The 72,089-nt window shown below is 27.2% G+C and overlaps 3 protein-coding genes across 3 annotated transcripts; 1 reads left to right on the top strand and 2 right to left on the bottom strand.

Annotated features, from left to right (window-relative positions):
- Window positions 1-32,692: 32,692 nt before the first annotated feature.
- Window positions 32,693-45,980, bottom strand: LOC132919131 (ATP-dependent Clp protease ATP-binding subunit clpX-like, mitochondrial). The gene is made up of 6 exons (XM_060980478.1): window positions 45,831-45,980; window positions 43,611-43,757; window positions 43,378-43,539; window positions 41,725-41,946; window positions 39,540-39,636; window positions 32,693-32,877 (listed from the first exon to the last, which is right to left on the bottom strand). Exons 1-6 carry the CDS (start codon window positions 45,978-45,980, stop codon window positions 32,693-32,695), a joined length of 963 nt encoding a protein of 320 aa, XP_060836461.1.
- An 890-nt stretch (window positions 45,981-46,870) lies between these two features.
- Window positions 46,871-55,547, bottom strand: LOC132919130 (ATP-dependent Clp protease ATP-binding subunit ClpX-like). Its single transcript, XM_060980477.1, has 6 exons — window positions 55,519-55,547; window positions 55,367-55,447; window positions 49,254-49,366; window positions 49,024-49,107; window positions 48,766-48,906; window positions 46,871-46,923 (listed from the first exon to the last, which is right to left on the bottom strand). Exons 1-6 carry the CDS (start codon window positions 55,545-55,547, stop codon window positions 46,871-46,873), a joined length of 501 nt encoding a protein of 166 aa, XP_060836460.1.
- Window positions 55,548-58,988: 3,441 nt separating this feature from the next.
- LOC132921706 (2-hydroxyacyl-CoA lyase 1) lies at window positions 58,989-66,411 on the top strand. The gene is made up of 11 exons (XM_060984874.1): window positions 58,989-59,423; window positions 59,502-59,728; window positions 59,800-59,981; window positions 60,044-60,220; window positions 60,289-60,713; window positions 60,979-61,054; window positions 61,875-61,964; window positions 62,033-62,180; window positions 64,147-64,254; window positions 64,332-64,455; window positions 65,991-66,411. The coding sequence occupies exons 1-11, from the start codon at window positions 59,361-59,363 to the stop codon at window positions 66,084-66,086; spliced, it is 1,716 nt and encodes a 571-aa protein (XP_060840857.1). The 5' UTR covers window positions 58,989-59,360; the 3' UTR covers window positions 66,087-66,411.
- The last annotated feature ends 5,678 nt before the right edge of the window (window positions 66,412-72,089 follow it).

Here is a 72,089-nt window from a genome sequence, read left to right as displayed (position 1 = left end):
TAAGCATATAAAAAACTAAAAACAAATACTTATAACCCATTTTATTTTCTATAATCTTCATTGAACGTGTATATCATAATATTAATTAATTTCACTAGAATTGAATTTGGCCAATTGAATATTAAATTAGCAAATTATAATTTATTAGCTAATTACGTTATACACGTCATAACCCATTAAAATAATATAATGTTAAAACCGTTAACGGACACTTAAAACGATCATTTTAAAACGTTATACATCATGCAATTGATATACACCAAATTGTATAATATTCATAGAAATCAGTAATTACCATTATACACCGTGTTTTTGGCGGAATTTATTAAATGCTACACTACGATACGCGAGAAAACGCGGAAAAAACTGAGGGTATTCCATAGTCAGATATAATAATATATCGTGTAAACGTATACTGTGTAAACTATAAATGCTCAAAATAAAACAGTCCAGTGATGGTGACTAATTTAATTTGCATGATATTATAGTTCACCGCTTATAACAATCACGATAAACGTAAACCTATTAACTGGACCACTACTTTGAGGCAGGCGAGTGTTTTGTTTGTAAATACCGAGTAAATATTACACACATAATAAACACGATATTATATTTTATAAAAGCTGAATGATACACAAAGCGTTCAAGTTTCGTGTTTTAAATATAATATAAATATTGGAAACATTTTTCTTTTTTTTTACTATTACTGTGTAGATACCTATATAAATATAGAAGTGTCAAATGGTGTTTTTTGTATTTTCCTCTTTAACAACAACTTTATTCGTGATCGTAAAAATCTATTTCTATATTTTGATTTTTGATTTTTGAGAGGTTTTTTTTTCTAGTTAGAATCAGAATATTATGTTTTTATTAAATATTTAAATGTATACAGTCGAATATATTAAACGGATTACATTTTAATAACGATTTTTATAAAAAAAAAAATACCAGAATTTCAATAAAACATTTGAAAATTATAAACAATAATTGAACTAAGAGCATTTAATGAAATACGACAAAATATATGTATATAAAAAAAGAAAGCTTAAAATTTGAGCGTATTAGTTATCTTATTAATTTGAGAAATATTCTAGTTTTTAACATAAAAAATAACGATGACTATTATTGCTATACATTTTGAGATGTTTTAGTTAGAATTTCAAATGCCTAAATATATCTAATTTTATTATCTCTGTTGATCGTGATAAAAATTAATAATCTGTTAATAGAAACTGTAGTATCTGTATTATAATATTATTGTTATTATTATTTAAAATCAGACCTGTGAGTTTATCGTGAATTGCAAGCAAACTACATCTGTATTTGTGCTTTTTAAATTAAACTCATAAAATCTCTATTTGGTAAAGTTTACAGTAAAATATAAAATAATAAATAGAACTTATTCGTTCTTTTTTTTTTTTGATCCAAATTACATTATAGCAGCTTAAGCCATAAGTTTAAAGTTTAATTTATAATCTTTAAAAATATACAATAGGTATAATCGTTTTTTCTAATCGAAAAGTTTATCATAAACCACGCGATAATATAACATAGTGCTCGTATTGGCCCATTTTAATAATGTTAATATTATTGCGTAGGTCGGAAATATAAAAATAATAAGCATACGCCTAATTAAAACAGTCTGTTATTTACAAAATCATATACATTAATGCAAATTATTGACGGTGAGGAATAAAAGAAGTTTGATTCAAATCTATGCGAGTGTCTATCGTTAATATAAATAGAAAAACTAGTTTTTCCTGTTGGCTATTGACTGTGATTAGAAAAAAAAAACCGATTGAACACAAACATTGATCAGCTATGATATAGCCATTAGTTTACTCAGAGTTATACATATGACCGATACGTCATTACATCGTGATTCGCGTGGAACTGAGCGTACTTGATGACAAAAGTATCAAACACATGGTATCACGAACGTTTGAAGTCATTCGGCAGCTGTTCACTGATATTTTGACCAACAACAATTTCAGCATTTTCATTATAAACGTCAAAAACATTCTCGACATTTAGCTACTAACTTATAGCGAAACTGAATTTGATAGTACCTCATCAACAACGCGGCTCTATTCCCCGAAAATGTGACTTATCGTCTATTAAAAACAATTGATCCTGGTCATCCTGGATTAACCATGTTGACATGGATAACTGAGTGATGTTATTTGATTGGTGCTATATGTATACATGTACGTATGAAATTCAGATTATCTCATAAAAATATGACTAATTTATATCGTCATTTAAGTAAACTACAACATTTTTTTAATAGCCTGTCAAAGTTTCCGATATCATAGATAAATATTAAAATTTCAAACTCGGTAAAACATTTCAGAGTAATCGCGTAATACCATATATTCAACAATAAATTAACAATACTACTATAGAAATGAATCTGTGATTTTGATAGGTAGGTAATATAAAGGACAGAGGTTCAGATATACCATGTTTGTTAATTTAAATTTAAAATCGATAAAAAAAAAAAAGGTAAATACCAAGTCGAGATATTTTGGTCTCGTGTTTTTAATAAATAGTGACCCTGATTCAAATCGTTTTTCTACAAAATATGTGATAAACCCCGGATCTATAAATAAAGGTATTATGCAATTTTTCCAATTTTTGTATTTTTTATCATTTGTTTTATTATTTTCAAAAGATTTTAATACTAGTATTAACTCAATTGGGTGAAAACTAATGATGATGGTACAAAAAAAAAAAAAAAAATAGTATAAAATAAATATAGTTCTTTCTTCGTTTCATTGGTTTTAATGTAAAAATAAAAATGTTTATCATTCAATATTAAATTTATTTAGATTAATAATAAACAATTATACCTGTATAATTCTTACGTATCTATATACTTTTTTATCTGGGTTACTTGAATTTAATCGTAAAAGTAATCAGTTCATTTAACTGATTAAAATTTTCTCTGTGTTGTTTTATTCTTATACAACTTAAATGGTTTCATTAAAAAACGATTAAGACTGTTTTAACATACCCTAATTAAATAAATAACCTATATTTTTATGAAATTATAATTATTTATAATTCTATCACATTTTCTCAATAAAAACAGCTTTTTTCATAACTTTTTTTTCAACTAAAATTTAAAACTTCTTTTTATTCTTTGAACATGGAAAACCACATAATTTTTAACTTTTCAGAACAAACAAGAAGGTGCATAATCAACTTAAAATCTAAAAGAAACTTTAAATTAAACTTAACTAAAAAAAAAAACCACACAAGTTTACGAGTAAAATAATTAATAAAATTAAAATTAAATTTGAATTAAAAAAAAAAAAAAAATGTTTTAATAATGCAAACCGTACAAGAGGCCATTGTACAACGAACCAAATAAACTAAGTATATTATTGAAAATTCGTTTCATTGATTTTAACTCGGCCGTTGTCACCAGACTGTGTATTTTAACACTCATGCGGAGATATTAATATTTTATATAACATGACGTCTAAGTATCGTTTACTTGACGCGGTCTTTTTTGTACCGAATCTTTTCTTATCGCTGTCGTCCGTAATGGTCGCGGGGGCGTCGCTATCTCTCGCGGCCGATCGACCAACCGACAATCTGTTTTTTATACTCGCGTTCTCCCAAAACACCGCGGCGATGCCAATTCTGCAAGCCTCCCAGCTGTTGACTTTTTTTTTTTTTTAAATACGCTTTTCCTTTAAACTTGTAAAACATTATTAATATATATATATATATATATATATATCATAACCGTTAGGAAATTGTTCAATGTATAATAAAACATTTACGTGTTTTCTATGGTGGTGTTATATTCCATAGCTGTGTTATACTTTTTTAAATCACCACCAAACCATCTTTCCTCGACGAGACGGTAGTTCTGCTGGTTGAATATGTCATCGGCACGGCAAAACGACGCGCGCGTCGAGTGCCAACACTTTTAAATTTTAATTATTTGCCATTTTATTTGTTGACATTTTTCGTGGTAAGTATCTTACTAATGGACTTAAGTAATAGTAAAATGCATTTTATCAATGTCCATCGTCTCAACATGGCCCACGGGAGACTTTACAACTGTGTCTTCCAATTAAAACTTCATTACTAAAATATGTCACTGCAGTAACTCTTCAAAAACAAACAAATAAATATCTAAATAATAATATTTACTGTAGTAATATAATTTAAAAGAGGTAGATATTATTTTGGATTCAGTTGTTAAATTAGTTTTATATTTTATTAAAATAATAATTAACTCGAGTGTTAGAACTAGGGATTATAATATTAAATAGGTAGATAATTAGTTAAGCAGGATATTTTTTTTCAATTATAACTATAAAATAGGGGTAGTTTGTTGGTATACAATATAGCCAATAGTGACTACATTTTTTTTTTATGAAATGAGAATAATATCATTTTTTAATTCTTATATGGATAAAGTTTATGCTGCTATAAAAGCATAATGTCTCAAAAATAGAGACCTTTAGAGTGGGTATTGTTGTTGCAGAGCTATGCTCCACTATGACCCCCTTAATCTAGACATAATACATATTTTATAGAAATAGTCTTGTCTGAATTGATAATATTATTTTGTCATTATTGTATAAAAATATAATAAATACTAAAGTAGATAAGGAATTTAAATACAAAATAGTAATTAGGTACCTAATAGAGTTTAATATGTATTATTGTATTATATGAATACCTGAATTTTTTTTAGACCCGTTAGGCGAATCCAAGAATTTAATTACAATGTTACAAAAATTCAAAATCATAAATATAATTATTATAAAACCTTTACTGGCAGATACCTGGCATGATAATAAAATTAATTCCTAGTACAGTAGTACTGGACATAGAGCTCAGTTTAATTAAAATGTTGACCAGTGGAAAAACATTATATTCAGCAGATTTTTTAATTTCCTTAATTTATTTTAGCAATTGAAAAGAATTAATTTTTATTTCTTTAGTATTTATAGAAATTGTAATCTTCAAATCATTAATTAATAAAATACAATGAGTAGTTTATGCTAAATCAATGTCCTTTTACAAAGTAAAATACAATCAGATTTAAACTATTTGATTCTTAACATTTTTTACTGTATCCAATCATCTCTACTGCTTTGATTTTAAAGTGAAAAACTTTATGGAAAAAATGACTGTTTTAATTTCACACTGAATCTTTCAATGGTAATATTGAATTAACAAATACAATTGAAAATTATGTGTGTGTAAATCATATTTTAATTATAAATATTTTGTTTCTATTTTCAGTAATGTTTTTATGCGAATTTGTTATTAAATTTTAGTCTAAACATATAAGTAGTAGTGCAAATTAGAATAAAACATAACATTTTGCATTTAGTAAGCCATAATTTGTATTTTATTACATTATATTATTAGATCTCTCTACTTGATTTTGTATAATAATTTTAGCTACTGTAGATAACTTAAGTATCCTAGTAATTTAATGGATTCTCTTTTATATTTAAGAACTTAATTTTATTATCCTTCAATAGAGATACTAAAGTAAGTATCTAATTACTGTATTTATTGTAATTATATTTAAATTACGTGCTGAATCCAGTAGTACTGCTGTGAAACTAATACTGGAAGATAAAATAAAAACACTGTATAACATGTAAATCATATTTTTTAATTTAATTTAGTATCTAAGTATTTGATAACCTACAATTTTAATCCTGTTTAAGTTATATAACTATTATAGTACTATGGTTCTCGTATATTTCTTTTTTTTTATGATAATAGTTACTTTGGGTATTAGATAAGTTATTTTAAGTATACTTTAGAATTTATATTTTTATTGTAAATATAATTTATTATATGCTTAAGTTCAATTTAATATGATAAACTAAATATATTTTTAGATGACTTTATTCATACGAATTACGAATATGTTTATTTTAAGGTTATATCAGAAACTATACGGCCAGTAGACGATCATGATGTATATTACACTTTAATAAATTGCATTCATAAATTATTCATTATAGCCTTATAGGACATTATGAAAATATACAAATACTATAATTAGTGTAATAGTTGAGCAACTTTATATTACAACGATATGTACTATCAATATTTTCAATAAGTTAATTAAGTTTAGAGGTTGCTAATCAACGACAAGAATTTTTAAAAAAATCAATAATTACGCATTATAATATATTATATTAGTAAAATAATTGCATAGTATTTACTACTTATACTTAAAAATCAGAATTAAATATAATCTCTGTACTGTAGATGTTTATTTATCAAACGTTTTATGGACTAAATAACTTCATCACAAAATAGTCATAATGGAATTAGAGTTTACACCTTACTACAGACATCCTGGTGCCAACGAATTTGTCCTTATTCGTCCTTCATATTGTATCAATTGTCGTCGGCAAACAGAAAACGCGAACCCTCCACAAGTGCGTGTGTTAAAAAATGGACGTCCGGCTGTGATGTCTTACTGTTTTTTCTGTCACAAAAGAAGGATACGATTGGTTTCTTTTGATTGGTTTCGCGCAAAAACCGGGAACAGGTAAATCGTTACCAAAGTACACAGAAAGAGGTATAATACATCACACCGTCACATTTATTTTATGTATAGGGTGGTTCTGAAGAAAAAACGTTCAAGACAAACAAAATATCGTAGACCTCGAGTTGCTTGGAATTGAATATAATTTGACATACCGAGTGCACCGTAATAATAATAGCTTTAATAGTATAATGCTTTAGTTATTATTTATCATATTATTATGGTCTTTATATTATGTAGGTATTCATACTTTTGATAAGTATTTTAAGCATTTTATACAAAACAATTTAATTATATACATTTATAATGACTAATAGGCAATAGGTAAGTACAACAAAAAAGCAATTATTATTGGTTTATTGTAGGATTTTATTAGAACATAACAATTTTCATTTGGAGTTAACATTATATCCACTTATAAATTAATATTATCTAATTCAAATGACAGTTTTTCTTTTTCTACAGAATGTCCCGTGAGAATTTACCCATTGCGATATCTCCTGAAATAATAGAGATATCATAATTCTGGTTTTTTAATATGATTCATATAGGGACAAGAACTACAAATATTTCATGTTTTAATTTATTTTAATGTTTTGGTAAAAAAGTTAAAAAATATTAACGTTTCAATATTATAATTTCATTAATATCCTGATTTTTAATATTTTTTCTAGTTTCGAAAAAAACTGGGAATTACATTGAAATCGTTCGCCGGCCGTACGAACAGGCCACATGTTTGATACATTGTTACCAGTTTTTCTCGAAACTAGAAAAAATATTAAAAATCAGGAGATTAATGAAATTATAATATTGAAACGTTAATATTTTCAAAAGAATGAACTCTAAAAAATGGCTATCTTCAATTTTTTTGAATATAATTAAATAAAAAAATATATTTTTTAACTTTTTTACCTAAACATTAAAATAAATTAAGACATGAAATATTTGTAGTTCTTGTCCCTGTGAATTTTATTAAAAAATCAAAATTATGATATGTCCATTATTTCAGGAGATATCGCAATGGGTAAATTCTCACGGGACACTCTGTAGAAAAAGAAAAACTGTCATTTGAATTAGATAATATTATAATTGTTATGTTCTAATAAAATCCTACAATAAACCAATAATAATTGCTTTTTTGTTGTACTTACCTATTGCCTATTGTTTTGTATAAAATGCTTAAAATACTTATCAAAAGTATGAATATCTACATAATATAAAGACCATAATAATATGATAAATAATAACTAAAGCATTATACTATTATAGGTATTATAGGGTGTATAATGTATACGAAATAATAGTAAAATATGTAATAAATTATATTATGTCAATAAATATCATCACATTAAATATATATAAGTAAGAACAACCATTTTTGCTGTATCAAGAACAACAGGAAAACAATAATATTTCGGTAGTTATTTATAATACTTATTATTTCAATCAAATACATTTCATCAATACAGTGTATATTAATTTCACGGTGAATGAATACAACAAGTGTTAATCAATATATGAAAAAACTAAAAACATATCAAATAATTTTGTTTTAATTGTAAGTAGTTACTAATCAATTTGATGGTTAAGATAATATTTGACATTTTATTTGCTTATACAAACGTTATTATACCCTCACGTCATTTAAATCGTACACTAAATTCAAAATGTAATAAGTATAGAAAATATTATTTAATTATTTTCTTTATAAATCTATTTGTAAGGAGTAATTATTAAAAGTAAATTAAATTTTTTAGTTTGAAAACAAATTTTATCTATTAAGTGTATTTTCGGTCGTTTTTAGTACATGATAATATTTTACGTTCTACTTAGCTAACATTTTTACAATTCTAGGAACATGTAGTGATCGCTGTGCAGGACACTGCGACCGTTTTCACATTTATTATTTAAACGGCGTAGCACGTTCCTGGTTGGCTTGAGGTGGTTGTGAGAAGATATGTAGGTAATGAATAGACAGAACACTTGTTTTTTGAAGTATGAATAAGTCACAATAATTTATTAATACGGTAAAACGATGAATAAAATAAAATACAAATAGTTAACTGCTGTGTAAAATTTACCAGTACTGAGAATGACAAAGTACTCGTGACGATGATGTACACGTGGCTGTTACTAAATCCACGACGAGCAAAAGTCTTACGAAAAAATGTTAATAACAGGTCTAGCACTATATGACTACCTTTTGCCTAATGTTTGGTGCTACATCCGTATTTATACGATTTCTATCAATGACGTCGTATGGTGGTGTGATGTTATTAATATACCATGCCCATTATGGAAAATAATACTGCTGGTCTGCTGTTAAATTTACTATTTAGTACAAAACGAAAAAACCGTGTTACATTTCTTTCATCCTTTAACCTCCTTATTCCCGGGAATGCATATCCCACTCGAGCGTAAAACCCAAAGCTTATTTTAAAACTATATTAATAAAAAAAAAAAAAAAAACAGAAAATTCACTGTGCCAATAAATAATGAAAACATATTGTGTCAACTATTTGAAAACATAATATTTGTATTGATCTAAATAAAATTCAGTCAATTGAAATAAGTCAACTGAAATGTGAACTATTGAAAAATATTTAATGAACCAATCAATACGCTCAAATACTCACTTTGCGCGTTTACAATATTAACATATTTTAAATGTTTCTAATAGTGTATAAATATTGAAAATTATTATCATATTTATTATATTACAATAAAGTAGGGATTCGAGTAAAACCGTTTACTCCCTTTTGATAGAATAGTATTCTGTTGGAGAATTTATATTTTATTTAAGTTTGTTTCACACGCACGTAAAATTCGTGTATCGTGATCATTTTGTAAAAAATAAGTTTTTGAAATAAATAGTATATCAAATTGTAAACGTAGGTGTGAATAATATCTTTAAGACACTTGTACAACATTACATTGCGTAGGTATATTTCGTGTAAAAATAACAACTGAAGCGTATGATATAATATAATATCACAAGCATTTTATTTTTAATACGAATAGTATTTTATTTTTATTTTTTTCAATCGTTACAAGTGAAACTTTTAACTTAATGTTGCGTTGAAAAGTTTTTTGAATTATTAAACGTCACCGAACACAGTTCATGTTGGCAAACTCCGACGGGGCGATAACTGAACAGCGACGATAAAAACTCTCCGATAGAGAACGCAATTTACCGAATGTGTGTGTACTATGTATGTACCTGTCTTGGAACAAAGTGTATAGCATAGATTTCTACCGTGAAATGTTGATGGTTTCGACGACGACGATCTCCCGCGCCCCGCCGGCGGTATATTTATATCGTTTGGATTTATCGTGACGCGCGCAATCTGTCACCGCAACGTAATGTGAAAATAATAATAATAATAATTATAATAATTTATTTGCCGACGACAACTTGACATGACGCAACGATGGAAATAATAAATAGTCCTTACAACTCGGAGATTTGTTTATTGTGCGGTCGCGTGCAAAACGCGTTGTTTTAGGCAATTTTCTTTCGTGTCGATGATTTTTTCTCCAACTCTCACAATAATCGTTTATCCAGTAAGACTTATTGGAATCTTTTGCCTTAACAAGACCCAAAGCTTATATTTAGGAGATAGCATCTACCCACTGAAAATGTGTTAAATTTAACATAGTTAATTAAATCATGCCAAATCCACAGTTTTATCATTTTTGTACTGATTGGTCGACCTTAAACCACCCGTTTGTTACGTGTTATCGGTATCGTTCGGTATTGTATCCCTTGTCATTAATTGTTTTTTCGCCGAATTCCAGGTATGTCGTTTCATCATCCACATTAGGCATATTTTATTTTTCTGTTAAAAAAAATCATTGGTTGATTCTAGGTTCATTAAAAACAACTGGATAACAAAATAATTATAAATTATAAAATATAACGAAAATAAATGTGTGTTTAAATTATAGTTTAATGATAGTCTTTGAGAAGTGGAAAAGGACGCTTGTACGCGTCACAAAATGTGGTTGGCGATTTCTCGTTTCAACACAGGTAAAGTAGAGGGGAAACACAGCCATAGAGATAGTTTTAGAATTCTGGTTAGAGCTGAAGGAGGCAACCAGTATCAAGGAAGAAGAGTCTAGTTCAGTCGAAAAGACTAATGTAACTATAGTATTGAGTTAAATATTAGTTTACAAACAAATGATAAATATAGTATGTGTAGTTTAATAATTATTGTATAATATGTGGTGACTAAGTTAATGTACCACATCGGGCTCATCTTCTAGGCTTTGTGAAGTAATTGGAAATTTCAGACCTTGTGCAAGGGGTGAGACGTTACATCTTTTTGAATAAGCTAAAGATTAATTAAAAGCGAATGTTTTGAATGTATTTCAATGGCTATAAAAATCGTGGATAAAAAAAAAAAATACTTATTTTACATTTTAATTTGGACTTCCCTAATTATTTTTCTAGGTTATCAAGATAATAAATATTCAGACACTAATTAAGAAACATTGCACTACATTATTTCAAACCAAGAAAGGGAATGAAAATGGTAGATTAAATATGAGTTATTATTTAAACAAATAATTAACCCGCCACCGCATACTTAAAGGTATTGCTATTGTTTATTTAAAATTAAAAAAACTACAAAACGCTTTCTTGCGAAAAAAAATTAACCGAGATTCACAGTATCAAGCGTATTGCACTGTTTGCTATTTATTTTGTTTACTTTTAAGTTTTAAATAAAATATTTAAAATATACACAATACCCTAACAAAAGATATGCGTGCATCAAATTCAATAAAATCCAATTACTAGTAGGCCTATAAGAAACGATATAATTTAAATTAATAATATAATATAATATATGTCTAACGACTATCTGTAAAAATATAAACCGACTTCGCCCAGAAAAAAAAATTAAAAATATAAAACCCTGTGCTTTATTGGTTTACCTCAGTTCGTTCATGGGCAGACATAAATTAACGTCGTTGAAACATGCTTTGCAAACTAAATTGACTGAGATGGCAATCCACCTGCAGTATTGGATTGCAGTCGGTGTACTTTTATGTTTTTGAACGCGGTTCAAGCTCTACTCTAAACGTACCTATCCGATATCTCTAAGATCGAGTTGTCCTTGAGCCTATAAGCTAAAAACACGTAGACATTGCCTATTAAATATTATGCAGATTACAGAAAAGTCTCCCATCTATTTCGTTTGCTTATTCCTAGTTGCCATTGGTTACAAAATATAAACTATTTTATCTTCTGTAACTAATGTCACCCCTGTGCGCGAAAAAAAATTATTCGATTTCGGTGAGACAAAATAAAACGCACGTGTAAGCTACCCTATATCAATCTATATAAGATGAAAAACGAAACTATATAAAATCTCCCGAGTTTTAAGGAGTTTGTATGCAAAGTTTGGTGGTAACTGGTCCAGTAGTTGCCAAGTCTATTATAGCTCAATCCAAACGTAGTACATACATATTTTATTCTTGTATATATATATATATATATTAAATGTTTAAATAAATATACATTTTAAAACCCATTCAATAGTATAATATCGTACAGAATATAAATTAATATAATATTATAGATTTATTTACTTATTATTATTTAAAACTCGTAAATGTGTATAGGTATAGATTTTAAAATGTACGAACGTATTATTTTAATACGACTTTAAATGGTTAAGGTGGTCAAGAGTCCCAAAAGGTTCACCAATTACCTGGTAGAAATAATCTATAAAAAAATATACTTATAAATATATTTACAAGCACACAATATTATTAAAAAAAAAAAGTACAAATTCGATAGGTACGTGTGTACCTAGGCAAATAACTTTGTTGAGAGGTTGAAAATAAATTAACTCAGGGATCATATAGTTCATACAAGGTTGCGATCCACTGATATAATAGTATAATATAGGTGTGTAATAATCTGATACGACCGATCTCGACTCTTGTAGCCTGCAGGTCAGGCTGGCTTAATCGGACAATTTGTTACCCGTTAAATTGTTGTCACGTTTCTTCCTTCATAATTCTGTCTGTATCGCTGTCTCTCTCTCTCTCTTTTACCACACTCACTGATATACTGTAATTATATGATTAAAATTTATTTTTTACTTAGTTATTAGCTAGTATGCAATTCATACACGATTATATGAGCCTACAACCTATACCCCCTCCGGCCCTCCATTAAAAAGATTTCACTAAGCATGCTCATTTTTTTTTTATCATTTAATAATATATTTATTACATTTTAAGTCTTAATTCAATTTTTTTTTAAATAAATATTAGACCATTATTTCAAATAATTCGTTTTTTCATCATTTAAGAGTGTCCCGTATATTAGTACAAACTATTTTCTTTTTCAAATGAGAAGCATTTTTCTATTAAAAATTGTTAAGCTGTTATGCAGATGATTTTTATTTTAAATTAGTATGCATTCCATCTATAGGAATTCGAAAATTTGAAAGAAAAGTTTTTGAGTTATTAAATATTAATCTTTAAGTTGTAATGATAATATAGTCTTTAATAAAAGTTTCATATTATAAAATATAAGATAATATGTTTATGTAATATTTAGTTAGTTTAATATAGTACTATTTATACTAAAACAATTTTTACAAATTACAAAATACTCCATAAAATTCATATAATAATAATAATAATATCTTTATTTTACATCAAAATATAAACACAAAAGATAAGAAAATGCATTACAAAACCCAACCAAAAAACAAAGATTGTATGCAGCTGGTATATAAATCAATATATCAAAAAAATCATCTGCCTAGATATTTACAGTAAAAAAATGTGGTTCTCATTAAAAAAAAATAAAAGTTTGTGTCACTGCAGGACAAAATAGGTACCTATCTATAAATTTGAAAATATGGTCCTTAAGTATATCCTATTTAAAAATCCCAAAAACTATAACATGAATAATGTCATCGTTAATTGAAAAAATAGAGGTGAACATATTTGGTTAATCACCCTGTATAATACAGTTACTCGCCCGTGGTGCGGTCACGGGCAGATACAGATTTTTCATTAAGTTCGTCCGGCATAGCATATACTCGTAAGTATAAACAAGTATGTTTTGTTATTGTTGCTGTTGTTAGGGTTGCCGTCGTCGTTATTGTCGTCATCGCTAGAGGCTAGACAAGCATTTTTAACGTCAAGACCTCAGCTTACAAGTTGTGGTTTTAACAAAATAACAACTGCATGTTTTGTTTAGGTAGGTATATAATAAAAATATATATTCTATACCCAGTAATGTGGCGATAAATTTGTCCCGAGAGGGCGTGTGTAAAACGATGTTCAATCACGTTCTCAGCAACTGGATTGTCATAAATATATATACATATATATAAATTATGAATTAAACAGTCTTACAAATTTTTTAATTTTTAATTACACCTATCACACGAATCGTACAAAAGTGAAGATCAGTAAGTACAACATACTGATTTTCGCCCTTTCGTGATTAAAGTGATAGGTGTAAGTTCAAATTAAAAAATGTGCTTGGCTGCTTATATAATATTTTTTTTATATTCAGTAGTAAAACACAACGTTCTATGTTATTTAAAAAAAAAATGTATAATACACAAATATTTATATTTATTTTATTTTTATTTATCAAAATATGTACAAGTTATTTAATTTATTTGTCATACCATAATATTCATAATATATTTAATTCGTATAGGTATATAGACTGCATACAATTAATGTGATCGACTTAACTCTTATCTAATTGAATTAAGATCATATACAAGCTCTAAGAAAACATGCGATTAAAAAATTATAAAAAATAAAAATTTTATAATTTTGAAAAAAGTAATTAAATGTATGCATCATATATCTTATTGACAAGAAACGACTATATTAAAGGTTCCGATTAAAACGTTGAATGCTTTCTTATAAAATATAACATTTTAAATAGTATTAGGTACGTATATTATTGTAACTTATGTATCATAAATTGTTGATAATATTCATAAGAAATGTTTTAGGCCGGATGTCTCGTTCTCATCAAGCTTATCACAACTCATAAATATAGCTCTTTCGTCATCATTTGTAAATCAAATACAAATATAATAGTTTTTGCTTTATCTATATCAATATATTTATATGAAAGTTAAAAAAAAATTTTCAATTATTTTCTCAAGCATAAATATTACTAAAATGAAAATTGAAATTTTTTTTTTTATTAATGGTCCGAGATAAATAAATTGAAATTCCATGTTTTCAATTTATAATGACGAATTTAATGCAAGAAAAATATAATTAGATAACAAATAGTCCAATTCATAAATCATAGTTTCGAAAAAAATGTATAGAGATTTACAAACTATTTTGTATGAAAAAACAATTTATTTTATTTTCAGCCGTACCGAGATGACATTAGTCGGTTACTCGGTTCCCATTTAGTGGAAGTGTAAATATACTTCGGGAATCACCGAACAGCACTCTGTTTACTAATACCCACCATACCGAACACGGTCTTTTAAGTAGTCGTTCAACCATTTTACTGTCAAAACAGAAGTATAAACAGTATATAATAGTATATAGACAACCGCAATTCATGTCACTAAATAATTGAGTATTTACCCGAACACTTTGAAAAGAATTCACAAAAATAGGTATCGTACAATATAAACATTAAATAATATAGACGAGACCGCACTAAGGAAAATAAAATAGAGAAACTAGAACGCGCGTGTCTACGAAAATAAGTAAAATAGTATAGAACTTAATTTCGTTAATTTTGTGTAAGTATTAATGTTTAAGAAAAAAAAAAATGTTAACGGACAAAACGTTGAGCCACTTACATATAAATAATAGCTGGTCTCGTGACAGCTTCAAATATCGACATCGCCGGTGGGCGTAAAAAATACGTAAATCCCACCTCCCCCCCCCCACAGTCGACTTAAAACTGTCGTTTTAATAACGCGGTTCTTACGCATACAGGTATACTGTCCCATTGCATTATAATAGTTCCGATGCGGTGTTTCCGAATTGCGGACAAAGTGACAAAAACCACGTGAGTTGCGGACGAAATCTAAAAAGGTAACATACGAATTGCGGACACAAATATAAGATACGAATTGCGGATAAATGTCCAATTATTATTTTTGATATTAACGATTGTGGACGTTGGGAACTGTTCGATATTAACGATTTATATATATACATTATATATATATATAAATTATTTATCACCATTAAGATTGTACAGGTGCTTTTGAAACGGCTGTCAAAAAATATGTTTAATCTGCACTTTATCGACAACCTTACTCGCTTGCTTAATATCTGTCGTAGTGTTGTCTTTCTGTTCGTTTATTTTCTATTTTTCTGTATAAAAATGTATAGTGAAAAACTTAAAAAGTTACGTGTGATTGACGGAAAACTCACGTGGTTTTTATTAAAAATAATCTCTGTACGCAATTAGTATTATGACAGCGAAACGCGTGTCCGCAATTGTTATGTTATAATATTGACCTGAAATAATTTGTCCGCAACTAGTATGTGTCCTTCCGATGCACTGTCTCGAGAACAACGACTGTACGCTTTGTCTTCGACATCAACATCATCATAACATATGCATTAGGACACTCGCGCAAGTCGAAACTAGTCATTATACTACCATACGCGCGCATATAATAGTTTATGTGCATTGTATATCGTATTGTGTTCAGCTTCCGTCAACAACTACGCTATATACCCCTTAAAACCATCACCGTCGACGTGGCATTCAATCTTCGCTCCACGACATCGTCGTCGTAATATTCCCGAGTCCTGCAGTGAGTCGTCTTTAAGTTATGTGTGTATTATATTTTTGTTATTATTTCGATGTTTGAAATGTGAACATTATTGTTATTATTATTATTATCACCCCGTACTTTCCACTGACACCAATCTTTGGCTTAAAGTAGAGTTGTTCAGCTCGTTATTATCATTACGCATTATCTGGATATATCGTAGGTATAGAATGTTTATTTGTTTTTCGTATTGACATTGTGGTTCTTATTTGCGATTAATCTAACGCTGTAATTATTTCACTCGTCGTCGATAGCATTTAACTCTTACCACAGTTATTGTACATAGCTGGATAGTGTGTAAAATAATTTAAGTATGCGATTGTCGGTCATTGGCCCGGATGCCAAGCCTAATTAAAAAAAATTAAAAAAAACTTGATTTGTCATTGCAGTAGAAACGCAGAATAAAAACTTTTATACTATCGATCATATGCATTAGTCTATGATCTTTTTTTTTTATCTGAAAAATTTTTAAATATTATGCATATTTTTTTTTTATAGACTGACATCGGTGAAGAGTTTTTAAAAATCAGATTATTTTATACTGATAAGTAAGTATACAAAATATTATATTAAATATGGTTATTTAAATACGAAATATTACATTAATTACACATAGCTAAATTAAACTATATGCCTATACAATATATTCAGTTTACATAAATAAATAATCGTTAAGTAACTAATTTCTAATATATTATTAATAAATTTAAGTAGAAACTTGGGCGGTAGGTAAGGGAAAAATAATTGTTGGGTGAATCGTGAATAGTGTCCGTCCAATACAAAAACATGGAAAACTTCTGTTGTAAGTTACAGAAATGATGTCCGAAAAATAAAGGCTATTAAAATAAAATTAGTAGAAGTAAAAAATTAAGAAATGATATGGAAAAAAATATGGTATTTTTATAATACATTTTCATTTCTGAGCAATCGAAAAACTAAATCGTCGTGGAGACTAATTAATTATTATTACCAATTATTATTCATTAATAACTATCATTTAACATTTTAAAGAATCTATTAAAAAAAGTATCATTTTTTCTATTATGTTTTCTTCTAAAAACACAATTATTTTAAACTAGTTAAACTAGTTAAACTAGTACATTCATCGCTCTGTTCAGAATTGTAAAGAATTTATTAGGCACTTATTTTTTTTTTTTTTTTTAAGAAGTATATAATATTTAAAACTAAAATCATAATTTTAATATTTTAACTCATTGTTTTTGTAAAAAAAATCTATAGTAAATTCAGACCACTAAAAGTATATATATATATATAATTCATAATTATATAGAAAATAACTACCATTTTAAAATACATTTAAACGAAATAATTTTTATTCGTCTTTTAAATATGTATTTTAAAAAGAAAAAAATACATTTTTTCTTAGGTAAATAAAAAGATATTTTTTGAGTTGATGAAATGAACAAAAGCAAATGAGGTGGAAGTCAAAATATAAGAATAAATTAAATAAAGTAAAGTAGATTTGGTTCATAAAAAAAAAATAAATAAATAAGATTCTGTAAAAATAATAATCTTATTAATATATATTACATAAGTTGTAAGTCACACTTTCACGTAATATTATATGTTCCTAATATGTAATTATTTTTATGGTTTTTAATTTAAAGTAAGGATAAACATAAAGTATAAAATACAAAGATAGCAATTGCAATGTGTATTGAAAATTGGAACAAAAACGTTTATGGTTGAGTGTGTTTTTTAATTTCGTTATACAGTACCAATTATTGTACAATATATATATATATAATGTGTATTGTATATTATATGATATTTGAATTGTTTTAGAATAAAGTGAATATCTTTATCAACTAATCGAAGATTTGTAAATTAATCAGTAGTTTTAATACTTATAATTATTAAAAAACTTCATTTAATCAAATAGCTGATTACATTTATGTGTCTGTTTACAAAAAACTAAAAAAAAATTTTGAAATCCTATAAGTATATTATTATTTTTAAATCATTATTCTTTTATATAATATACTTACTAATTTTTTTTTATTCCGATTACAAGTTATTTTGTTTTTAAATTGTACTTGTAAAATAAGTGATTTCACAATTTCTGCCTTTAATTGTTATTGTTCTTATTGAGCATATTATAATATTTTTATAAATGCTTATGTCTGTTTAATCGTAGGCGCAAGCCAGTTTCTTATATCATAATATTTGTGAAATATTTTATCATAGAAAAACATTTTTTTTTAATCTGAATACAAACATTGGTTATTATGTTATGTATGGATGTACACATCAAAGAGAACACACAAATATACTATAATATAATTAGACCACCGATCAAATCGTACTATGAATTTAACTAGAAAAACCTATCTAACTATATACCCTATGAAAACTAATACCATTCACGCCGGTAAATAATATTTACGTACAGACATGTATCATTACGAATGTATTAAATTTGAATGGCCAAGATATAAATGGTTGCGTATGTCAAATGTTGAATGCTTAAAAAAAAAATGATAACCCACTAAACGTCGTATTGTACAACTGATGTTGTACATCGTTATATTCCCCCTTCCCCGGGTTTGTACGATCTGCTGTATTATATGTATAGTCCTTCAAGGTATGCCTATCTACTTTTTATTATAAATAGTTCAACCCATCAAGAAAATGCGTAGCCAAAAAATTATTATCGTTGACAATGTTGAGATATTTTTGGTTCACGTAGTCATAAGCATGTAACTATCTCACGTACCGACTACGGTACCTATAATGTCAAATATTATGTAAATAAATAAAAATCTCGTATTTTTTTTGCGTATTTTATACTGATTCTTGATAATTTGTAGAACTTACTTATCGAAAGCGTAAAATATATTTTTAACAACAAAACCCCTATAATATTATATATAAATTGAATAATTGGTTTTACATTGCATAGTGCACTGTACAATAATAATACAACTGTGATGCTTCTCCTTGAACATTTTTATACGAATTCTATTTCCAAATTATTAATACCATTTCTTGTTAAAAATTATTGATTTCTATTAATCTTATTTCATAATTAAATTACATTAAAGATATTAAACCAATATCAGTTTGAATACAAAAAAGTGCTGGTGCGAGTATTTGTTATTATATATGTATATTTAATATAAAGCCATATTTAACAGCGTGGAAAATTCTTATATTTTAGTGCGACAGCCGACAAACAATTATGGTTTAGGAGCAAATCTTTGACTGTATAAAATAATAGAAATTAAAAGAAATTCTAATAAAAGTTCTTCAAAGCAAAAAAAATACAAAAATAAACGTGGGAAGAAACTTCAATCTGCGGAAACTGCCCACAAAACACTTCGTGTTATTTAAATAAAAATAAAATACATTTAAAACGACCTGAAGTAATTTGTACTATTATTATTGCAATAAAACATTATTAATATTTATAATCAATAAGTATTGATTTAAATATATTAAATGTGATAAATTATATTTTCATTCATTAAAATAAAATTTTTATGTTTTATAATTTTATTTATTCATATTTTAAAAGCAAATAAGCATAATAATATTATTTATAAACTAATGTAATATATGATATAAAATTAACTTTATACTCAATTATTGATGAAAATAAATTTAAGTAGTTATTTAAAGGTCCCTTAGCCTGGCCACCCTGAATTTAAAATTTTTACTTCAAACCAAACTCGAAAATAAGTAATCAATTTTTAATAATTTTGAAGAAGATTTTTAAAACTGATCATATGATATATAATTTTAATTTATAGAAATCATTAAATCAAAGACTCGACTATCTATTTATTTGGTCAAAATGTATCAAAAAGTAAATGTGAGATTCTATATATTAATATCAAAGGATAATTTGATAATGAACAGTATATTCCTGAAATGGTTCCTTTAGTGGTGAACTCTATGAAACTTTTACCTTGTTGGTCTAGTGTTGTTATCAGAATATTTGGTTATACTAAAAAACCACATCAAACAGTAGAATTTAAAGTAATTTTAATAATTTAAAGAACGTTGTTTTTTAATAATAATACCATACAAAAAAAAGAATTGATAATTTTGTTGAAAAATAATTTAATTATTAAAGAGGTGATTATATTATTTTACAGTAAAAAATATGCCTTAACAATAATTTATGATGAAACTGCAAATACAAACAATGTAATTCAAAGCAGTGTAGTTACATGTGTTTCCAAATAAATTATAGTGGAGAGGAATGTAGACAGACTAAAACAAGTTTTTTATAAAATACTTTAATAGAATTACACGAAGAAAAAACTGCAATTTAAAATTGGAATAATCAGAATTTAAACCAAAGTCTCGTTCATCAAAACCTTTTTTTTGGAAAAGCATCCAGGATTTGAGGATATTAAATTAAATGAAAGAGAACCTATATGTAAAATATCGCTGCTAAAAAATATTTCCGGCTTTAATAATAAACCTTTATTTGTACCAGGTGACGATAAAGTTTTATGAAGTAATATATGTTCTGCTGACTCATTGTTATCTGTATTATCCGTCGCTGTTGCAGAAAGTAAACACTACCATCAATTTTAATCCAACACATCAAAAAAAACAGCTGAATTTATATTAGAAACGATTGGTAACAGACGTGTGCTAAAGAGATCTACGAAATGATAATTTATTTGTTGGTTCTCCATTTCATAAACCGAACAAATCAATTTATTGGAGATATTATTTTCTTCAATATAGAACTACAAGCAATTAATATTTATTAACTTCAGTATGTCTAAAATAGTAAAATTACTTAAAAAATTGCCTATATTTCAATGGTTTGATTTCTGTAAAAATAATGTATGCTTTAAACGGGGAAGAAAATCAAAAGTAACTTATTTTATTTCCTGCCATTGATGGTCTTATTGTCTTACACTTACAACATAAGAAAATAGAAATAGAAATTTTTTTATGCCTCCAATAAAGTTATGTTTATCTTTAAATAATTGTAACCATGCATTAGAGGTAACACTAAAAACAAATAATAATATAATATAATCATAGAACTCTTATCATTATCTAAAAGTGAATATTTTAAAATATATGTATATTTAAATTAAGTACCTACATTAATTTTATTGTACTATAGTGCAACAGAGGTGGCTAACACGAATATGTTTGCGAGCCTCATAAATAAATTTAATGACGAAAAGACCCAATATGTTTATAAATACGTTATATTATATAATTAGACAAGTATGTATTGATTTATGACAAAAAAAATTAAAATTTATAATAATAATAATAATAATAATAAAGAATAATTTTTGATTTGATAAATAATATGATGCTAATAGCCGCGAATTGGTCACCCTTGCTTTACACTATTAATCTAAGCCAACCAGTGGCGCCGAACTAAAATTTAATAGGAGGGGCAACAACGTATTTGGCCATACACCAGCCATCAGCGGATACTTACTGGTGAAAAGCCGTACGCATGTGACGTGTGACGTGTGTGATATGGCGTTCTCTCATAAAAGCAATCTGACCAGACACCAGCAGACGCATACGGGTGAAAAGCCGTTCCGATGTAACATTTGATGTCAGTGTCAATGCACTCCGTGGACATGTCAGTAAATTGCACTTCTTTTTTATCTTATGAATAATCATGAGAAATAACATCGGTATAAATGTTAATTACTTTTAAAATGTAGCAAATAATAAGCCAATTAAACTGCAGTTAGTAACAATATAATGTGATTATTAATTTGTCAAAATTAAAAAAAAAAAATTAATTTATGACAATTTTACACCACTGTATTAGATGATTGGTACCCCTAAATTAAATAGTAAACAATTTTAAATTATTTTCAAAAGTATTACATTTTAATGTAACCTTCATGTTTAACAGAATAAATAATAGAATGTGAGTTCTGTTTTGTGAGAAAAAATTTATATTTATACTATTTTACAAAAGTTGAGAATTAACTTTGTATAGGTATAATATTATTAAATTTCGCAAAAATATTAATGAAATATGAATAGAAAAAATAGAAACAGTAAATATACCTGGTATTGGTAATGATTTTTTATTGTTTTTTCACCTTCTGTTATATCAACAATATTTTTTTGGGGGACCACTTCTTGTTCTAATAAATAATATGTAATAAATTATCATTTGTCGAATTGCCATATACAGAGTGATTCTTTTATCATAAAACACTCATTTCAAAAAGCATTCATGTTTTACGACCAACATTTTTTACATAGTTTCAAGTTGTTAAAAAGACAACGTTTTTATTAAAAACTATATTTTTATCCTTATCAAAATACTCAGAAAATTATTCTGCTTTGGAATATGAAATTAAAACTCTATGTTGTCATTTTTACTTATATTATAACTTACATTATGACTTATAAGTATTTAAAGTTTAGATGCGCGGAGTAGAGTGGTACGGAATTAACCGTAAAATGTTTGTCCACTACTCCGCTTATCAAAATTTTTTAATACGTAGCATTTATGTTGTGAGAATATTTAAATTGATCTGAGTCTATTTTAAACAACTCTAATTTTAGACTTAAATTAACAACCACTAAATATTTTCAATTTATTTTTAGTCTTTCTTACATAATTTATTTTATGCGATGTTTACATCGTTCAACAAATTAACGGAATATACTTAATTGTGACTTATTTCGCATTATTAATATTATATTATACTATTTATGACTTTGTGATTCGTGTATTGTAATAATCACTATTATAAATACAAACCATGTGAAACGAACTTATTACTATTTACTTCCATTCCATTGAATTTCTTCTTAATGTTAAATAATAATATGCTCATTGCTTGTAATCAACTCCATTGTTTTGATTTCCTTGTTTGAATTGCATTTAAACATATAGGTACTAGGTAATGAATATTTATTATGGTTGAATAAAATTACTTTGATCTTATTCTCACCTACCCAGCTACTCTAAAACTATTCAAATATATAATATATATTTCAGTTAATATGTTATATACCTTTATTCAAATTATAATATATGCTAATTATTGATGAAGCAATTATTTACTGTCAAAAATTATTATTTTGAAAATTAAGCTATTTTTTTAAATTTAGAAAATTGAAGATTATTTCACATTTTATGCTATTGTATTTATTAATAAATTTCAAATGTAATTTTTAAATTTTAGTTTTAGTTCACCAACAGAATACTTTTATAAAAATAATAATTTAGAATATAAAAAAAATATTGTTTTTTCATTATTGTATCAAAAATTACATGAGTTTATCCTATCTTATGTCTAATTATCACTATTATTTTCCTAACTACTTGCTTGTGATAAAAGTATAAACAAAAACTATTACACAAATATTTATTAATATTTTATGACTCGTCATTTTTATAAAAGCATATTTTATTACAAATTATAAAATCCAAAATATAGGTTATGGAACAATATTTAAAGTTAACGAAAATTCATCAACAACCATATTATATGTTATTAAATAATAAGCACAATAGTTATAAATGATAAAATTAAAATTAAATGTTTATAAAAAGAAATTTCTAAAGTAGGTAATATTTTTTTTAAATACTTAATCTTTATTTGAAAAAGCCTTTTGTATTTATGGCTGTTTTATTGTATAAGTATTAATGATTGATTAAATTAATATTGAATGATATCTCAATTATTTTACAGATATTACAACTGCTCTCGGTTTTTATAGTAGAGAAAGGTGCTTAATTCCTTATGGTTATTGGAATCCATACTAACATGTATTCAGCGAAACGGTTAATCTAACTCGGACACAAAATACGTCACTAAATTCTCAACTATCTACTACAATTGCTTAACTCTAAAACAAAATAAAAATAAACGTAACTATAACCAGTGCTTGATTTGGAAAAAAACTAGAAGGGGGACTCAATGGATGTTGGATGAACGAGCGTTCCACACAAAATTCAATATCACATTACTGTGCGGAGCAAAGCCCCCTCAAATCACCTTCAGCCACCAATAATCCCCAAAAATCATTACATTAATTATATAAAAATATTTTAAAATAAAGAAACACTTTATTGCACATCATCCAATGACATTATAATTTAAATTACGATTTATAAAGATATATAACATGTTATTATGATAACTCGTCAATACACCTAAAAAAAACTTATCATGTATTATTACCTATATATATATATATATATATATATATATATACACCAATACACCCATGTACATGGATACATACATACAGTATTGTGCGACACAAACGTCGTCGAGAAACGATTTTATGGTATACAACACAACCCGTGGTTGAAAGTATTGTAAATCGACAAATGGGCTTCGAATCAAACGTATATTATATACGTGTACATTAAAGCAATATAACAATAGAATAAATATCTCACGTACATCGATCGGCGTCCGCGATCCTATGTGATGCAAAAATAAAATGAATGAAGAAAAACGTTGGGGGGACTGTTGTCGGCGGTCGTACGGCGAAAAAATCGTATATACGCACGACTTTCAAAAGACGCAAACTAGGTACGCGAATACGAAAAAACTGGAAAAAACTCTGGAAAAGTCTTAAAATCCCGTGAAAAGTTTGTACATGATAAATAATTGTTTAATATTTTAACTTTTAATTTTTTGTCCGAGAGGGGGGATTTTTCGGTTCGGTGTGCAGGAGATGCACGGATATGGTTCTAGATTCTCCTTTTCCTTTTTATTATTATCATATTTATTATTCTTATTCCTAATCTTATTATTATTATTATTACTATTTTTATTATTATTATTATAATTATTTTATTCTCATAATAACTTTTATTTAAATTGTGCGTTTATCGGCGATTGCACTATTGGGGTTTCTACGGTTTCTTGTTATCGGTCACAGAACACCGGGTATAAAAGGCCCGGCGAAACGACCAGCATTGACATTCACTGTCTGTCCTCCGTCGTAGCAAGACCCACCCCGGGCAGACTTGCGCGATTAGGAAAGGCATTTGGTATCTAAATTTTTTGATCTTTAACATAATATTATGTTGCCCGCACATTACATTGCTTGTACTCGTATTATTAAATAGTGATTTTATTCATACCTATTCGCAGCTCTAACATTTCCTTAGCTCAATCACTGGTGTATGCACAAACAAAATTCGACCTTAGCCTGGCCTATAATATAAGTCTGACACCGTTCGGGCAGTGCATCAGTGGTTGGGTTGTTGCGTTTGCGCGAACACTGATCGTCACGTCTGTATTAAATATTTGTGTATTTTATTTTTTTTTTTATATTCCCTTATCACGCGACAAACAGTCATTTGTAGGAATACGTTATTCGTGAGTGTTCAAGTAAGTTTCCCAAACAGAACGTATATTCGTAAAAACCCCGTTTCCCTGTGCGTTATCGACATTGTCGACACGCGCAAGAGCTACGGCAGGTTACGTTCCGCAGAAATGACGATTCGCGCGTACGTCGGGTCTAGCGAGCAGATGGCAAAGTTCCAGTGACTCGTCAGAGTTCCGCGTTACGGGTGTATCGCTCTCGTTTGAGCTGCCCGTCTCGTGTGCCGCTGTAATGAACTGACAACGCGTGCGATTCGATTCTGATCCGATTATTCGGTGGCTGTGACGTCGTTGAATGACATACGAATCTGTTCGAAACATATTGTACACATTACGAAAACGTTAATTTTTTTTTTTTTTTTTGGTAGTTAGTGTTTGTAAAATTGTAACGTATAATAATTGTCTATTATACAAGATCTTTTTTAGCAATACATATATCCAGGTTCATTTAGTTAAGTTTATTAGTTATAAACACCTAGTTATGAATATTTTTTTTTTATAGATTTCCTGTGAAAAATGAGCAATTAACTCAACTGTGGCCAATCGATAATAAAAGCGAATTAGTGTAAAATTTGTTGAAAAATCACTCATAGATTTGACATATTGACATCTTCTTATTTTATATATTATTTTAATAAAAGTGAAAAATAGTTACGTTCACAATATCTAGGATCGCAGCGGTCGCATAGAAAAAAGGTCTAGGTATGGTCGCCGCAGCCTGACGATTGATAATATTACTTACCCATTATTATTAACCAATTTTTTTTTTCATAGTCGATACAAATATACAAATATTATGGCTCTAATAGGTTGTAGGTATATTTTGCATCAGAAAAAACTGATGATTTACAAATTCACTACATCAAATGTTGCGTTTTCAGCGTTCCGTTTCAAATAAATAGAAGGGGTACGCTAAAGAAAAAAAAGAAAAAATACGGCGGACTCCGTCCCCCCACGTCCTCCCACAATTCAAGCACCGGGCCTATAACTGCAATAAAAATTACATTTTTCATTTGATGTTCAGGATTCTTATTTAGTCTGTAATTTACTCAATATTTGCGTATTTCAATACTATTTTGATAGTGTAAGTTTCTTACTCGATATATTTATAATTTTTTTAACAAAATTATTAGGCCATCTATAACGGAGTTGAACATTAAATTTAATTTATGTATATAAAATAAATAAACAAATAATGGCAAGGAAATAAAAAAAGAAGAGGATGCTAATGTATCATACCTCGTCATAAAATATTAGTTAATAATAAATATAATAGTAAAATTGATCTACGGTTATTTTTTATATTATTATTTTGGAAAAGTAGGTTTTTGAGATTATTTGAAATATTTTCTTATAATAATCGGATCCTTGGATAATAAGAATATTTTGATAGTCAGTTTGTAATTTAGTAAAGTATTTATAACGGTTCTTTGCTAATTCAGTGACAGCTGTTTTCTCTCAGATTTCAAGATGAGTATTATTGGAAACGTAGAATGGAGCTTCTTAGATAATATAAAGGACTTTGGATTGGAATCTTTGAACACAGTTGGTATTAGAAAATTTGGCTAAGTCCCATACTAGAATGATATAAGACCAAATGGATCATAGCAGTAGCAGGTAACTAAATTGTACAGCAATAGGCAATAGCTCGGTTGGTTGAAAGTTTTACATTTTTCAAAGTTAAAATCGAACGAAAAAAATTGGAGTTGGTCATTGAGTAATCGTACTTTATTTGTATAAGAGATTACTCAGTACGTTATCGATCGATGTCTATATCTTAAAGTTTCTTACGCATTAGGTAAGAGTCGGTAGTTAAGGAAGAGGGTCCGGAAACTCCCTGTTAAAGTGAGAATGTATAATGGATGCATTTAGTCTAGTTTATTTTTACTCCCTTTCCTATACCAGACTTTGAGAAAATATAAATTATTTATAAAGAACGGGGAAATATGATAGTAAGACCGTTTTCATAAATATTTAATGTGAGTAATTTAATAGATTTCTTAGGTAGATGTCTCATTATTTTAGCAGTGATTAACTCGAGACACCGGGAGATTCTTTAAGGAGTTTTTTTTTTTTTTTTTTAATACTATAGTAAACATCGTTAAGAGATAAGGTTCTAGAAGGGAGGCGCAAATTCATTCATGGAGAGCCAACAAAATCGTCGACTCATTTGATTTTGGTGATAGGATATTATAATGTGGCTAAAATGTGTCTACTTACTGTTTAGTAAACATATTTACTTTGTCTTGATCAGATATAGCTCAGGTACCGTCATTGTTTCGCAAGGTATAGGGGTTGGATTATGAATACGAAGGATTTCTTTAGATGCCTTCTTAAGAGTGCATACGTTTATGTATAAGTATTGATGTACGCTGTACCTGTGGTCAGCTGGAAGTCGTTTAACCTTATGAGCGTAAGTGCGTTGTAATAGCGTTTATAGTTTGAGTACATTGTATTTTTCCAGACTATTTGTGCACAACGTTTTGATGATATTATAAGGGTCCGTGTATAAATGATGTGGAAGTTAATAGAAATATTTTCCTTGGACATAATTAAACATGTTCCAGACTTATTGTCGTATGTTCTATGTAAGTGAGTTTATTGCATCTTTAATATCAGAAGTTGTTTTTTTAACAATTTTTTTTTCAAATAAGGTCGTTTCCGTTAAGGTAGACAACCGGTCGACTTGCCATAATTGGCCAGTAATCGGTGCGCGGTCGAATCACCATCCTCCTCCTCACCACTTATGTAAATATTGTATATAACTGTATTAAATGTATATTATTGTCTTTGTCTTTTTCTGTAATTATCATTGTTCACCTGTTTTGCATATTATCAATTATTCTATATCTTTGTGTGTGTGTGTGTGTGTTAACTCGCCGTCTTCAATCACAACACATCTTTTTTTATTACTACGTACTGTATAGTGTAAAATATTGTATTTTTGTTCTTATTTTTCTCTCGTCGCCACTACGGCACGAACTAAGTTGTTCTGTATAACATCGCAGTCGTCAATTATTCGTGTATAATAAATAAATATCAAGTGCTATGGCAGTATATTTGAGCAAGTATTTTTTTATTATTTTACACATTAATTCCATCAAGTCCAGTGGTCTGGTACAGTCCGAAACAACCGCAACGAGCCACCCAAACGTAAGTCCGGCAGCAACACAATATTGCGTGTTGTGTGAGAGGCCGCCCTAGACGTCGAGACGATATTCAGGTGCGGTTGCCGCTTCCGACAACGCCATCGGGATCTGGAAGCTGATACTTAGTTTTAAGTTAATTTTAAGTGCTCCTTTTCCAATAGCGCCTTGTGGTCATTGCACCATACCGATTCGACCACCGGGACCGCCTCCACATTATTAAACTGCATCGTCCCGTTTTCCCATTGTATAAACTGTATTCACGCTCCTCGGTTTCTCCGTTTTTTTCCTCGTGTCACCGCCGCCAACTGCCACGACAATTAGGTTGCCTATCTAGTTTTTACAAGGCGCAAACAGTCGGTTGCCTACACAACTCGGAGCCGGACGCACCGTCACGGTTTTCTAACCTACAAAGGTGTTGTCAAATTTTTCAACAATTTGATATTGAAATTACATTGCTGCGTTGATTTTGTCAGAGGGTTGGAAATCTATAGAACAAAATAAATTTAGGAGTTTTTATATTTATGTATGGAGATAATTTGGAATTTAGGCAATGAATATATCTAAAATTGCAATCATTTTGTCACAATTTTTACTATTCATACTAACATGTGAAAATATTATTGTGTCCAGTTTTAATTGAAAAAAGGAAATTGGCTTTATATTTTTCTTGTAATTAATAATTACTAATTTTTAGTCAGGTGGACGCTCTTGGGAGAAGAGGGGCTTTTGCCTCCACCTATTTAAAAAAAATTGTATATGATATATAATATAAGATAAATAGTTCATACATCTTGAAATCCATAAATTTAAATTATAAGTGATTTTATTATACCTACCTAACATAGTTGAGCTGTGTAATGACAAATATACATATACATATGATACAATATACGTAGATAAAATATTTGACGTTTGTAGATACACTTTTTTATAACATTATTTCCTATTTCCCGAGAACATTCCCTTTTCTTTTCGTTACAACAATACTGTAATATTTAAAACTGTTATAATACAACACTATATTAACTTCGTGTTTTACAGTAATTTATTAAAATGAACATAAAAAAGCATACGATGAGAGAAAACCACTTGTCACAATATAAAAATCTGATACAACGAATAGTATAATAATATATAAATTATAACGTAGTTTTCGACATACGAATCACGTCCCCGTACTTGCAAACACTGCGTATAGGTACGTCGATGAATAACAATTATGTTCATTATTATATGCAATATTATTTATTTATTTATAGCGCTGAAATGTTTTTATTTCGGTTAAAAAATAAATGCACCCATCGTGACCCGTTTAAAATTCCTTAACTGCTATGAACTCTGTGTGCGTGTGTGAGTGTGCGTGTGTGAGTGTATGTGTGTGTGTGTACGATTTACCATTAATAAGAATAGCGATGGTTTACGATTTTGTAACAGCAGTTTAGATGCTTTAATAAAATTGTATATCATAATATAATATTGGCCGATACAAAGGTCTCTTAAAGTGGATCGTTTTTTTTAATGACTTTAATATACCGGGCGCGGTCTTGACATTTGTTTTCCAGCGGAACGACGAATTAAACGATTTATGGACAATTTTGCAATTTCAAAATCAGAATTAAAAATCGTTATTAAAATCATAAACGACACGCTCTTGTAACGCTAAACACACAAAATTATATATATAATCTATTTACTGCTGCACCTATAAATGTATAATTATGTACATAAAATCCCAAACAATCAAATAAACTAATGAAATTTTCGTGAAATAAAAAATAATCTTTTTCTGTAAGTGAAAATAATTTTATAATTAATAATAATTGTACTTGTATACCATGGTAATATTACAAATCATTATCACTAAGTAAATTAGATTGTATTATGATGGTTATTTTCACACTGCACTTACTTACTCTAAAGGAGTAACTCGGTAACTCATTTTGATGAATGCATACAGTGAATAGTGATTTTATTACAAAATCCCAAAACTCGCCTATCACTGATCTGATGTGAAATAAAGTTTCGTATTATATATCTACTCACTTAACAAACAACGAAAACACAAAATTATTTTAAATACAATTATCTAATAAGACAAGTTCAAATAACACTTTTATTAAATTTGTGAAAACCTAGTGTCAACGATTCGTCGTATCACAGTTGTAAACGGACACACCCTTTCACTGGTGTTAATGATCTTCTTGTATTTTTTTTTCACATTCTCGTGTCTCAGATTGTTTTTGTCATTGATTTAATTTTATGTATATTGTAAAATTGACGCTTCTAAAACATCTAAAAGTTAATACTAAAATATTATTATTATTTTTTATTGTTTCTAATTGACCGAATAAATAATTTTACCAAAACTATGATATTTACAACACTATTCATCATATACATAAATATATATGTAAATATATTTTATACTTAATACAACACTGGATATGTTTGATATATTTAGTATATATCAAAAAATCCCTAAAATAATATATTATTGATACGACTAAACGATAAGCTCGCGTGTTTCAGAGTAAATTAATTTTTTTTATCTGGAATGTAATATTATGTCCGTAGCTTTACTCAGTCTTGTGGAATTATGCGCAAACTCTTGAATTAAATAAACCTCCTTACGCAGAAATAATAAGTAGAAGTCGTAAATTCACACGAGTTTTATTTTCATTTATTTAATTTCCAAGGCATCGACTGCGGGGTTATTAGTCGGCATCACATAATTTATATTGGAAATGAGTTGAATTTTCATAACGTTTTACTACATTAAATTACATTAAATCACTATTATAAATGTGTACGTTGTTTTCTTAGCCTCTAAATTATTAAATCAGACGACGGAGTTCAATTTTGTTGATAACATTTTCTGGACATCTTGGAAGTGGATGAAAGTATCTCGTATCCATAGGGTACCTATCCGGTAGTTTCTGAATTGACGGCAATCGATGAGTATGTGCTTGACCGTAATGAGTGTTCCGCTAGTATCGCACGAGGGCGAGTCTTCTTTGGCCACAAGAAAACCGTGTGTCATGCGATTATGGCCTATTCGGAGACGACCAAAAATAACCTCATCCCTTCTGGACATCACGTATGGTTTGGGCCATGTTAATATTATTTGCTTGATTTATTTGAACTATAGTCATTATTGACATTTGTCCAGAGGTTTTGCCATTCATCCATATAATTGAATCTAATTGGATTTCAAAAGTATTTGTCTGATATGTGGAGACATACTTCAAAAACAGAGATACTTGTTGTTTCTTTAGCTTTTAAAACAGTTTTTTCGTTTCTTCTGCAAGTTCTATTGTTATACTAACGTGTCCCGGTATCCATCCGGTAACAGATATATTATTTTTACGGTCGTTAAATTCATTGATTATTTGGCTGATAATAAATTGGTTGTGCTCTATTTAAATTATATTATTTTCTGATTAGAGTGCTTAAAGAATCCGACATTATTAGGTAATGCTTATCATAAGCATCATAGTGACTACTTTGGATGGCCGTGACTATCACTAAGACATCCACGGTAAAATTACTGGATTTATTATTGGTTTTTAATTGCATATCTGTATCATTAGATAATACGGCTAAACATGTCTTATGCTCGATTTTCGGTGCGTTAGTATATTATATAATATGTGTTCGTGTGCCGAGTACGATTTCAGTAGTTCGTATAATGAAAACTTTTATATATGTTTTTATCCGTTGTGATTTAATTGTGGTATCATAGGCTTAAGTCTATTTTATCTCTCTATTAAATCGCCAAGGAAGTACATTTATTTCAGTGCATCGAATTATATTATTGATTGAAATTTCGTTTTTTATAATAAATTCTCGTTATCTTTTGTATAGTCGTGGAATGAGATGAGATATACTTGTCAGCTTTACCTGGTTAGTTTTTTTTATGATTTTATAGTACGACGAGTACATAGGATTTTCTTGGTGTTTGGATATTTTTATTTTATATCTTGTTTCGAGTATTTTACTCTTTAATGAGAGAGGCGGTTTGCCAGATATACAAAGTATTCTGGCGACTGGGTTACTTTTAAACATCACACGAGTTGATATTATAATAAATATTGTTTTTTCTTGCAAAAAACAACATATCATATTCAATAATTCATAATAATTGATTAAATAATAACTAAAACCCTAGTATTATGTATATATGGCATATGCGTATATATTATTGGTTGTATATTATTATTTTTATTATTTTTATTTCTTATAAATCGACATGTTTATTTTCATCTACTGCCCCAAATATATACACATAAAAAAAATTATCATTCATAATGAGTATTATTTTTTTTCAGTGTTGATAAAACCAACATAAATAGGAATTGATTGAGGAAAATAATAATAATGACAACACAGGAATTTCATTACCATATAATTAAGTAATTTATTTTTATTAAAATTCATTCAAAAACGAAATTGCATTTCTTTTATGGTAAATAAACTGAATCTACAACATAATTATTGCTTATTGGGTTCATCATTAAATCTAAAACACTAGTCGCGTGTGTCCACATTGGTAGTATTACTAGTACTTACACGTCACTGGCGTTACAACTAAAATAATATATTCCCATATTAAATTGGCAAATCGATGGAATACCGTTTGGGACGCAGCGGTTTATCGAAATTGCCTATACGTCACGCCGCCGTTCTCGACAATGTAAAAAATAGCAACGACAATAACGTTATTTATCATTCTATAAACGGAAAGCTAGTTGCGCGTTTTAAACTCATCATTTGTCTATTTTTTTCTTTGTTCTCTATTATTATAGAATGATTTTTATATTTAAACCAACAAAAATAGATAGTATAGTCGATTACATTTTGATATGACCATACCAAATGACACATGTTATTTTTTTAAATAATTTAATATATTCCATAAAAATATTAAACGTCGAATAATATTTTTTTTATAGTTTTAAAATATGTTGATGGTTAGAAATTAAGACTTATGTGGAGTATTATAGTAATAATATACTTATATACCTAATAAAAATAATTGTATAACCATATAACCATTTTTCTATCAACGATTTATTATTGTTTTGTACAGTATGTTTTCTTAAAATTTTATTTTGCTCTTTAATGCTTATAACTTATTTATTAAAATTTGACTCTGCGAAGTAAGCATATAATACAAAACGATAAATACATTAAAAATCCTAAACAAAGAACTAACAATTATTTATTTTATTTATTTATTTTTTAAATTGACTCACTAATTAGTAATTAATTTGTTTTATTAATTTAATTCAGTACATATTAACAAACAATGATTATTGTACTTGAAAATGATATTAATTTTTCAATCATTATTTCTGAATTATATAATCTGTATATTATAATCTTTTTGCAATAAGTTTAAGTGATAGTGAAGGTATTCAATAATTATAAATATTTAAAAAAAAAACAAGAAACAAAATTATAAACATAACAATATCAAATCAGTATGATGCTTGTGTGAAAGAGCCAACCTGTGTTTAGACATCATGAAGTTGAAAATTAATAAATATAAAAAATTATAAAAAAAATCTACTAATTATTTGTATTCTTGTTACAGCTAATACTACATAATGTTAAATACAAATATACACTGGTTTTCTTAGTTTAAGCTGTACATATGTATATATGTTTGAGATATGAAATAATTTTGTTGATGTTGTCTTCGATTGGACCAAGGGTCTTAAAGAGGTTATCAAGTATTCATAATCTTATTCTAATTTTCATGTAGTTTCGAGAGTACACAAGGGAGGAGCTGACCGTAAGAGATTCTCCAAAATGTTGGCACAGTATTGGCTTTTCTCTTTGCATAAGATTGTTATGGGACATTTCGAGTGACCTATACGCGCAGTCTGTTTATAATTACTTCATTTTTTAAATTGATCGAATGGGGTTAATGCCAGTATGTGGTAATATTTTTGATTTAAACTGTCATTTTCATAAATATATATATATATATATACAGTGAAACCTCTATAATATAGTGGACAGCCACGGGAAATTAAAAAATGTCCACTATTGAGAAAACCTCTACTTAATATGGACATTTGCGTGAAATTACTAAATGTCCACTATAGGGAGACACTATAGGGAATTGGTTATACACTGTATATGAACATATACATAGGAATATTAATTTATTATTTATTATACTATAATATAAGTATGTGTATGTATATTGTATGTATAATGTATGTATTAAAAATTATTATAAGAATGTTTAATGATTATGTACGATTAAAAAAATCTGTAATTTTTTTTTGTATACATTTTTTCTGCTTTTCACAATGAATTTGTAAATTGGCTACCATTGATAATGCGATTTCATTTTCTTTATTTTTAAAATATGTATTGTTTTCCAAACTTCTTCAAACGTTGGATTGTATATCGACTCGTATTCTTCTACTTCTTCTTACTTAAACGTTTTCGATATATACATGTATTGTGTCCACGTACACTATTGGTAGTGTCCACTATTAAGAGGTTATAGCTCTTATTATGTGCATACATTTTTGCCGGGGAATTTAGAAGTGTCCACTATTGGGAAGGGTCCACTATTGAGAGGTGTCCATTAATTGAGGTTTCACTGTAATATATATATATATATATATATCAGTATAGGTGAACAGTAAGTGAGTATATTATTTTAGTCAAAGGGTTAATTACTGTTTCTCGATCTACTTCGTCAACTTTCTCTTCACCATCAATTCAACAACGGCCTGGTGGCCACATAAACTGTATTTTCTAGTTAGCTTTTGCAATGATGTTACTTATTTTAATTGCTTAACATTGTTAAGAGCGCTGAGCGAATCTGTACAAATGTTAATACCTATAGTAGGATCAGAAAATTGAATGGCTATGTGGATTCCCTCGAGAAGTTTTATAAATACTATTATGGTCAAATAGTTTGTAAGATAAGAATAAGTCGTCGTTTATGGTTGCAATCGAAACACCTGAGTTGGTTTTGGAAGCATCTGCAATCTGCATAGATTTAACTTATTATTATATAATATGAATACTTAGCAAAACAACACTGAATTTTATTATCATAAGAAAATATATCTTCCCCGATTTCTTTAACCAAATCGTGAATTTACGTGGAAAAAAAACTTTTAACTTTTGGCATTTTTCCAACTACTAAAATAAACAATAATACTAAATATTATATAAAAAAAAATTCAAATACATTCGTGACACGATAGAACGGCTGATTTAAAATAACTGCATACTTTAAAAACTTGTACCTAATACTACAAGTCTACGACATCTAATTATTTGTATTCGTTTCTTATTAATAAATTAAATATAATACAACTAATAATTAAAACTAACTTAATCCATCCTTCTGAAATTATGGTGTAAAAATAAATAACAACCTTTTAAATATTAATAATGAAAAACAATTTTAAAAGTAGAGAAAAACATTAAAAAGAATGATAGTAAGTAATAAAAAAACAACATCAAATTTCCTATATTTGTTATGAAATAAATGTATTTCTTTCATAGTATTATATTTTACTAATAGGAACAAAAAACCAAATACGTTATAACATGATCCAAACTCAACTTACAATTATAGTCTATAAACAATAAACATAGCTAGTTTTTTTTTATTTAGATATTGAGTTTTTTATTATCACATGTCAACATTGAATTTAAGAAACTAGTAAATATAATGATAATATTTTATTTTAGTTAAGTAAATATTTATGAAGTGATAGGTATTATTGCAATTTATTCATACATTTATTATTACTTATTGCAATTTTAATTATTAAAACTTTTAATTATAATATAGTTAAAGACCATATTTTTTAATTATTTAGATATTAGGTCCAATGGACCTATGGTAATACAAACTTATTTTTTCAAATGACGACCGAACTTTTTTACTATAAATTATTAAGCATGATTTTTAATATATCTAAATCAAAATTTGAACAAATAGTTTCCGAGTTATTCAAACATATGTATCACACACATGGGTATATGTAAAATTGTCTATTGTCATCTTCATGATACACATTGAGTATACTAAGGAAAAATATAAACTTAAAAATTATTATTATAAAAATATGTTAAATTAGATCTAGGTATAGTATTCATTATACGAGAACAATTTTTACTGATTATAAAATATTGGTATTTATTATTAACATTTTCAGATCATCATAGCTTCCATATTTTCCAAGACTATTATCGTTGCATATTTTATTGTTTTATTTTTATTTATTCTTCAAGAAAATAATGGATATAGTACACAAAATTAAATAATTCGAACATCACTAGTCTGTATTTAAATCTAGATACAACATTTTCAAATAAGCCGTCTAATATTAATGATTTATGGGAGAAAAAAGGATTCTTGTTTGAAAAAAAAAGAATTTGGTATTATACTAGGATAATATTTAAATAATAAATAGTATAAAAAATCTAAGTATTTGAAAATATGGTCATTATTATTTATGAAAATTCCAAAAATCAGGTTTATAGTAAATTCTTTATCATAGAAAAAATAAGAATGATCACATTTAGATAATAACTTATTTTAATTTGGTTTAATTTTTTTTTTTTTTTTTGAAAGAGTATAACACGAAAGTATGCCACATAATATTATATTGCAATGAATGACAGGTGCCGCGCGCTGGTTGGCCATCTGCATGTTATACGCAATTCACCATGAGAAAATACTGAATTTTATGAATTGAATATTATATGAATAATATATTGCATTATTTTAATAATAATACAAAAAATTGTTTAATCAACAGTAATTATTAATGTCTGTTAAATAAAAATTGTGTTTAGTTAAGTAAACCGAAAGCCTTACGATATATTAATATTCTATCGATTACTAAGAGAAATAATATTACGTGTAAATAGTAGTCGGTCGATTATTGCGTAGCAGTATTCTGTAAGAGGAGAGGGCTTGTATTACAGGCGATTATTAAGATTTTGTGGTATTACCGCTGAATTAGAGATGGGGCGTGGTTGGTCTGAAAATCTTTGCTACCCCGAAAATATTAGTCACGCCACCGAGACCATAATTTATAATATAGATCCAAGTGTGCGCACGTTCCGTATTGTCTTCGCAAATAAATAATGATAATTTATATATATATATATATATATAATATCACGTAGGCACCATAATATATTGTATAAATATTAAATTATAATATATTATCATATAATACGAGGAGGAATATTAATTATAATTTTTATAGTTTATGCCGTAGACGGCACGTCATCATCATATATAATCACTATTTTTGTATAATATTAAAATGTGATGAATGTTATTATTATGTTTTATTTATTTTCTTATCGGTCCCGTTCAGTTCATATAGTGGCACGATGAACGATCACCAAAGGAAGACAATAATTTAAAATATTATTAAAATACTACCTATACCTAATGACTAGAGCTAGGGACTTCATACTATAAAAAACCGTAAAATATGCATTAAAGAATCACTAATTAAGCTATTAAAATATGCATTAAAAAAATAAATAGAATCATAGAATTGCAATTGAATAAAATACACTAGTATTTGCAAAATTGCCAAAATTATAAATTATTTATTATTATTTTTATTTTCCGATCTATTATCTTTGAATCACGTTTACGATGTACAAAAAAGTAACAATATACAAGTGATTAACAAGAAAAATACAAACACTAAGTCCTAGAAGTCCTTAGCCCTACATATAATACTACATATATTTACTATTCTTATAAGTACCTAGTTTATATACCTATCCTTTTGTACCCGTCGTTGTTGTATTTACAAATCACCGCCTTAATGGTACCTATAGGATGTTTCAACTATTTTTTGAAATATTATAATATAATACGTATTTAATATTTAGTATTAATAGCGCAAGTAGGTTGATATATCGACCATGAACACGATCATGTAACTCTATATACAAACGATTCTACTGTTAAGTATACATAAATATTATATATAAACGATTATATTAGTCATTATTACGTTAATTAAGTAACATCATTTAAGTATTATATCTTTGACAATATAAAAAAGAATGAACAATATTCGTCGTCTGGGCACGTTGTCACAATGTTGCTGTTGTGGCTGTGTGTTCGGTCGGACCGCTGCTAACGGACGCGTGGGAGACGGCTGGGATGCCCTCAAGCTCCGGTGGAAGTCGGCTGTCACGGATAACATACGCACCGATTGACAATCCTATAGGGACAGACAAAATCGCGAACAAAACATCGCAATTAAAACACAAACACCACAACCGCCAGAAAAAACACGAAGTACAAAACGGGCAACGTGGTATACTATAAGGCACGCCAGGGGTTCCATGCCGGTTTCGCACCGAAATGGTGGGGGCCGGTAAGGCTGGAAAAGCTGGTTGGAAAAAGAGTATTCCTTACCAACTAGCTACCGCCGCGGAAAATACACGCATCGTGCCTAAAACAAAAAAACACACACACACACACACACAACAGTGGCGCGCGACAAATATAATAACATAGTTGAAAAATATATGCATATTTTTCGAATCAATGGGTTAGTGTACTAAAAATTAGTATAAATATTAAATATTTTCAAAACCGTGTTAAATAAATTAAACTTTGGCTCTTGTATCCATTTTGGTTTCTTTTAACGTTGGCGTCTTTTATAATATGGTTTGATTTTACCATTGACTACATCCTCAGTTATATGTATAATTACTATATCAGATCCAGGAACTATACGTATTGGATCCGACAAAATTGATGCCTGTAGAAATTTTAAGTAATATGCTATGTAAATTAGTTTATTTTAATTTTACAAACAATTTACTAAGTACAGTAGTAGTAATTGTAGTATGTAACTATGTAAGCATAATTTTTAAGTCGAAGACACAATAATATTTTGCCAAAATATATAATAATAAGAATATAATAAAATTTATAATAAACAGGGTGATTCTTTTATCAAACTACACTCATTATTTTAAAAAGTATATAATTTTTTCAAAATTTTTATTTTTTTCACTCTTATAGTTAATAGTAAAAACACTATCGACTTTTGATTTTTAAATGGCAACCTATATTTAAAATGTCATACAATAGTAGGGCTTTTTTTATGAATTTTAACGTTCAAATTATTATTTTTCGTTAATTGGTTAGCGAGATATAGCTTTTCAAAGTTGGTCGGTTTTCGGTTTTTATAATACTTCTTATTTCTGAAGACCAGTAGTCACATGGGTAATAAATAGTAATAAGAGGTACATATTTTAACATGTTATAAATTAGTTATCGACTATCGTTCAACGCAGTAATGATAATGAACTTTATACCTGTAGGTTGTGTTGGGGGCAGTCGTCCAATAGTCTACCATTCTTATCATTTTTCCGGACAAGTGCTTATCACTCTAAATAAATGGGTACTTTTTGTTTGTAAAGACTGCGGTATAGGTAAAAGCCGTGGACTAAGATATACCTTATACCTTTATATGGTCCGTAGTAATAGCAGAGAATCATACGGCATATAGAAAGATAGCGATTATCAAAGACGGAGGAGAATAAAGATTGTGCACAGTTTTTTTAACAATTTAATCCTTACATATTATATTACAACTCGATCAATTACACAGCAGCATTCTATTAATAGAATAAAATATTTAAATAGTTCAATCTACAACCATCGGCGTAACTAGGGGGGCTCGGCATCCTTGTATTTTTATTTAGCCCCCTATAAGGTTTTACTTTTTAGACTCAATTAGCCTTCAAATTATTTTAAACTTTGGTTTTCTAGGACTCTAGCCCCTGTAACTATTAAATCCTAGTTACGCCCATGTCTACAACCGTGGTCTATGCTAAAACAGCTTTAAGTATTATCTTTCTGTATTTCTTTAGTGATATTAATTGTCTTCAAAACGATGTAAAACATGTCTTGAAGGAAATTTAATTACAAGATAATTATTACAATGAATTATAATGAATTTGATCAATGCGACAAATGAATTTTGGTCATTGTTTACTGTACTCGTTCTACGTTTAGTTTGCGTGAAACTTCCAAAATCATGCAGATTTTTATACAAATATGGAAAGAAAGAAAATGCTGGATAAGAGTGTCTAGATACCGATTTTTATATAACCAACACAATATACATATATTTTAATATAAAATTTAATGTAGATACATAGCTGTATCAGACAATTTGATATATGTTGAGATATTGTTCTACATAATTTATTTATGACTTATGTTTTAACACACATAATATGTAAAGAATAAAAATAATAATTTATATAAAGCTTGATGCTGCTCTACAATTTTTTTTTAGTTTTTTGAAATTAGTTAGGATTCATGTTGGTAGATTTCATTAAATTTTGGAATACGGTATATTTATAAATTCAATGATTGGGCAACACATGATTAATTAAGTGCACATATAATTGATATTTGTCAAACACATTTATGCTTTAAGCAATAACACCTTATTTTAAGTCATAACTCATAAGGGCCCTATTTTTTATATAATGTATATTTTTTACATTTAAATAATCAAAAATTGATAGCGATTTCACTATTAAATATAATGGTGAAACAAATTAAAATAGTATATAGTTTTAGAAAAATATGAAACTAAATATTTTGAAGAAAAAAAAAATTGAAAAAGTCAATACTTTTTGAAATAATGAATGTTGTTTGATAAAACAATCATCTTGTATATAATATACTAATAATTTTTCATAAAAAAAATCAATAAATTGAATTACTAATTGTATTTTGTTAGTAAATGTTAAATTTTGAGTGGGTAATTATTTCAGTGCCAAAATTTTCTTAAAAAATTAGATTAGAATTAAGAATACAATATTACCAAAATTTCTATTAACCCTTGAGCACCTATTTTTTTTTCTAGGGCTTGTGAGGCAATCGCTCTTAGTGCATCATCTGTGAATGTTAACTGGACATTGCGTAAGCTAAATAGTAACTTGAACTGTTTGACTATACCATTTTTTGGCTCAGTAAGAATATCGAATAGTTTGTTCCTATTTAAGTATTGGAATGGGGCTAAATCTGGAAACTTTTTAACAAGCTCCTAGTAAAAATAAAATAACATGTATTAAAATGTATCTTATGCAATAATATAATTAATAAAAACAAATACTTAGAATAAAACACTATATTTAAATTAAATAAGTTTTAGATGTTCACGGGTCATTAAATTCAATTGCCCAACACCTTAATTGCCCGACACTATATTTGCCCGATACTACACTTGCCCGACAATATCAAATTAAATTATGAATAAATTTTAATCAAAAATTATTCAAAATATTATATTATATTATGTTATTTACAAAATTAATTTTACATTTAAAATTATACAACTTATAATAACACATTTCTATGGCATAACAAATTGTGTTTTAAATAAATATGATGACACGTCATAATATCCTGCGTAAATATTAATTCAAAATTTCAACCTTTTTATAGAAGAAACATAGATATTAATACAATATAATTATTATTAACGTTTATAAAATACAAACAAATTAATTATAAAATGTTAAAATGATAAGTTTTTCGTAAAAAAGTATTATACTTATTATAATTATTATTACAATACTAAGTTATGTGCTATTGCTTTTAAGTATTTATTGTTATTCGTAGTACCTAGTATTTATTCGCTAGGTACAAAATCAAAAGCTGATAATTTTTTTATTTTGTAAGAAAATATTACATCCGTGGAGTACCTATTATTATGTACGTGGGAATGCGGGATATTTTGGTTCAGGGATATTTTTGCGGGAATATTTTGGTTTAGGGATATTTTAACGTGGAACCAATAAATATATGTCAAAAATTAATAATAATAAAAACATTATACTACTTACAAATTACAATTTAATATTATTAGCGATTCCCCTTAGAAATGATAAATTCGATCGATTTCCCCTGTCATTTATAATTGCACTAATATGTTTTATTTATCTTACTTTTTCACATAGAACAATATTATCTAAAATAAATGTACATATATTTTACAAACTCCCTCTATTGTTAAACATAATATATTCCCATAGTTGTAAGACCTTTACTTAACTGTTATTATCATGTAATTATTACAAGTTAATGACCACAGAAGTTGAAGCATTATTTAAATAATAATAAAAAAAAAAAACAATATTATCCATGATAAAATATTCGTCTGATTTTGGTTTATTTTTTAATTATTGTATATGAAAAATGTAATGTCGGGCCAATTTAGTGTCAGCTAAAAGTAATGTCGGGTAAAACTATTGTCGGGCAAACATATCAGACCCTTCTTTTTTTATTTCTAGTATAGGCATTTCTAGTCAAAACAAAATTGGTATAAAAATTAGTAGTTTAGTAATATATTGAAATTCAAATAACAAATTATTTTATTAATTATTATTTTTAAAATAAGTTAAATGATTTACTCATACCAATAAGTCTATTAATATGCTAAATTAATTGTATTAATAAGTTAATTATGAATTACAGGTAACATTCCAAATTCATATAAATCTCTTGGTTCGACTTTTTTAAACAATTCATCTCGTTCAGCATTTTCTTTTTCAATATCAGTATAATATGAATCTGTTGAAGTATCAGCTCTTCTATTTCTCATTTCACTATCCATCTCTGCACGAGATCCTAGACTCTGAATATAATAACAATAAATTAATTAAATCTAATTAAAGATAGTATATGAATAAACTATTTAGTCTTTACATTTTGATTTATCCTGTGACTTATAATTCTATCAAGACCAGTAAATACTCCAGAAGCAATAAACATTATATCAGTAGTATCAACTTTTACTGTTCTATTCCAACGAAACTTTTTTACTGGTACATTAATAACAGTACCTTCCAACATCTATAAGAAACATAATAAAATTTAATATAAGATATATTATAAAAAGACTATTGTAAAGATAATAATACACCACAGATCACCATATACAGTCTTGGGTAAAAGACGGGGGAAAAGTACAAAAACTTCAATGAAAATATTACATGTTTGAAAATACAGTGAAACCTGACTTAACGGACACCTCTATTAATGGACAAAATGACTAGGTCCCAGAAATAAGATAGGCATTCCAATATATTTTGAGTTTCGACCTGTCTATAACGGACTCTTTCTATTAGGGACATATAGACACTAATATTTACCCCGGCAATTGCATAACGGACAAAAATACTACAAAACAGCAATGATAAAGGAGCGGGACACTTTTCAGCCAAAATAAAACTTTCCCCTTTTGGCCATTTTAGAATGACCCTTTTCAGCCAATACACTATTTTGATCAATGAAATATTCTTCACGTTTTTTTTTTTTATATTAAACTACCAATTTATGTATTGAATTAATTGAAAAATATAAAAACAAAAGTTGTATTATAATTATCAATTTATACAAAAAACGTAAAATTATAGAAATATTTTATTTTTATTTTTAATAAAAATATTATGGATAATCCAACATCTATACGCTATAATGGTCGATAAAAGCAATAAAAGTAATAACTACACTAATTAATTGTATAGAATATTTATGTAGAAGATTGTTTTGTCGAAGATTTAATGTCAATATGTCCTGATGATAATAAATTTAAATCATACTGTAATTATTTAACAGGCACTTATATTAGTGAAGTAAGCATATTTCCTCCTACTATTTGGGTATCAGGCTCTTCTGACTTTACTATAGAAACACAAATGCATACGAGTCTATTATCATTCATATTTTAACCAATGTTTTTAACCAAAGATTCCGCTCCAATTATGTATTGGTTGAATATAATAAATGAAATTCAAACAGAATCATAATATGTAAAAATACGAAGTGCGGATATTCCAAAATTACCAACAAAAAAAAAAGTTTAGAGTCGTCAGGATAAAAACCATACCAGTATAACAAAATATGAGAAAGAAAAATAACACGAATGGAATTTATTGAACGTATTTGCTATAGTTATAAAAAAAAAATTAAATATCCCTATAATTTTATGTTTTTTGAATATATTGATAATATTATAATTTAACTATTGTTTTAAATTTTTTATAAATTAAAATAAATTTAATAGATAATTAATTATATATTATACTATTAATATTATATGATTATTATATAATTTGGTAGTTTAATATAAAAAAAATGTGAAGAATATTTCATTGGTGACCAAACTAATGTATTGGCCGAAAACGGTTCCGCCCTCTATAAAGAACGCAATTAGGTAATTCAATGAAAACACGGATTACGACCGTTTACATTATCGCCAATTGAGATAACGTTAATTTGCAATTTGCAAGTACCTACCTATTTCATATGTAATATTGTAATAATAAAGATTGTACCTAATATTATAAAATATAAAACAATATTAATAAAATGTACGTAAAAATTTTATATATCATGTTTGTAGATTAATTTTATTTTTGAAACACTGAAACCTGTCTACTACGGACCCCTGTCTATAATAGACAGATATATATTATTTTGATCTGTCCGTTATGTACAGGTTTCATTGTAATTAATTATTAAAAAATAAAATAAAATAGACTATAAGTTTATATTATCATTTGTAATTTTTTCTGATTTCTTTTCCTAGTACAATCACATTATGGTACAATGTCCAATTAAGATGATAAATATATTTATTAGTTTTTATTATCAATTTTATCTCGTAAAATTTATTTAAATTTATTTTGTTCACCAATATTGTTTAATATTGTTTTGTATTTAAAAAAATTTATGCCGACTGCTGTTCTCTAATATACCGCATAAAAGATTAAATTTTCAATCTAATAACTTTGTTAAAAAAAAAAACATATATTTGATAATAATAAAAAAAATTTATGACATCACAAGAGATAGATCAATAAGTACCATTAAAAACATTAATTTAGAAAATCACTATGAAATTTAATTAATGATCAAAATTACTTGTAACATTCCTTCTTGGACGCTTTTACCACAGAATAATTCTGTGCTTTTACCTCCAAAATCAATTTTCCTTAATCGACGACTTTCATGTAAACAACTGATATCATCAATTCCATGCAAGAAAACAACTCCTAAAACATTTTTAATCATATTGGATTCTAAATTTATAATAATATTAGAGCGTTTATAAGTTAGTACTACCGTCTTTATCGTATTTATATATATAATTAGTATGCATTGACTAATATTTCAAATAGTAAAACTGACAAATATTGTAATTATTTTTGGATTTAAAATAAAGCAAGTGAGCTATTTGTTTTAGACATTCTAAAATAGAGGCACTTTTTTAAATTTGTTGGATATTTCTGAGAAAACTTCAATAAAAAGTGATCATATTATTACTGAACAATGGTTAATTTAAAAATAAACGTAAATAATATTCTTTAGACGTAAATTTTTTAATACAGAAATGAATACAACTATTTTGCATTGCCGCATTGGTATATATTGAATGAATATGTTAATTGTTAGATGTCTTGAGAGCAAAATATTTCACTTTACCATTTTAGAAATAAGTTAATAAACTTATATAGATAAATCTGACGTCATTTATGGCTCGGATTTTGTAGCAAATGTTTCTTTTGAGGGGAGTGTGATAGAAAGATAATTCTCGTATATAAATACGTTTTGAATCGTTCCGATTTCAATAAAGTAAACTTTTATTTGCTTTTTTCTACAAAACCTGCTTTTTATTGATGTTTCCCACATTTGGTTTATTTTTTCTTAATTGTTGCATATATTATGTTTCTTGAATATTTAACTCATTTCTATTTTCTATGTATATTAGACTTTCACTATATTATTATTGCCAGAAATTATAAAACCAGTGAAAAAACCAATAATAAATGGATAAATAATAAAATAACTATCGTTATTGTGCCGAAACCACCATGTAGAACAAAAATGATTTAGTTTATATGAAATATGCACCAATTACATCGGTTGATGTGGAAAGATCTTTTTCTATGTATAAAAATATATTAGCATCCCAATAGGATGAGTTTTAATGAATGAAACTTGACCAGTGGCTCAACTACAAAAAAAAAATTCAGGGGGATTACATATTATTACAATAATTAAATATATAAAAAATACTAAAAAAATTAACTAAAAAAATATTGAGAACCACTGTGATAAAGTATTTACATAATTTCCTGGAAACAAAACAATGCATAAAGATATTTGATATCAATAGTTAATTTTAATCGTATTTAGAAAATATAGATACCTAAATTATAGTACAGATAATAATTGATAATAGATTGTAAAATGTCTACTCAACATTCATCAATATTTTGCTTCAATTTTTATTCTACTATGTATACCCAGTAGTTTTAATTTAAAGATGTATAAACAATAGAATAATAATAAATAATAATCAATTGGGAGTATAATACAAGATGCATTGTCAGCATAGATATAGCACAGTGTTATTGCATTATAAATTATAATATTGTTACGAATTCGCGATGTTGTTATACGAGTATAATATGAACTATATACGCCTATGCAACGCCGCAGCTTGTGCGACATAGTGCGAATCGCACATAAGAATACCGGTTTCCCGTATAAACTGTAGGTTTAATAATATTAATATTCGAGTAATAATATCATCACAACCGCGCGGCGGATATTATAGAAGCTATTATGTTGTGCGATGAATTTTGTCGCTAAAATCGAACGGCAACGAAGTGCCTGTTTAATTTTGTATTATTATGTTATTATTTTAATTTTTTATATGATCTTTTTATCGCACTCCTGTGCTAAACTAGTAACTACTACGAGCCGCCACTGATTGTCAGCATAGATTTAGCACAGTATTATTGCATTGTTTCTAAATACCCTTGTGATTAAACACACGGTACAAAATGCTTATGCTATAATAAGTACTTACAAAGGAAAAAAAACAAAAATAAAAGTTATGTCATGAAATTATATAAACACAATTTTTAGCAATAAATCAGGCGACTGGTAAAATATGACGACTGAAAACTTGGCTATAGCTACTATAATGTATACTAAGTTGACTCTATTTTAAGTAATGATTGAGATTTAACTTTAATATTTTCAAAACTAACTCTTCTTGGTGTAAGATAAAAATACTAATAAATAGATATAAGTATATAACATTGATACTTTAGAAGGCAAAAATTATTGTAAAATTAATTTATCACAGCTCAATTAGTGCTGACAATATAATAGATATAGCTATTTTTTTTCCATATCAGAAACATTAGCCACATATTTTTCTTGGGGAATCTTAAAATAGTATTATTACTAGGGCTGGGAATATAATGCCCTATAAAACCCTAAAAAATTCCCATAAAATTCTAATTAATGCACTAAAAAATCGCAAATAAATTGTTTTTATTTTTAATAAATTTAGTATAAATTTTAAATAATACTTGATTAAATTAATTAAATTGAAATAAAAGTGATTAGAATATTTTTTCCATAGGTTAACATCAACTTGGATTTCTTTTAATCTGAAAAACAATTATTTCCTTATATTTTTTTAACTATTTTGTACCTACTTTATTGTTTGTTATACAAAAAATATATATATAAATTTATATAAAACTCGCGTTAACGTGTAAAATTTTAAAATACAATTTCAAGTTTGAATTTTGAATCCAAATCTCTAATGCCCTTAAAAATGAAGAACATGATGTTAAAATCAAAAATTGTCAAAAAATGCAAAATATATTTTCTTATTCTCATTCAAAAGTACACGTTACGGATTTGTGACCAGAGCATAGTACAGAAACCTCTGGATTTCATTAGTGCATCAAAATCCCAGCCCTAATTTATAACTATAATATTCAACAATTATTATAGTATTATATAAACAAATGATTTAAATTATATACATTACCTGCAGTTTGAGCCCTTTCAACATCATAATTTACTTGCCTTAACAGTTTCCCAATTATATTTTTTATATGGTCTCCCGCCCAACTAATTGAAAGTGGTAAGTCTAATTTCTTAGCTGTTAGTTGAGCCATTGTCCTTTTTCCTAACAAAAACAATTAAATGTAATCATATTTATAAATAATATACTGTTATAAATATAAATTTGAAATAATTGGTATATTGTATTTCTAAAATAATATTAAAACAAATAAGTACAAACCAGCTCCTGTAGGCCCCAACAACATTATGTTACCCTTTTCTAACGCTGTATTTTCATATGATGAAGTAATTTTAGGAATATACTCTAAAAAGAAATTGTCAATTAATAATTTGTTTTACATTATTTAAACAATTTTTAAATAAAGTATATGATATGAGTATGTATACAAAAATAAACCATTATTTTAATTGTATATTAAAATCTCTGCTGTGTGGATAGCAATTTATTACTTTCTGGCGAAGTCTGATGAAAACTACGCTGAATTACTACAGGATTGCTGAAAACCATGGATGACTTGTACAACTGCCCATCAGCGCGCCAGCACGGATGAAGAGACACCAAACTGAAAATTATTTTTACTTAATTTATCTTTTAATACGCATTAACAATATTTATTATCTAATTTCGTTTTAATTGAAGATAAATAGGTACTCAAACTAGGTATGTGTGTGTGTGTGTGTGTGGTGGGGGGGAGGGGCCAAAATATGGTTTCGCCCAACGCGCTAATCCTTCTAGCGCGAGCCCTGGACTGAACAGTGTCTTTTATGTGAAGACCATGGGTCAATAGTACTCAATACACCTTCAAAATGCAAGGACAAGATTATACACCAAATTATGATCTATTAATTATCTTTACTTAATCAAATTTCTAGATAAATTTAAATAATTAGTGTATAGTTTGGATTGTATATACATTTTGAATACAAGTATTTTAATCTGGTCGCCATTTCAAGTATGTGCGTTTTAAAAAAAATACATATATTAAAATTTTTTTGATGTGAAACATCTAATGGCGCGGTACGGTAGTGAGACTGACTGTGGCGTGGCGACGCCCCACTCGTGGCTCGTCGGCTCAATTTGTCGGAGCTCGGAAAAAAATTTATAATAATGATTATAATAATAATTTTCAGCAATATTACAAAAAGAAAATTGTTGATGTTTCACATCTGCCAGGCGTCCCGCGACGGCTCAGTTTTTTTTATGAGTCACGAATGGATAATAAATATATGAATATAATTACAGACGTAAATTTATAAATGCTTAAATTATGTTTTATTTGATACCTCTACGTATAATAATAATGTTAAGTCGAACTAGTATTGTAGAATGTAGATTAAACTTATATAAGACATAGATTTTAAAATGAATATCAAATATATTTTTAGTAAGGTTTGTATTGTTTTAATACGATTATGCAAAATTTGTTGTTTTATCGACATAATTATGAATTAATTATTCAGTATTCAATATTGTATTATATTAAAAATTAAAATTCAATGATAAAATTGCTTATAATAAAAATGATTATTAATAATACTATATAATCCCTTTTGTGGGGGTGGGTCGCGTAACCAACACACAGTAAATTTGTGGGCCACCATTAAAAAAAGTTTGAGAAACCAGTGAAAAGCGATTGAGAACGCTCGATTTTTTTTCCAACGTTGCCAAAAACGATACTTTGAGCATGATAATCGGACTTTTATCGGATTAACTGGATATTTTTAGTAACTTACTACTTAGATACCAGATACGAGAATGACGGTTAGGCGTAGCAGTTAACAGTCGTCGCCGTCGTCGCACAAACTATTCGTCAGTTTATAATATTATATACTACGTAGCTTTCCGTCAAATAATGGAAAATAATGTAATTAAAATTCTAAAAAGTAAACGAGGTAAAGACCTAATATTATTGGATAGTAATAAATATGGACAAGACACGAGGTTGAAATTGAAGTGTTCAAATAATATTTGTACTGCGAGCATTCTAACAGACTCAGAAAAAAAAATATTGATTAAAAGACTCGGTAAGCATAAACATTCCAATATCTCTACTATAGAACGTCAAATTGTCCGTGAAAACTGCAAACGAAAAACCGTAGATAGCATTTCAACAAAGCCGAAAAAAAAAATACGCACAGAACTTTTATTAATTTACTTATTTTAATTTAAATTACGATAATGTTGCAAAACGTGGTAATTAAAAAAAAAAATTATATTATATTATTATCTACGCAAATTCTTTTGCTCAGTCAAAATTTTTGAAAATTTATTACAAGACGTGTTGGATGTGAAATTAATGAAATAATAACTCACGTTTCCGATTACTTCTTAATTTATTTTAATATAAACGAAAGCCCACGCGTTTAAGGGCAAATGTGGATGACTGTGTATGTTTGACGATTGAACGGTGAGCGTATTTCCCGACCCTAGTACGTTTCAGCACAGGGGGCGGAGCCAAAACCTTTTTGCATGATGTATATCTATTTTTACCGATCCTAATGTGATTCGGCGTGACGCGCTGAACCCACATAGGGTTCGTAATTTTAATATAAATACTTAAAACAAATATAATATTACATTTTACATAAATTATTTTATTATCAATATTTATATTTATGTATTAACCGTCGTTTTTTTTTATGATTTAATTAACAATAAATACATATTCAGTTCAGTAAAATTTTTTTTAAACATATTTAGACACACATCTTTTAAGGGTTGTAACTTGTAAACATATACTTTTTTCGTCTATTTGTCATTTGCTACTACATACAAAAATAGGGACTGTGTCACATTATGTTATAATCATGCTGTTTTACATACAGTGTTATTTGTTAATATTAATAATATCGTCGTTTAGTGTTATAATATAAAATGTATAAAAATTGTATAAATTGTATAAATTGTGTAAAATGTATATAAAAATTGTATAATGTTAGTAAATTGTATAAATTGTAAAAAATGTATAAAATGTATAAAAATTGTTAGTGATGTGTTACATTTTTTTTTAACATATTTAGACACACATCTTTTAAGGGTTGTAACTAGTAAACATATACTTTTTTTCGTAAAAAAGTTTCGTCTGTTTTATTTAAATCACCCAGCGCAAGTTTGGTTAAACTTGCTCTATCAATTGGTGATAATAGTGATGCTGTTACAATGTTTAAATATTTTTCATTCATGGCACATAAATAAAGGTGTAATCATTTCATAATCTTGATTTCAACTAAAGAAGATGGTATCAATATTAATAGTTATGGCTATAAGTAGTATCGATATTACTATATGTTGTAGTGTTATTGCAACCTTTTTCTACTAAATTTTATCTTTTATATCTTGTATTATCTTTATAAGTTTATAACGATTATTATAGCAATTATTTGTGTGCACAGGGTAACTATCAAACTTGTCTGTAAAATGTACCCAAATTAGATAAAATTGTAAATATCTGTTAGTGTGTTCACAACGTTCTATGTGGCGTATAAGTATACCTATCTACTGCGGTAATTTTAATTATTAGATACTTCATTAAAATAAAAATGGATATAAGTCAAATTTTTAAGTTTGATACATCGTGTGTTGTTTTAAATAGTGATTTTAAAACTTGTGAACATTTTAATGCTGTAATACGGACTGTCTTTGATAGTAATAATGATTTATCAAAACTAACTCAAGATTGGATTAACAAGTTTTCCGAAGAAACGTTATTAACTGAATTGTGTTTCGTCAAATTTGTGTAACAAATCCAAAAAGATTTTTGTTTAAAAAAATATACAAGTGTCAACATGTATACTATTTCAATTATTGTCAAAAAAATTACGAAGGATACTATAAAAAACGATAATTTGTTAAAAGAAGGCTTAAATACTGAAATAAAGGTAAGAAATAAAATTGTACATATTATATTGAAAATTGAACCAATAAAATATCATATTATACCTATATTTATATACTTATTATCAACAATATAGTTAATATATATAGGTATTTCGTATATAATAATATATAATACGTAGGCCATAGGCATATAGCTAAGTTTTTAATAATAAATATAGTATAGTAAGTATAGTATAGTTTAGTTTTATGACTGTCCATTATCGGCGGCGGTCGATACCTCCACCACCTCCACACACGATATCATAATAATATTATCTTATTTTAAATTGTCGATAATTATTGCGACGAGTATCTACCACGCTAGGATCGAACAACAAAATTTAATATATCTAAATTGTTCTTACATAATATGTATAAAAACATTAAAAATTTAGAAAATTTAAATTAAAAATATATCTATTTCGATTTTTTTTTAAGTAAAACACCTTAGTTCGTAAACTCGTAAAAACAATTAAATGACTGTAAATAAAAACTGGAATTTCCGCATAATTTGCTTATAGAAAAAAAATTAAAACAAGATTCGCCCAGTTAGTAGTTTTATACCCTTTATCATTAACCCGTTGTCTATATAATACCTATACTTAATAAAGTATAGAATAAGATGAGTTCAATCTTAGCCCATAGTCACTATGTAATGAAATTGAAAAGATAAGAATATTTTATTTTTAATTAAAATAAGTTTATTTGTAGGTACGTACTTATTGCTCACGCTTAATCTTCCCATTAATTGTTGAAATGGCAATATCTTACAAGCGTTGAACGCAGTTCGATAAATAAAATTCATTATTAAATGAAATTATTTCAATATTATAATAAATATATTATGTTTAACTTTTGAAATTCAAAAATTAAATGAGTTTTTACATATAATAAATATATGATTATTATTTGTTAATATAAAATCCACGGTTACGAAAAATATTATTATTTTAAAATAAGTACTCTTCAGTATTTTACTGTTTTACCCACTGAACTGGGAATCGGACATTTCGGCGTGGCCATTTCGGTGCAGGGATACAACAATAAAGTTTTATAAATAAATATAATAATACATAATTACATGGTAAATTATTTAAAAAAAAGCTATAATAGGTAGAATTAATTTTTTTAAATAGGGTGGGCAAGTGGGTATCGCTCTGCTGTATAGTAGAGATGAAGAGTAGGTCACTTTAATGGATGTGTTAAATTTGAATGCAATGACAGGAATAATCATTGTATACGAAAAACGATTCTGAACAGAATGATTTATTAGTCAATGATAATTAGTAGGATATATTATATTATTATACCTATACTTAAATTGTAATATATCATAATTTTATACAATTTCGTAAAAAGTTAAATTTCATACGCTCATAACATTTTTTCTATATTTACGCTGGAATTTTTTTTTTATAGTTATTGAAGGAAAACTTATAGATAAGCTTGTATTGGATTTTTAACCTTAGGTATGAATCACAAAAATTTTAAAAATTTTCAACTTTAAAATTTTTTGCAAATTGTCGCAATTTTGATATATTTCGTAAACATTTAAACTTTAAATTCTTATAAATATGGCCCAGATTTCAATGCAAAGTGCATATTTTTTGGTTGATCTTACACAATGATTTCTAAATATATAATTCGTTTCATGTAACGCAGGTTTCAAAGCTACAAATTTTATTTTGCATTTTTTTGCATATTTGTTCAATATACGATTAAATTTAGCCTATTTAAAATATTATCCAAAAATAAATCGTACAAAAATATCAGAAAAATTAATTACAAACGATATTTGTCACATGAAATATGCTCCTATTACATACGTGGACGTCGAAGGAGCTTTTCGACGTACAAAAATTTCTTTCGGATAATAGCGAAGATCTTTGGTGTTAAAACATATTAAATAATATATTATTGTTCAATACAATGCTCAACATTTTGTAAGTACAATAGGCTTACTTAGAATTTTAATTTTACATACATTTTAAAATTTATTTTGGTATGTTTATAGAATGAATAATATTTCCCCAAATCTGCCAAAACATATCATTTCAAATTTTCAGTTTTTTTTTTTAATAAAATAATAAATAATAATTATAGCTTATTTATAAATTACAAATTGAATAAAAAAAATATACGGCATTTTAAGGTCATTTTTGGCTATTTTTTAGAGCATATTTGTATGGTTTTAAGTGCATTTAAATCCTGGCTCTACTTATAAACAAAATTGTGACTAACGATTTTTTATTTTTTTTTACTACAATAAGTATAACTTATAATTAACCTTGTATTACATTTTAAAGATATTTGGGAAAGCCAAATTTTTTTAATCGGCATTTCAAGAAAAAAAAAATTAGGAAAATCGAAAATTTCAATGGTCTATAAATAGTTTAAAAAAATTCTAAATATTTTAAAAATTTAAACGTAAATAGAAACGCTAATATAAACATTTGGTGAAAACTTCAATTATTTACAATGATTCGTTTTTGAGTTACAGCAATATAAAAATATAGATTTTGTTGAAAACTGATTATGCGTAAAAATTCCCGTTTTCCGTTACTTTTTTAGGGTTTTACTGACGCTTTTGAATACTAGGACAAAAAGTTTAACGTTCTCAATCGTTCTGTAACCCTTAGTAGTTAGTACTATTATAGAGAAAATTTGTTTAATAATTCAGATATACCTTTTACCAGCGTCGGTGAACCCGGATTGGCAGACTGAATAATTAACGGTTCGCAAGGTGGTGCAGAACTTGTTACCTAATCTAAAAAAAAATAGACAAAGAATAGACAAGAATATTTTTATATTTAAATAATTTTAATTGTAGGTACGTACTTTTTGAAGGTGACTATGGCTCTATACATTTTATTCCAGAACATTATAATGTAATATAATATACTATACGATTATTTAATAATTACTATAACACGTGAATTATATAATTATTTACATAAATCGGTTATGATCGGTTATAAAGAAAATATTTGTTAACTGTTTATTACAAACAAATCGAATCCATGGTTAGGAAAAACATTATTACTTTAAAATACGTTAAATTATTAGTTTGATACAATTATAAAACAAATAAAGTATAATAGAGAAACGTTTTTAAATGATTTAAGATTTAGACTTGAAATACAACGAATAAAATCATTTTTTTTTTTGTGATATACAAGTTATAATTCACTGAGGTCCTCTAGCTAATCTTTCTTTTTTTTTTAAATACTTAACTAAAATAAATAACACGCAGTAATTAATTGTTAGGAATATTATAAGTTTAATACGATGTATCACAAATTAAATTATTAATTTAAGTTTAATAATATAACAAGTTTAAATATAAAAATAATGAAATGTTTATTTAATACAGTATGTAATTATTTGGAATAATTTTATAGTACATATTATCTCTTAGATTAAAATCTTAACATTCAAAACTTCGAATGATATAAAATATATTCACAGTTATTACAATACATTTTTTTTATTTAAATTAAAATTAATTTTTATTAGTATGAATCATTTTCGATTGTAGGACACTCTTGTATGGTCTCAACTAAAAAAAATTAAAATCATGGACAGTTTGTACTATTATTTAAGGTAGAAAAAAATATTCATATTACAAAATACAAGTATTTAACAGACATAAATCATTATAATAATAATAAAAATAATAATAGTTATGATAATAAATTTGTGCTATGTACATTGGGCAGGCTTCGAGAGTTTTTAAGAAACTCACTGTCAATTATTAGTCATAATAATATATAAATTTAAAAATTAAAAGTATGGCAAATTATTTCAAGTAATTGTGTGTTTGTTATTATTTTATTTTCGTTCTTTGTACAAAACTTCGTGAATTGTTATTTGTGTATTTTGGTTTTTTTTCTTATATTTTTGTTTAAATAACTAGTACATTCGTTGCAATTGCAAAAGTCGCAAAACACTCTAGAAACTTAGTTTAGCCGATCAAACCAATTTATTGAATGAACTCTTCCATCCTTTGCTAAAATTACTTATTGATATATTATTAATTATTATTAACGATAAATTTTTAATTGCTTGGTGTCTTATATTCCAAATTTGAAGAAGGAATTTAAGTGTACCATTCTTCCCTTTAATTTATTATGTTGAATCAAAATAAGATATTAATGAAAATAGTTTTTGAGTAAAAATTAAACACATATTAACTATTTCATTAGGTATTTATTCAACTTTCAAAACCGCTTAAGATATATATTATTATCATTTTACTTTGTTTTGCAATTTGTTCGTTATCATTATACATTTTAAAAATTTTGAATTTAGTTTAGTAGTTTGGTTTTGGTTAAGAGTGCATTTTAGAGTATATAAAGGTTATGTCCTACTGTGTTACCAAACTTATGCCTCATACTAGTCATACTGATTGTGATCACGATCCGCTATCAAAAGTCTTATGCAGTTTAATTTTATATTATCATGCAAAATATCTTTCCTGGTTTATGTATAATATTGTATACCGTACAAATTGTTCACGATCAATTTTTACCAATTTATTTTTTTGGAAGTGTCCACGGTATGCAACTCAAACAATATATAGTACAAAGTAGATTTGTGAGATAAATATAATAGAGAAATAACCAGGTATACCCTAAACCTAGGTTATGTTTATTTCATATCGAGCAAGCAATTGGCCAAAGTACCCAGCTAACTGTCTCAGTGTTTAAGTATTAAACGTCGTAAATTAATAACATTAAAAATGACCTTAAATTTAAAGTAACAAAGTATTACTGTAACAAGTTACAAATATAGGTAGTAACATGCCGAATAGCTTATTATAGTTTTTTAACGTTTTAATATTTAATAATATTCATATAAATATTTAGGTGAGTATTTATGCAATAATCATATATTATATAAATTACAATCATAATACAAATATAAACATAATAATTTAATTTAGTGATAATTATATTGGATTTATGGGTGGAGTAACTAGGTTTTTAATATTAATTTTTAACTTTTATTCAGATCTTAGCCTTTTTTCTTTGTTTTATCTACCTTCTACTTATAAAGAGTATACCTACCTGAGTATAATATGTTCATACTTTCATTAATCAATGATTACATACATATTTGTAAATAACGAACAGTTAACAATTTCATTTTTAAGAACAGTTTCGCGGCCCTACGGCTACACTCCGACCAGTGTAAATAATTATAATTAGTAATATATTATACGACATATGAGTCCGGAGAAATATTAACATACCATAGATTGCTACACGGCCGTTATTGTTATCTGACTGGCCTATTCAAATTTGTCGCGATTTTATTCTATAATCGAGTGTTGTGTATTTCACACGGCTTAAGACTAACGTACATCATAACAAATTTTCGTTCAGCAGAATACATTTCGTGACGTTAGCTTTAATATTAGAGTAAATTTACCTACGATCAAATTTAATGGTGAGAATATTATCTAGACCAGCGGTTCTCAAACTGTGGTACGCGTACCACTAGTGGTACTCGAAAGACTTCATGGTGGTACGCGGAGGGCCGTTTTTGGATAATAAACCCATTCAATTATTTCTTCCAATTCATATCTTATTTTAAAAAACTAATAAATAAAAAATAATTATACTGCAGTTGTAGTATTTTACTGATTTATTATTTAAAATAAATGTATTTAACTATACAATTTGGAATTTGGATCGTTCTATTTTTAATCATTAGTGGTACGCGACTGATTGATAATATAGTTAAGTGGTACGTAAAAAAAAAAATTGAGAACCGCTGATCTAGACGATGACGTATGATTTTATTGGTATTATCATTTTACAGTGAGTTATGAACATTTTAAAGTTGTAATATTCCACATAGCTGTGACTCACTTTAAAATAATAATATCATTAAAAGCACGTGTCGTTGTCTAGACAATATTCTTACCTTTAAATTTGATAGTAGGTAAATTTACTCTAATAATTTTTAAGCTAACGTCGCAAAATGTATTCTGCTGAACGAAAATTTGTTATGACGTACGTTAGCAAGACAGAGACAACACAGCCGGGTATGGCGCTCTCTTAAGATTGGTATAATATCTTAAATCGTGGTATTTCACTATAGGTAATAATCATTATAATATTGTACAATATTGATAGCTTGTAATTTCGTCGCCGGTGAACGACTTACCACAGGTAACATTTCGTACATTCTTACATTTACCATGAAAAAACAATTTATTTTGTCATGCAACAGCGCCACCGGCACCACTGCCCAAGCCCCTACTGCGGTACCGCTTATCAATCGTCACTATCTATGTGTAACGTACAAGTGGTACAACGTACAATTGCTACAATGACTTATCACTGCATCAATCACTACGTTACTACAATAATCACAACAATAAAAATTATTGAATAAATTATATAATTTATTATTACACATCTATATATATATATTTGTGACGTTCGTTGTTTCCTGTTTTTGTAAAAATATAAATTACAATATTGTTGATTAATGCTATGAATCTATGATATTATGATGATATTATATTCATTGCTGTGATATTTTTTCTTCTGTTAAAACAGTTCATTGTAGTTTCTCTCAAACCTTCAATTTAGTAGTTGGTGGTTTGCTAACGTTTACAGTTGTTCCTACTTCCTAAAGTATCGTTTTTAAAATCCAATCGCCAAAATATGTCCAACGATATGGAGGACATCGATGGAAATAACATTCTTGCACAAGCATTACAACATCAAGTCAGTATTTTATTGACCGTTTTTATGTTATGATACATTTAAAAGACAAAATAAACCGTCTTGTTTCCGTGTATATAGGGTGTCGAATATGTTTTTGGCATTGTTGGTATTCCAGTCATTGAATTCAGCATGGCCCTGCAACAAGTAGGTCTTAAATACATAGGAATGCGCAATGAACAGGCCGCAGTATACGCAGCACAAGCAATCGGTTACCTTACCCGCAAGCCCGGCGTATGTCTGGTGGTGTCCGGTCCCGGATTGCTTCATGTCACGGCCGGAATGGCAAATGCACAAATCAACTGTTGGTCTGTTACCTATTAATGCTTAAACAACGTTTGGTGTACAAATTGTTGTATAAAAATAGTTATTGATTCAGGCCTCTTTTGGTAATTGGCGGCTCTTGCGCTGAAGATCACGAAGGAATTGGCGGGTTTCAAGAATGCAACCAAGTCGAACTCAGCAGACCGTATTGCAAATACAGTGCAAGGCCCCCAAATGCTGCTCTTATACCTGTTCATGTTGAAAAAGCAATACGCTATGCTACTTATGGAAGACCAGGTGATATAACATTTATAATCTTTTTCTAAAGAAACCCATAATTAATTAAGTTTTGTCTATAGGTGCTACATATTTAGATTTTCCTGCCAATCTATTATCAGCTCGAATTCCTGTAGACAGGGTAGTGAATAAACCAATAATCTCACAACCTCCAATAATCTTCCCTGATATTCAAAACATTGAATCTACCGCAGAACTGTTAATAAATGCCAAACGCCCTCTTATTATTGTTGGCAAAGGTAAGAGAAATATATTTAAAAATAGAACATTAGTACATAACTATATTTTTGTATATCAATGTATTTAGGTGCTGCCTATGGACGTGCAGAATATGCCATAAGACAGTTCATTGGACAATTTGGCTTACCGTTTATAGCTACACCAATGGGTAAAGGTGTAGTGCCAGATGAGCATTCTTTAAGTGTAGCGTCTGCACGTACTTATGCTTTGCTAAATGCTGATGTCATATTATTGCTGGGTGCAAGATTAAATTGGATACTACATTTTGGTAAACCACCAAGATTCGACTCTAATGTAAAGTTCGTACAGATAGACATAAGTGCAGAAGAGTTGCATAACAGCCAACAAGCTACTGTAGCAATTCAGGCAGATATGCATGCTGCAGTTAATGCATTAAATGGTTGTTTAACTGAAAAAAAATGGAAAAATGTAAGAAATGAATGGTTAGACAAACTTAAAGAGAAGTGTTTGTCAAACAAAAAATATGTTGAGGTAAGAAATTATTTTAACCAATAATCAATATTAGTTTAAGTCAAGTTTCTGTGATTAGAATAAGTTTTCCACTTCATTATTCATGTCAACTTTGCTTTTAATAGATACTTTTTCTTTGTCTGGCATCTAATACTCTTGAAGAGTTTTGACAATCATTACTTAATCACTCCATTAATACATTCAATAAATATCATTATTGTTTATATTTTATATTTTCATAAATACCGAATTGTGTGTACAAAATAAGAGTTATTTTTATTTTCAGTCAATGATGAAAGATACTTCTGTACCATTAAACTACTACACAGTTTTTCAACATATATATGATAATATTCCAAAAGGTTGGTTTCATCTCATATATTTATGATTTTATGAAGCCCATTGTGTATAAACTCAATATTGATACGTTAATAGTTGATACAATAATATTAACTATTAAGTTTATTTTAATTTACAAGTATTATATTGTAATTCATACACTTTTACATAAAATATTTATTCTTTTTATACCTAATGTAGCAATGTTATAGAATAAAACATTTGTAGAAAATAATGAAATAATAATTGTCAAACAAACAAATATATTTAAAGTAATATTATTATAATAATTCTATTCATACATTTAATGAATTCTGCAAAAAGTTAAATTTCAAATCTGAGTCTTTATTTTTATTTATCTAGTTATTATTTTAATAGTTTTTAATTAAAAAAAATTGAAATGTATGTTAATATGTTAATATATTACATATTTTTTATATTACTTCATCTAACATTTTTCTTGTATATATCATATCACATTAATTTATATTATACGATAAAAACATTAATCAATACACTTTAGGTACTAAATACCAATGACAAAATTATTATCTGTAATTTACTATAATAATATTATAAATGTTATTAAAAACATACTTTTTTGTTTTGATTCTGGCTTATATTTTATTTTTAATTCTTTGGAAAATAAAATTATAGTTCTGATTTTTATTAGTTCAAATCTGTGTATTGTACAATTGCTGTATTTTTTTAAAATACCAGAAGCAAAATTAAAAGCCTGAATAAAAAATAAAAGTATGATAAGTATGTAGGTAGAAACTACCCATTAGTGTTACTTATTCTGATAAATAATCAAGAAAAATAATAAAATGTGTTTATTTACAGATTGTATTATTGTAAGTGAAGGAGCAAATACAATGGACATTGGTAGAGCTGTATTATTAAACAATTTACCTAGACATAGACTTGATGCTGGTAAGTTAAATACTATTTAATGACATTGCAATTAATATTCTAATATAAATAATTAATTTAATATTTAGGAACATTTGGTACCATGGGAGTTGGATTAGGGTTTGCTATTGCTGCAGCCTTATGGTGTCAAAAATATGAACCTGGAAAAAGAGTCTTATGTGTTGAAGGCGATTCAGCGTTTGGATTTTCTGGAATGGAAGTAGAAACAATGGTCAGGTTAGTTATACAAGTGATAAAAATTCATATTTTAGCTATTTACTGAATGATATGAAAACATGGACTTTCAATTATTTTTTATATATTAAATTATTGCATTTATATTCAGATTTAAACTGAGATTCAGTGTCGGACTGGCTCGAGCCCAGTTTGAGATTTGGAAAAAGACCCTCAGCAGGCATATATTGATCTTAATTTAGTTTTAATATTTTTTAACTTTGGAAAATATATGCTTACATGCAACTAGTGTACATGGTAACGTCAAAACAAATTTATATGCCAAGTATTATGAAAAGATCCTGATTGTTGAACAATTTCGTACAAAATATTAAAAGCGCATCTTAAACAATTGTTAAATGTATTGCATTCCAAAATGTGGTCAATATTTTGTTCTGGTTCATAGTTGGAGTGATTGTTATAAGATAGATAATTTTTTGAAAATGTATCCTTAAAATTTTTAGTTATTGAATCATATTGTATTGCATATTGTTATAGTAATAGTTTAGAAGTTAAAATGTATACACTTATTTTTGTTATTTCAGCACTTATTTCACTTATTTTTAATAGTGAGTTTTTAGGTAAATCATTTTTAAAATTTTTAGGGCCTAAACAAATACAATCTTTAAGTAATTCTGAATTGCTAACAAATCTTTTTTCTATACTATTTATCAATTATCAAATTATATAGTTATATGTTTCCACTTTAAACTTTTTTACTGTAGAAACATCAGGCCTTTTATCAGATGCTAATTCACCAGTCAATTCACATATTATTGACTTTACAAGCTATTTATAACCCTACGAGCTTTGGCCTTCATGTGTACGAGTACAATACTTATTTAAAATATAATAATTCAGTTACAATCAGTGATAATGCGAATACCAAGTCATACACCTATATAAATATAATATAATATTATAATTATTTAATAGTCACAACAATTTTATACTATTTAATATTTATGATCAATGATACATATTTGTATATAGACAGCTATTACATTTGTAGAATGATAATGTTATTATTTTAATAATTATTATTGAAAACTTTTCAAGATTGTAAACAAAAATAATTGCCTGATTTGAAAAAAAATGTTTATTTCATATTTATATTAACTCTAAAAGAATAATATTAATATATTATATTAATACCTAATTATAGTAGGTATAATAATTATATTATACCTAATATTAATAGTTCCAAAATCAGGGGCCCCCAATTACCAAATTACCATAATTAAGCTGGATCCCCGTCCGCGATTGCGAACTAGTGGTCTGGGCCAGTCCGACTCTGCAGTAATTGTGTAAGTTTAAGATGTTATGGTTGACCAATTAATCATATTAACTTTTACTTGTGAAAACATAATTTATTAATAAATATTTTATTATTGCACAACACTTTAATTTAAATTAGGTATTTACATTTTGAAGAAATTAAAATTATTATCCAACATTGTTATTTAAATGATAAATTATTATATTATGTTATCAATTATTTGATAAGGCCAACACCACTTAAAAATTTTTTTGGTAATTTACTACCTAACAAAATATGTATTCAAAACAAACAAAACTCAGATGAAAAGTAAAATTTACTAGAGTTAGATAGTATAATACTATTAATACTATATAATATTATATATTATTGTATTATAATTATTGGTATATTATCTTTAAATATTAAATCTGATCTTTCTTTTAATAAACAATTTTTAAATTTAATTTGTTTTTATATTCATAGTTTTGTAAACACAATTTTAAAATTTCTCGTAACTGGATTTTTAATTTATAAATAAATAAATACATTTTTAGACACTAAAAAAAACCTGTTCTATTCATAGATCTTAGATTGTAGCCCATAAGTATAGTATTGATACATATAGTAAATCATTTATCATTTTATGAACTTAATAAATATTATAATATTTTAAACTTTTGATATTTTAATTTATATTTATAATTTTAGATATAAATTACCAATTGTCATTATTGTTGTTAATAATAATGGTATATATGGAGGTGTGGACGAGTCTACTTGGAGTTTAGTACAAGATTCTGAGAACTTAACTGAAGTGTATGTATACAATAATATATTATGTTGTATTTTGTTGTTGTCAATTTAAAATTTTTAATTGTAATATTATTTTTTAGTATCCCTCCTAATTGTCTATCTGTAAACATTCATTATGAAAATATTTTGACACTATTTGGTCGTAAAGGATATTTTTGTACAACTGTTGAACAAGTTTCAATTGCAGTAAGAAATGCGTTTATGGTAAATATATTTCATTTATTTTTTAATAATATTAGTTAAAATGAACCTATATACTGACTCATTGTCCTTGTATTTTATTAATATTTAATGAACTAACAACAATTAAATAATTCTTATGACTCGCTTTAATATTGAAATAGAATCAACGAAAGACTATAAATTATAATATATTATTTTGTTAATAGGTAAATTTATTCTCAATATTAAAAACAACAAAACTGTTTAATACATAATGAGCAATGTAAATTAGTATGTTTGTGTAAGAAGAGAAATCATCTTAATGCAGCTAGATTTTTTAACATTTTCCTTAATGCAATTTAAAAAGTACATTCTAATTTCTAAATAATCTTTTAATAATTTAATGACTACCTAAATGTCTTAATGTGTATTTCTATAAAATATAATTAAACTATTGCAATTAATATTTTACTCTTTTCATTTGAAATTAAATCACTTAATTAACTAATATTATACATAATTATAATTTTAATTTGAATAATATAATGATTTGTGTAATTACTAATTTGTATAAAGTTAAAACTTCTAAAATCTATATGTATGTACTAACATAGTCGTAGAATGGGGAGGGCTAAGGGAGCTATAGCCTATAGTCCCTCCAGAATTCTTCTTAACCCTTCTTTCTAACCTAACCTTCTTTATGAAGAATTGTATTGGTAAAAATGATTTTAATATAGATGCTATTGTATCAGAAATAAACAAAAAAAATTTTCCAAATTTATATAAGCTATTTCAAGTAGCACTTATTATTCCAATAAATTCTACTTCATGTGAAAGATCATTTTCAGTTATGCTGTGAATAAAAAAACATGACTAATGATAAAGTTTGAAATCTATCATTACTTCATATTGAGAGGGATTTAGCAAATATTATTAATGCTAAAGATGTTCTTAATATATTTACCCAAAAAATAGACGTTTAAACTTGATACTATAGCCTATAGGTAATAACTAATAATTTACTATTTAAAATGTTTTTTTTTTATATTTGGTTCAAAAATAAAATATGTATTTGATATATAATACATGATACATTATTTATTTATATTAAACTGTAACATATGCTTCTTTAATCTTTTTTATTATTTGTCCCTATAAATTTTCTTTAGTTACATTTTTAATATATATGTTGAATACCCGAATTATATACATAGTCCCTTCGCTGAAATAATTCACAAAAAGTTCTGGCAGCTTTGTTGATTCCACAAGGAAAATCAGGGCTATAGCCCCCTTCCCCCCTAAAAAAAAATTAATCACGCTACGCCTATCGGTACTAGTAATTAACAAAAAACTCAAATAATTATTCTTGTGTAATAATTCATAATAATAACTTCTCATGTGATAAATCTCTATAACTTAGTTTAGTTACACCTGTATTTGATAGAAAAAAAAAAGAGCTATATTATAGAAAATACTTACATATTTATTAATTTAATACCTTTGTCATTTTAATATTATAGCTATACAAATATTTTTAAGTTAAGCCATATGTTTATATAATTAATTGTTCTTGACAGGATACAAGTGGACCTTCATTTGTTAATATAATGATCAATCCATCTGCAGATCGCAAGCCTCAAAATTTTGCCTGGTTGACTGAATCAAAATTATAGAATATATTTTAAAAATATTGCCGTTATTGCCTCACACTACATTATTAACGTATTTGCCAATAAAAGGGATCCTTTTTTTTTATGTTCTGGAGGTGGTTTTATTTTCAAATTTATCAAACAATCCAATTATCCCTTAAAACTGATAGAAATACTTCTACACGGTGAAAGATAAATAATAATATACTATATTTTTGTACATTAGATTTAGAACATTTTAAATGTTAATTTGTTTATGATTTTGTTAATTTTATTGTTTTTAATGTATGTATTTATATTGTGATTTGTTCTTTATATATATAATATATATTGCTACATTTTATTTATACATATTTGTTAACATTTGGTTTTAGGATTTATTTCAGTCCAGTTTCTCATAAATGACAGTCAGCTTTGAAAAATGTCTGTTTCTTACTTTTAAAAACTAATATTAGTAATTAATAGCACTTTAAAACAATATAAAATCATATGTTTAATTTCATTTAAAGTCAGTATACTTTAATAATAACTTTTAAGTTAAAAACTTTCATTAAAATCACAGTTTGTGTAATTGTCTGTGTTTTAAAAAATACTTCTCAGTTACTTTTTAAATATAATATGTATTCTTTTAAATGGTCATTGCCTAAAAACATTGATTAACTTCAACATTCCATACTTTCATAAAATACTTGAAACTAAAAATTGTAAAATATCCATGATCCATAAGCATTTCATATTTGCATGCACATAATATGTTGTCAAATATTCGGGTTTAATTGTGAGTTTCAAGTGTACCTAATAGATCACTGACTTGTTGTACACATTTGAATTAAATATTAAATCATTGTGTGTAATAAAGAATGATTATAAGTGGAAACTTAAAATGCTAGTCTGTATTGATTAAGTTAAACAGTAAACTAGTATTCTATTATAACATTTAACATCTTCAGACTTGCAACAAATTCTACATACGACTGAAGGAATATTCTAAAATTTATAATTTAAATCAAAAAATTGAATAACATTTTACTCCGTGCAAGTTAAAATTATAATCAACACATCCACTCATTACTTTTACTTGTATGGAATAAAGTTTTTGATTCAAAAATAAACTATATGATGAAAGTTATTGGACTTTTCATTCTTAATATTGAATATTCTGTTCAAATACCTGTTAAAAAAATAAAATTAAAAATTTGAGACTTCAATTGTTATTTAATTTAATTGTATTCAAATAATTTTTGTTGAATATACAACAATCCGTCATCATAGAAAATATATATAACATTATAATAGTTTTTATTATATCAGCTGCCGAACCCGTTACACTTTATTTTAATTAAATAATGCAGTCGTTGCACATCATTTAATTTTGCATTATTATGGAATAAGACGTTGAACGTGTCAATGAATGACGACCAGTCTTTCAAGCTTCCATTGAACATTGGAGACTGTATCATTGGTAATCTTAACGTCTCTCCGCCTGAAGCGCTAGAAGAATGTGAAGTCGTAAACAGTCGTAGCACTGATTTCAGCAATAATGTCTTCAATGTTAGCCAATGCCCAATAGTGTCATATTCAGACTACTACACTCTTGACTGTATATGGTGGTAATTTTCCAGTTCTATTATAGACTTTAAATTTTTCCAATACCTGTTCTGCTTCATTCAAAACGGTCCAATGTCTAGACATTTTAGTTAATGGCTTTCTTAATGTTTTTGCCTTACCGTGCGTTATACTGTTAAAAACATCAAAGAATTCTATATATCTTGCTGTATATATAGCTGAACTATTCATTTCATTTAATGCAATTAAAGCTATCATATCAGATCTAACAGAATGGTGATAGATTCATGTGCATTTTATTTAATCTGGATGCTAACCTTCGCCCTTTGTCTTTGTTATACAAATCTACTAAATCTGACCAACTTCAAAAATCATTGTCATAGTTGAAATTGTATTTTTTCAGATAATTTCTCACTGATTTAATGAGATGAGGACTGTCATGAATTAAATGTTTTAATAATTGAAGTTGATGAATGACCGTGTTTGTGATACTCCAAATAAATTTCTCATGCCAATATTATTGCCTATTGGTCACATCTCACATATAATTACTTTCAAAATAAAACCAGCATCTTTAATTTTATTGATAATATGAACCATAATATTTTTATATCAATTATATCTAAAGCTAGACATTGGTCATTTAGAAAAAAAATAACCTAGAATTGGTTTCCAAGGTTTAACTATACCTTTAATCATAATTACTAAAGGTCGGATTTATATTCTTTTAAAATCCTTAAAATATGATGTTTTTATGTCACATAAAATAGGCAATACATTCTCTTAATATTCTTTTTAAATACCAAATATTTATGTTCTTAAATATGCAAAATATTCATTTAATATTAAAAATCTATTTAAAAATCTTATTAATAATTTATTGTTCATTAGCATAAAATATAATTATCTTATAAAATAACTATTATACAAACATTCCATTTCCAACATCGTTCAAAATTAAATAATCTTCATTTGTAAAGTGTTTTGAACATAGGTATCACCTTATATTTCATTGAAGGCTGAAGCCATCAGTCCCTTTTTTTCAAAACTATCAATAATTGTATTATTTTTTGTTAGTCTCGCCCATTGACTACGTCTATACATAACAATTTTATAAAAATTAGGATTTTAAGATAATAAAAATAAAAAATCTTAAAATTTTTAAAAATTACCCTTTTTGATCATTTGGAAATCTATGGAATGAAATTCTAAGATTTTCTTTTCCTATATTATTGCAAAAAACATGAAACTAAAGCACAAACTACTAAGTTTTCTACCCATAGTAAAAAAATATTTTTAAATATATGAATTATAAGAAAGAATAATTATTATGTATTTAAATAATATAACTGTTGGGTACATAAATTTAGGTCCGTTACCCCCAGCACTGCCATGTTTAAAACTGAGTATAAAAATGATCCAGTATATTATGTACCTACTTATTTTGTACAATTTTATACAACAATAAAATGTTGTACCTACACCTCCCCAAACACGAGAAAACGCGATTTCCCCGTTATTCAACGGTTGTATAATATGCATTTTTAAATGAAAAGATAAAATAAAACAATAATCACAAAATCATCTACTTCATATACATATATTAGGTTGAGAAATTAAAAATCGTACTTTGCTAAATCCGTGAACATAATCGACGACATTTTTCAAATTGGCACGAGTCTGTCCGAAGTCGTTAATACAACACCGGACATGGAGACAGTGCAGTTTGTCAGCAAAGGAAATGTCGGACCGCCAATCTATGTATCTATTCATTCATCACGTGATATAAATATGGCTCACAGAATAATGCTACGACGCGTGGAGAACGTCACTGGTAGATCCGACGCACACACGTCGTCGATAATTGACGAAATTATACAAGTCAGCACGAGTCAGACAGAAGTCGTCGTTAATACACTAAATATTGAGACAGTGGAGCTGGTCTAAAAAGAAAATGTTCAACTGCCTTAATGGTCGAAGACGTCGTAGTAAGCGATGACGTGGACTGCCCGGTGGTGATTGAGGAGGTTGGTGATCTGGCAGGTAAGTCTGATCCGCACGTAAAGGTTGCAAATGTAAGCGTCAATCCGATGCCCCGTAGAAGACGTTTCGCATCTACGTGGAAGCAAATTAAACGCTCCGTTTTACGTTTGTGCTGCTGCGCGCGTTGTTAATTTTTCATATCATTATTTCATTGTGCTACCTATCAACATTTTTTATTCCATTTTGTACACAATGTACACTGTTTTATCTATCAAAATGTATTATATCTAATGTTAGCCTATATGGCAATTTTTTTGTTGTTAGCCTTTTAGGCAAGCTTTTTTGTTTGAAGATAATTGATAAATTATTTATATCAATATAATATGTACCTACCTTGATTTAATATCAATAAATTGAAAATCATATTTACGCAACGAATTACTGTTTTATTTTTTATTTATGCGTATATAAATCAATTATTAAATATCAACGACTTATAATATCTATAAATATTTTCAAAATGCATTGCAAGAGAGATTTAAAAGAAGAGGCAGCAAAATAGGTTTAACAATAAGTAATTAGAACCATCGAGCGACGAGCAGAACACTACTTGTAAGCATACACCGGGAAAACTATAGGTGTAGAATAGGACGGATGGACAGTAATTTGCAAAATTGTTAGAAGAATCAAGAATCCCTTTCCCCGAAATATAGGTGTATAATACACTTGCATATAGCATTGAACTTAATTGGTATTAAGTCATATAAGACCAAAGGTCTATAAATACATTGCATTCAACTTCAATCTATATTAAAGAAATGGTGGTATAAGTTACGCATCTCAAGTGGTATAGATACAACTTTCATGTAACAGCTTTTAAATCGTCTATTGTCCTCAGGTTAGATGTGAAACTGCGATGTATTATAATTTATAATCTCGTAAAATACGACTTCTAAATCACAACGATCATAGATTTTCGACTTAGTAAACTTCATGTGCTATAATTCTTCTTCAAGTCTAAGAATTATTAAAATATATTAAATAGTAATTTTAGTAACTTCTATTTTTAATTTTTTTAACTATAATAACTGATTCAAAATATCAATCACTGTTACGTATGAATAAAATATATTAGAAACGTATAGAACGAAACGAAAATGTTTGACCATTACTTAATATTTTATTGATCTTATAGTATCATTAGAGGTTTTAATAAAACGAAATAATTATTTAAAGTCATCATCGCAGCATTTAATAATGACATACCGTGTTGGTAAACTAAATATCATGGATTGGTGAGTTCAGTGTGGCGCTGTATAGGTAGTGGTGAGGGAGGTTATGACGTAGGTGGCGAAGAACGATGACGTAGGGCGAAGCAGTGATAATGAATTGGTGGGTGGAGAAGAAGGTTTTTGGCATAGGTATAGGAACAATATAGTTATGTGGTGGAGAAAAGCGTGGCGCAGTGGCGTTTGGTCGACTTTTTTTAATTTGTTCAAATGTATGATGATCAAAAACACTTATGAAAATTATTTATTGGTGTTGTTCTTATAGTTGTTATTCCTTAAGTTATATAGGGCAATTCATTTATCATTTAATTTTCTATATTTATAGTTAGTCTAAAGGTTATACAATATTTTAACTATTAATAATTAATATAAATTATTATAATTATACTAAATACTTTATAAGGAATAATTAATATTGTTTTTTCATATTATAGATCATATCATATCAAATTCTGGCCACGAGGTGTTTGTTGACAATATTGAAACTTTTAACAAAAATGGTTAGCAGAACGCGAACACCTAGTACGGTCAGGTAAAACTTTTACCAGACAGTACTAGTTTTTATTTTTTACATTTTATATAAGTACTTACTACTTGGTATATAAAATATATAGACTATAGGTATAATATATTAGACCTACCTATACTTACTTCACCACTCATTAAAATATATTAAAAATAACCTACTGCATATTATTATTAAGATCTCGTGCGAAGAGTTAATTTAGATTATTTCTCACATAATTATTTACGCAGAACATACCTAAGTGCTTAGTGTTAAATATTATATAACCAACTATACCTATACATAAATGTATATGTTATAACGCCCTGCCACTATAGGGGCGGTGGCCGGTGGTCCCAAGGGGAGGTACGAGTGCTGACTGATGGTTTAATAAATGAACTGCATAAGACTATATATTTGAAAAATAATATAAGTACATGATATGTTAATCATTTAAATATTTTACACACACCTCTGTTGAATATTTAAAACGTATTAGTGTTTCTACGCAGAAAGATTATTTAAATAATTATAACAAAAAAAAAAATACAATAATAAGCCGCTACTTATAATAGTTATAATAATAGGTATAGGTACTGTAATACTGTATGTTTGACCGTTTGCTTTAAATACTATGGCTATATCTATGACGTTAACACTCGGCGGCTGACAGTATAAATTAGA

Source organism: Rhopalosiphum padi, chromosome 2, assembly GCF_020882245.1.
Source record: "Rhopalosiphum padi isolate XX-2018 chromosome 2, ASM2088224v1, whole genome shotgun sequence".
NCBI lineage: Eukaryota > Metazoa > Arthropoda > Insecta > Hemiptera > Aphididae > Rhopalosiphum > Rhopalosiphum padi.
The sequence above is the reverse complement of the archived record's forward strand: the minus strand, read 5'-3'. Positions and strand labels throughout refer to the sequence as shown.

Excerpts from the sequence above, each read along its gene's own strand:
- LOC132919130 (XM_060980477.1), bottom strand. The coding sequence starts at position 55,547 with ATGTATAGAGCCATAGTCACCTTCAAAAA. Across the intron at positions 55,448-55,518 it reads GCCATAGTCACCTTCAAAAA|ATTAGGTAACAAGTTCTGCA; the intron begins GTACGTACCTAC and ends ATTTTTTTTTAG. Across the intron at positions 46,924-48,765 it reads TGAAAGGGCTCAAACTGCAG|TTGAGCCACTGGTCAAGTTT; the intron begins GTAATGTATATA and ends TTTTTTTTGTAG.
- LOC132921706 (XM_060984874.1), top strand. The coding sequence starts at position 59,361 with ATGTCCAACGATATGGAGGACATCGATGGAAATAACATTCTTGCACAA. Across the intron at positions 61,055-61,874 it reads ATATGATAATATTCCAAAAG|ATTGTATTATTGTAAGTGAA; the intron begins GTTGGTTTCATC and ends GTTTATTTACAG. Across the intron at positions 64,255-64,331 it reads TCTGAGAACTTAACTGAAGT|TATCCCTCCTAATTGTCTAT; the intron begins GTATGTATACAA and ends ATTATTTTTTAG.
- LOC132919131 (XM_060980478.1), bottom strand. The coding sequence starts at position 45,980 with ATGATTAAAAATGTTTTAGGAGTTGTTTTCTTGCATGGAATTGATGAT. Across the intron at positions 43,540-43,610 it reads GTCACAGGATAAATCAAAAT|AGTCTAGGATCTCGTGCAGA; the intron begins GTAAAGACTAAA and ends TATTATATTCAG. Across the intron at positions 32,878-39,539 it reads CAATGGTAAAATCAAACCAT|TTTGTATATCTGGCAAACCG; the intron begins ATTATAAAAGAC and ends TCGCCAGAATAC.